Consider the following 72,089-nt stretch of genomic DNA (forward strand, 5'->3'; position numbering starts at 1 on the left):
TCATTTTCCCAAAGTAGATGGATCAGGTAGAGAACAAGTTTTCAATGCACGTGGAAGCCTTTAATTCTGCCATTTTTTTTATGGTTCTGGTCTCAACTAAACCTTAGTTTATGGGGACTTTTCCTCCTAAGAACCAATGGTTTCTTGTCACCCATTGAAACCGTGTGCGTAATATAAAATTGCTGGTTTGTAAAGAACTAAAATTCAAGTTGAAAACGAATAGTAATATATTTGCAACGTGATCTATAAGGCTCTTTAGAAGTGGAACAAGCAGTTTTTGTGTGCGTTTCTTTAGATTTGACTTAATAGGAATTACCTAAACACTTCATCATTTTCGTTATCCGTTTTCTGTGCGTTGTATAATCGAACATAAAAAATTGATAAATTGGAAGCGAACAACCTCGCAAGACTGCAAAGACTTTAAGATTTGAAGGTGTTGTTGAAGGACAAAATACGAAAAACATTATAGTCGAACATGAGTTTGATTCATCCTTGAATGAGCTCCAGTAAATGTAGGTCAAAATTTTGTATGGTTTTACAGGTTAAAATATCAATATATCCAAGAACAATTTTAATCTATGGACAGTTTTGAACACTCAATTTTTTTTTTCATTTTTTCTTCAATTATTAAAATTGACATGGGATTCCTCAAGACACACACGTAGTTTATTTATTTTATGATTTTTTGTTTAACAAAGATGAAAGAGAAAATTTTAAACAAAAGATACTAAAATATGCAATAGTAGATATATTGAATTTCACTTTTTTTCTTTCTCGAGATTATAATGTTCTACAGTCTACTCTATTTTAATCTAACAAAAAAAAAATTATTAGTCATAGTGAGAAATTATGAACTAATCTCTTATAATAGTTCTTTTCTCTTCAATTTCAAAGGTCCTTGAAAACTAATTTTTAACTTCACATTATTGATTTTTAAACTTTAGTAAATAAATGGTATTTTAAACGCTTATTATCAACTTTGGAACTTCACTTGATTTTTATTTTATAAAAAAAATTCAGAGTTGACAATAGAACTTTAAACTAATTATCAATTCCGGTGAGTTTTTTTATATTAAAATGAATTAAGTTGCAGCATATATGATCTTTTATGGGAGATAAATGCAATTTTAAAAATAAAAAGATTATGCGGAGAGGGGCGGATTTTGATTTCTTTCTTTCTCTCTTTTTTGATATCAAAATTGATCTTTATGTGTTGCTGGATTTGTTTTCTTCTAATTAAAATTGATTTTTTTTCCTGACCTGACAAGGGAGGAAATTTGGTTTTTTTTTTCCCATTAAAATTTGAATTTATTTGCTAATCTGGCTATCGTTGTACAACTTGTTGCATGAATAGCGTTACTCCAATGAAAATAACTCAAACTTATTATTTGTAATCTTAAAAAATTGTCATGAAATTATAATTCTGATTCAAGAGAATTCTAAACATAAAAAATTCAAATGTCAAATTCTACTAATTATATACTAAATTTAGCCAAGTCTTCTCTGTCTCTAAGGCCCACTGGATTGTTTTCTAGTTGAAAGCGCTGAATATGAAGGTGTCAGCTCCATGAACAGATAAAGGTAGAGTAAGTAAAACAAAGGAAAATATATGCTGAAGAGAAGTCTAATTATAATGACCTAAGAGATGTCCCTTTTATAAAACTCAGAAACAGATGAGTATGTCCACGGGAATTTACAAATCAAGAGGTGGAAGATAACTTTATATAGAGTATTTTTTTTGTCCTCGGAAATTTAAGGAAAAAAATATCATTGCATACATAATTTATAGACAAATTCATTACGGAAGAGTCTTATAGTATTTCTTGATCTTTATATTTAGAAATGTGGTCCATGAAACCAAAAGCAAATATGAAAAGAAATATAATAACAGAAGATTCATGGATATACCCTTAATATTTAATGGGAATAAATAATTTCAAAATCACAAATAAAGTCTCCGATCTTTGTTAATTTTTCCTCAAATGAGTAATATTCGTTAGTTTTATAGAAGTGCACTTGACTACCAACATGATATTATATAGCTAATAGATATAATATTATCCTCTAAGTATTAGATTAGGAGTTTAATTCTAGGTCTATGCAATTAAAAAATTATTCTAGAATGGTGCGATTAAAAAAAACATTCTAACAAGTATATTACGGAAGAGTATATATGGAAAAACAAGAAGAGTCACATAAATCCAAGTGCCTTCTCCATGTTAAAATCAGTCTAATAATGAGAAGGGAAGAAAGAAAAAGTCGCAATTTAATCTCTAATAAAAATTAATATTTTAACAATTAATGTGGATTAATCCTTTATTCTTGATTGATAAATATCCTAAGTTCATTTAAAAAAAATACACTTGAGTCACTTCATTCTTTCTTTCTTTAGTCAAAGAAAATCATTAATTTCAGTTTAAATCCATATAAATTGTATTCTTTCTGTTGATTTAATATTTGTAAGGAATTAATTTTTTATGTGCCTTTCTTGTGACTTTCATAATCTATTTCTTTGGTCAATTATTTCACTTCTTATAGAATAGGTTGGGCGAATTTTGATAAAATGTTTTGGAGTATTTTTAATAAAAAAAAGTATGATACTCGTTTAAACTTTCCAATCTAAAAGTAACGCTTCTAATTGCCGGTTTTCGTTCATCTTATACAATCAAAAGGCATAAAAGAAATTGATCTAGGATAATGGAAATGCATGAAACAAAACATGCAAATATATAAATAAATAAAACTTAATTGAACGAAATTAAAATTTAAACTAATTGAGCAGTTGAATGTGTTTTTGCTTATGTTGAGAAAGAACATAATCTAAGTCTACTATTTCGTAATTAGTGCATGTTTGTATTAAAATTTAGAAACTTAAATAAGGATCAAAACTAAGTTTGTAAACTTAAATTTGCAAAAATATTCCAAATCTTGCTTTTTTAAAACTAAAATTTTAGATAAAATTTGTCTCTCAAAAGTATTTTAGAATAATGACTTTAAACTGATTTTACTCTTAAACAAATATTATATAGGGACATACTAGTATTTGAAAGGAAAGGTTAAAATTGAGTATCAATATCAAAATCAACTTTTTGATCAGAGATTGCTTGATCATAATTATAAAAGTAGAGAGTTTGTCAATGTTGTACAATCGAGAGGGGTAAATACTGAAGAGATTTACACAAATGGACCATGAGTAACTACATAAGTGAACTTGATATCACACTTTAACTCAAAACCATACTGCTCAAGTTTATGGGTCATTCCTTCACTTATAAGGTGTTCAACCTTTCTCATTCCTACATGATGTAGCACTTCACCTTACACTTGTACTCTAACAATCTTTCCCCTCAAGTGTGAGTCTCATCCATATGGTAGTCTCCCCCTTGAGCGGAAGCCATTTTCATCCACAAGTATTTTCATGGTGGTGATTAAAGCCCCCATACTCTAGATACTTTCATCGTTGCTCAACCCATGTGATACGCTACCTGGTCCCACAACCAAGAAGACTTTCAATACAAGGATCCTTAGACCAAGGATCCATCGCTGCCATCTTACTCGTATGAGCCGGCTATCAAGTCGAATCCTTGGCTCTGATACCAATTGTTATGTAACCAAGGGGGGTAAACACCGGGGATATTTACACCAATGAGCTATGAGCAACCACATAAGTGAACATGACACCACACTTTAACCCAAAACCTTAAGGCTCAGGTTTACGAGTCTTTCCTTCACTTATATGGTATTCAACCTTTCTCATTCCTACACGATATGAGACTTCACCCCACACTTGTACTCCAATAGTTAGTGGCAATTAAATACGAGCTTGAAATCGATAAACTTATTTAATATATTCTTATAATGTTAAGTTTGTTATAAATTGATGTACCAAGATTAAACTTATTATGTTCTAATCATATAAAGCTTATGTGACATTGGTCCACTATTTAGTGAAATAACACCCCTTTACATGCAAAAGGTAAGTGTAGACCAAGCAACGCCATCTAGTTAGGAAGAGCAACAACCACTTTTTGGTCCTACAGGTTGCCCTTTGATATGCACAATTGGAGGCTTTGCATTGTTTGCAGAAGGTTGACTTGCCATTTTGAATACAACATAAAGGATACAATTACCATTAGAGAAAGTCTCCAGAACAAGAAAATAAAATGTTCTATTACTTAAGTAAATTACACAAATCTCCCATACTATTTTAACATTTATACTAACCTCACTTTAGAGGCGTTCAATGTAATGTTTTAAAAAAATTAAAGGGGTGCCAATGTATATTTTTAAATAACTAAATGGGGTTAATGTAATATATAAGGGGTGTCAATTATATTTTTAAATAATTGGGGGTTAGTGTAGGAATATATAAAGACACGTGTTTGTGTAATTTCATGAAACTTCAGGGGTGTTAGTATAACTTACTATATTACTTAACAAGGGTAATTGTTCAATTTCAAAGCCAACTTAGGGTACAATTAGAGGAAGGATATAACAAAAATTTTAAATTTTCAATAACTTTGGAAAGCTATAGGTTACATAGGTTACATGCTAATTATAGTTCAAGCATACTTATTTGTTTGTACAAGATGCTATATATAAGTTCTATGAACACCTTTGCATTTCATATAAATGAGAGCAAGTTGATTCATTTTTATTCTAAAGAATTTTATGTTACATTTCACATCCAATTTTACAAATCCACAATTAAAGGAAAAACTGCACAACAAAAATAAGAGAATAGAATTTGACATTTGTACTTTATTAGTAACTCACAATATCAAATAAAGTTTAATTAATTAAAGAATACTAACATGGTAAAGTTTAACTATTCTTTTTGGAGGATGAAAACTAATTTTTTCCTGAGCTTTACTCTTAAGCAGGAAAGTGTGGATACATTGTTGGATCAAGTGGCCTCAAAATAATTAAAAAGGGGGGTTGAATTAATTATTAACGAACCTTTACTAATTAAAAATCTATCCTTCTTAATATTACCAAAAGTAAAAGCAATAATTAAAGTGCACATCGGAAATTAAAAGAGTAGGGAAAAAGAAGACAAACACAAGAGATTTATACTGGTTCGACAACAACTTGTGCCTACATCCAGTCCCCAAGCGACCTGCGGTCCTTGAGATTTCTTTTCAACCTTGTAAAAATCCTTTTACAAGCAAAGATCCACAAGAGATGTACCCTCCCTTGTTATCTTTGAACAACCTAGTGGATGTACCCTCCACTAGAACAGATCCACAAGAGATGTACCCTCTCTTGTTCTCAGTCACAACAATCCATGTAGATGTACCCTCTACTTGTACCACAAAGGATGTATCCTCCAATGTGTTAAGATAAAGTTCTCAGGCGGTTAGTCCTTTGAAACTTTGTGAAGGGGGAAACAAAAGAATTCTCAGGCTGTTAGTCCTTTGAAATCTTTTGTTTTTGGGAAAGGAAAAAATCAAAAGAATTTTCAGACTGTGTCGTTTTGAATTCTTTGACAAGGGAGAAGGGAGACACAAAAGAATTCAGGCGGTTAGTCCTTTGTTCTTTTGGAAAAGGGAGAAGAGAGACACAAAAAGAATTCAGGCGGTTAGTCCTTGGCAAATTCTTTTTGGCAAAAGGAGAAGAGAATGAAAAAGATGAATAACACAAGTTTTGTTTTCAAGGTTTGGAAACCAGAAAATTTAAGAAAGCTTTTTCAAAGGAAGAAGAAGAAGAAGAAGTTTAAGAAGATGTTCAAAGAGACTCAAAGGTTGTAAAAGAATATGTGGAAAAGTTGTTTGTAAAGGTTGTAAGTGTTATTGAAATGCAAATCAAGGTCTTGCTTTTATAGACTCTTCATGTCTGGTCAAGAAAACCATCAGAGTTATAACCTTTAGAAAAGCTTGAAAACCATGGGAAGAGTTACATCTTTTGATTTCTATTCAAAACTTATCACTGGTAATCGATTACCAAATCATTGTAATCGATTACACAAAGCATTTTTGTGAAAAGATATGACTCTTCAAAATTGAATTTGAATTTCAACGTTCAAACACACTGGTAATCGATTACCAAATCATTGTAATCGATTACACCATTTTGAAATCAATTGGAATGTTGTAAATTCAGTTGAAAGCTTTTTGAAAACAAAACTTGCCACTGGTAATCGATTACAGTAAACTGGTAATCGATTACCAGAGAGTAAAAACTCTTTGGTAAAAACTTTTGTGAAAACTTCATGTGCTACTCAATGTTTTGAAAAAAAATTTAGCACTTATCTTGATTGAGTCTTTTCTTGATTCTTGAATCTTTGAGTCTTGAATCTTGATCTTGATTATTCTTGAATCTTGAATTTTCTTGATGAAACTTTCTCTTGATTCTTGAATTGTTCTTGACTCAATCTTGAAATCATTATCTTGGGCTTTATGTCATCATCTTTGTTATCATCAAAACAACTTGAATCAATCTTGATTCATCATCATGAATCAATGAAGCTTTCTTCTACATACATCAAGATATAGTTGCAAAGAAAGTCAGACACTTAAAATGCTCTAGTTGCATTTTATAATTTTTATACTCTATTTTTAACCTTTGATACCAAAATAGAGGACGAAAATACCACAATAATTATAGATAAAATGTAGTAGCATTTTATTATGTCTAAACTCAATTTTTAAAACATCAACTCTGTTAATTTAAGATTTATGTCTAAACTTTAATGTTTGTTTTATATCATTATCAATATTTATCAGTGTCATCTTGTGTCGTATAATTTTAACAAAATTGTCGTGTCTATATCTATAACGACTTAAAAAATGTTTGTGTTTTTCTCTAGCTAAAAATAAAAACTATATCATTAAAACACTAATTTTAAAAGTTGAAACAAATGCAAGCTTAAGTGATTTTATTTTTAATATCTACATTCTTCCATTCAATAATAAATAAGAGTGGGTACCTATTCTTGATGGCAGTAGACATGGCCATGAATGCATCTTCCACATTTGTAGCATCCTTTGCACTTGTTTCCATGAAAGGTATGCCAATTTGATCTGCGAATTCCTAAAAAGAAAAAAAAAGAGGTGGGTTGAGATGTGCTGGTTGAGAAACATGAACATTATCATTCAAACAACTATAAACAGAAAGTGATGTGTTAAGGGTATACTTTAGCTGTGTCATATGAGACAACTCTATTTGTTGTCATATCACTCTTGTTTCCAACCAAAAGTTTGTTAACATTGTCACTAGCATAACGGTCAATTTCACTGAGCCATTGCTTCACATTATTGAACCTATCTTCATCTATCACATCATAAACAATCTGGAAAAGAAAAAATTAGTGAAAAATGCAATGAGATTGAAATTCCCACAAAGGCAGGGAACCTTTTATGTTTAAAATCTTATGCTAAGAAAATCATCACCCACAATGATTCCATGTGCTTCACGATAGTAGCTACTAGTTATTGTCCTAAATCGTTCTTGTCCAGCAGTATCCCACTACAAAGAACCAATTGTAAACCAAAGTAAGAAAAGATTTGACAATATAATCAAGAATTGTAGAGACTTATAGTCTCATTGTCGAGGAACATAATAGCTTGAAAAAAAGAATTCTAAAAAATTAATATAGAAATGAACAATAACATAAACCTCAAAGGAAAACAAAATAGACCTACAAAAGATTAAAACATATATCTCAACCTGACTGAAAGTATAACATTAGCATATAAAAAGACAAAATCAAGCCAAATCATACATACAATCTATAGTTTAATTGTCTTCCCATCCTTTTCAACAGTGCGAATTTTCTACACAAAATAACAAAAAATGATAAGTTGAGTTCCAATTTCAAATAAGTTCAAGTTAAAAATGTGTCACATTGTATTCACAAAATCGACTCCAATAGTGCTTATGTAACTCTCAATGTATGAATCATCTTGTAACATAACATAGAAATTATCATAACGCTAAAAATTTAAATGACAGTATTGAGCAGCAATGTACATCTCCATGATGAATTAACATGGAGAGAAAAGGCATTCAGGTTAGAACCTTTCAAAATTATATAATCACACATCACTACTAAAAAAATGAGTTTTAACATCACCCTATTAACATCGGTTATTTGAAAACCTATGTCGTTAAGCACTTACAACATCGATTTTCAAATAACCGATGTTAAAACAGAATTTAGTGTAATTTTAACATCGGTTATTTGAAAACCGATGTTGTAAGTGCTTAACGATATCGGTTTTTAAATAACTGATGTTAAAATAATTCAGTTTTAACATCGGTCTTCAAATAACCGATGTTAAAATCACACTAAATTCAATTTTAACATCGATTATTTGTAAACCGATGTTGTAAGTGCTTAACGACATCGGTTTTCAAATAATCGATGTTAATATAAATCTTTTTTTAATTATTTATATATTTTTACAAAAAATCATATATTGAGTTATTAATTATATTTTAATTAAAAAAAATATAATAATTAATAAACAATAACAAATTCAAGAGGTAAGCATTTAAAAATTAAACTAAAATTTTTTAAGTAATTAAAATATTTGTATATATTAATTTGATTTATTAAAAATATATGTTAGAGTGGTTTAATTTAAATAATTAAATAATTATAGGTATCTTGTATATTTGTAGGATTTTTTAAAAAATGATATTTTCATTATTTTTAAACAATTTTTTTAAAACAAAAATAAAATTATTTTCATGAGACACAAAAATTATGTTTTAAGTCTTTAAATTTAGAGTTAATTATAATCCACATGTAATTTTTTTTATTACATTTGTCATTTTTTTAAATTATTTTTAACCTCATTTTTTAATTATGTGAAATTTTTGTTAATAAATTTAATTAAAAAAAATTTAGGAAAGAAGAAACAAAGAAAAAAAATTATATTTAAATAGTGATAAATTTTTTTTGTCAAAAGTTATTTTAATGAAATTTTGGACAAAACTAACCTTGTTTTAAAGGACGAGTTTACAAGTAACTTAAAAAGTTATTTCTTTTTGAGCAAAAAAATCAATTTTACTACAAGAGGGAGTAGAAAAATTTGTAAGTTTACTCTTTCCAAAGTTACACGAATTAAATGTATTCACTCCATTTTTATCTTTGATAACTTATTTCTCTCTTTGAAATTTTCCTGTAAGAGGGAGTAGAAAAAACTTGTTTCTAATTTTGATTAAATAATAGTTTTCAATTTTTGTTCTAAATAAAAAATCATGTATATAGATTGGATACATGTGAGTCCCACGTAAATAGATTATTATTGATATGCAAATAGAATTAAGTCTTATTGTCTTCCTTTTATATGCGTGTTATATTAGTTTTAAGTTTTAGTTTAAAATATAAAGAATATTTTGATTTTTTTTAGAGTAAAGGATTTTTAATTTTATAATTTTTAATGTTTAGTTATAAAAAATAAAAAATAACGAGAAAAACAAAATTGGCAAAAGAATAATAAAAAAAGGGTGCGATAATGGTGGTTAAAATTAGAATAAAAAAGAAGAAATATTAGGTAATTGGCTTGGGGAGAGAGAGAGAGTAAAAAGAAAAAGAAATGATGCAGCAGCCTCAAGCTCTTCCTCAAGGCGATCCCTGTGAAGGTCACTCACTCTCTTTTCTTTCTATTTGTATTTATGTGTGTGCTAATAATATTGGTTGGTGCAGAGACGAAGAAGAGCATAAATAACACATTCCTTTCAATGCGCCTTCCCAATTCCTTTCCCTGGTACTAACCGTCTCTCTCTTGGAACATTTTCTTTTTGTTTTTAATTTTGATTTCATTGCTTAGATCTCCTTCAATTTCAGTTCTGTTTGTTAATTGTTTGTTCTGTTACTCTTTTGTTTGATGATAAGTTTATAACCCTAACCTAATTTCGCGCTTTGTGACCGATCCATGATTTAGTGTTTCAAAATTTTCAGTTAGATTCTTTAAAGTTGTTGGCTTGTTTAGTTGGTATTGGTAAAAACATCTAGCTTTGGTTGCAAAAAAACATCAAATTTCATGATGTAATTCTCCCAGGGAAGGGACCAGTCACTAGAGCCATGAGCATGAGGCTCCAAGAGGATTGGGCTAGAGCTGCTGAAGAAGGCCCTAGGGTTCTCATCAACCTCAGGGTAGATTTCTGAGCTCATGGGCCAAGGTTGGGTCCAATTATCTTTGTACATATTAGACTAGGATGTCATTATATTTGGTCCTTGTATTTAGGGCTCCATAATGTAGGTAGGGTATCCTAAAAATATAGGATTTTTTAGCCCTTGTATTTTAGGGCACCTAGACTAGTTTTTGTATTAGGGGTAGTTTTGTAATTTCACATGCACTAAGTGAATATTTGATGTGTGTTGGGAAATAAAATTTAATTGAATTGGTAGAAGCCCAATCCAATTAAATTTTAGAGGGGGGGGGGTGAGTATTTGCTTACTACACCTCATTGCCACATCATATAGTCACACTTTATGCATGTCCTTCATGCTTTACATGCCGCATGACACCTAAGCACACTTAGTGGAGAATCTTGGAATTGATCTTGGATTAGTGGACTGAACCATAACTAAAATTCACTAATCATAATTAGTGAAATTTTGGCTCCAAAGTTTGGCTCCACAAATTCAATTTCAAATTCAAGTGAAATTTGAATTGAAATTCAAATTTCCCTCCAATTTTGTGTGACACTTAGGCTATAAATAGAGGTCATGTGTATGCATTTTTCTCAACTTTGATCATTTGAATATTAAACTTCAGATTTCAGAGCTCTTTTAGAGCACAATATTTTGTGCTCTTCTCTTCCTCTCCCTTCATTCATCTCCTTCTTCCTCCAAGCTCTTATCCATGACCTCTTATGGTGGTGAGCTTCTTCTAGACTCATCTTCTCCTTGAAGAGGCGTCTCCTCTCTCTCTTCCTTCTCCATTCCGCTTCCATTCATCTTCCAAGAAGCAAAGGAATTCATTGATGAAGAAGATCCTAGGCCTACAAGCTCCAATGGAGCTTACATAATGTGGTATCAAGAGCATCTTCATCTAGGTGATGTTCTTTTGCTTCCTCTATCTTTTTGTTCGGTGAATTCTCTTTAATTCCTTGTTCTTCATCTTATTCTCCATGTATATCCTCCATTGTTTTGTGGTTTGGTGCTGTTTAGAGTAGATTAAATCTTAGATCTACACTTGTTCTTGCATTTCTATGGTTCAAATTTTGTAGATCTACTCTTGAATCATGTTTTTGTGTTGATTTTAGGTTCTATCATTTTTCACTCATAATATTCTTGTGCCGAACCTTAGATCTAAATTTTCTTCCAAAATATTGATTAGAAAAAAAAAACACAAAAATCTAAGTGTAAATCACTTAATCCATGTTGTCTTAGAGTCATGTTTAGTCATAGTAATTGTCACATTATGTTCTAAGTTTGTGTTGAATTTTTATTTTGTTTATTGAATTCTAGATACATTTGTTCATGTATTCTTGTCATTCTTAGCCTATCTTTTGAATTTTGAGTCTAGTTCATGCATGTTATTTAGTTCATAACATGTTCTAAATCAATTCCTAGAAGTAGTCTTGTTGTTGAACTCTTTTTTATTTTTTTATTTTCTAAGTTTCCTACATGATGCCTATGATGAAGTTGAGTTGTGGTGCTGAGTTGTGGCTGGATTTGTGAATCAAATAAGTCTTAAGCTCTCTTGAATTGTGTTATTCAAGATAATTGAGCATAAGCAAACACAAATTGTAACTATTCAAGCCTTAAGCAACATAAACACTACTCTTGATTTCTAGGTTGAAATCGCTGGTGCTGGCAGCTTGAACATACGAACTTGTATAAATTACTGGGAATTTGTCACTATGTTTTTTGAGCTGAAATTTTTACTGAATTTTCTAGACATCTGGAAAAAAATTTATAAAAAAAGAACCAAGCTATTTGGATTAAAGGAAAAAATAATAAAAATCACACAAGTTGGCAGAAAAATCAGTGTTCAGGAAAAAAAAGTGAAAGGGAAGTGTGCTTGTTGTTTTGGCTCAAAATTTGTTTTCTAATTGGTGCCTATTTTATACCAATCCTAGTTCTGAAATTTCAATTGAAAATTATTGTGAAAACAGGTGCCAAAACCATAGGTTTCTTGAGTTTTTTTTTTTTTTTATAGTTTTTCTACTCTACTCTAGAGCCATTCTAGGTTTCTCTTTGAGTCCTAGCTTGCTTTTATGTGCTTTTCATTGCTTTAATTGTTGAATCATCCTTAAAAATTTGTCTTGTTAAAACTCATTTGGTTTAGCTTTCATCTCATTTTTTGGTCTTTGGTTATTGCTTGTCTCTTTGTTTCCTTGTTTGTGAGTTGCCATATAGGGAATTGGAAAGGAGGATTGGTGTCATCCCTTGAAGAATTTGAGTCAAGAAGCAAGGGGCCAACCACCTTAAGAGCTATTGGACTAAGAAGCACTCCAAATTGAGTGAAACACCAAAGAGAGAATAGCCACCACAATTGAGGACTTTTTTTTGTAATTTTGTAATTGGCAATTTGCTTTGCTTTCAAATTTTGTAACAAAAAGGCCTTTCATTGGAAGTAAGTTGGGAGCCTCCAATAGGTCACCCTACTTCCATTGGTGTGTAATAATTTTAGGCAATTTTCCCTTAGGATAGTAAGTGTTTTGTTGGGAACCTTAAATGAGGTCATCCAAACACTTTTAGGATCTGCCTAGTTTGCATTTCTTGCACTTTAATTTCTTTCTTACTTTCATAGCTTTTTTCCTTTACCCTCCATTGTCAAACCGCCTAGATAGCTTGCCTTTTACCAATTAGTTTTTACCTTATCTTTCACACCTCTTTTAGTGTTTATTTTGGCTAGTTTCAACCATAGTTTATTTTACCTTTTGTTTTCAAACCCCCAACAAGAAAGAACCATAACTTAGGAACCAACATGAGTCTTCATTCTTCATTTAGTGTTAATGGTGAGGGTTCTACTCCTAAGGACCCCTTGTATAAGATATTAGATGAGTTGAGATCCCTTAAGTTGTGGAAAGAAAAACAAAAGAGAAAAGAAAAAGGTAAAAAAAGAGTGGAAGAAATAAGTCAAGATGAAAGAGAGAAAATAAGAGAGGAAGAAAGAAGAAAAATAATGAAAGAAATGAAAAGAGAAAAACATGTCTCCTATAATAGTCATGACTCTTGCAAGAGTTTAAGTGAAGAACTTAGCGACTATTATAGAGGGCGCCATAGTTCACATACTAAACATCACTCACAAAGAAAAGAAAAGGATAGAAGTCCTCAAGAGGTTAACATTAGCCTCCTATATTTCTATGGAAAAGATAATGTTGAGGCCTACATAGATTGGGAAATGAAGGTTGGACAACTCTTTGCTTGCCATCATATTAGCGAAGAGAGAAAAGTTCCATTGGCTACCCTTAGCTTTCAAGGGTATGCCCTCTATTGGTGGACTTCCCTTGTTAGGGAACGAAGGAATCATGGGGATCCTCCAGTAGAGTATAGGAATGATCTTAAGAGTTCCCTTAGGAAGAGGCACATTCCCTCCTACTATGAAAGGGACCTGATGGACAAGCTCCAAAGGCTTAGACAAGGGAGTATGAGTGTTGAAGAATATAGACAACAAATGGAACTACTCCTTTTAAGAGCTGGACTTAGGGAGGAGGAAAGAACAAGCACAACTAGGTTCCTTAGTGGGCTTATTATGGAAGTGAGGGACAAGGTTGAACTCCTTCCATATAGGGACCTAGATGAGCTAGTCCAACTTTGTATAAGAGTGGAACAACAACTTAAAAGAAAGTCTTCTTCAAAATCTAATGGCTCTCACTCTTATCCAAGGAAGGATCAAGCCCATGGAATTTTGGGGGCTGCACCTTCAAAACCTAAGAAAGAAAAGGGTAAGACCATAGAGAAATACACCCCTAAGACTAGTTCCCAAGAAAGGACTAGCAACATTAAATGCTTCAAATGTCTTGGGAGAGGTCACATTGCCTCTCAATGCCACACAAAAAAAATCATGATTATGAGGGGTCAAGACATTTATAGTAGTCAAGAGGAGACTACTTCTTCCCCTTCCTCTAGTGGAAGTGAAGATGATGTAAGGGGTGAAGAGTCTAGTGAGGAAGTCTACCCCTATGAAGAAGGTGACCTCTTAATGGTTAGAAGGCTCCTTGGAGGTCAATCTTGTGATCTATCTCAATCCCAAAGAGAGAACATCTTTCATACAAGATGCAAAATTTTAGATAAAACTTGTTCTCTCATTGTGGATAGTGGATCTTGTTGCAATTGTTGTAGCACAATATTAGTTTACAAGTTGAACCTCACTATCATTCTCCACCCAAAACCTTATAAACTTCAATGGCTCAATGAGCAAGGGGAAATGATAGTTAACCAATAAGTGAAGGTACCTTTCTCCATTGGGACATATAAGGATGAAGTTAATTGCGATATAGTTCCCATGGAGGCAGGACATATTCTTTTAGGAAGGTCGTGACAGTTTGATAGGAAGATCATTTACAATGGCCTAACTAATGAGATTACCCTCACCCATCTTGGCACTAAATTTGTGTTGCATCCTTAAACACCTTCACAGGTGGCCAAAGATCAACTAACTATGAAAGATAAGAGGGATGAGGAAGAAAAACTAGAAAAACAAAAGAAAAAGAAGGATAGTAAGGCCTTGTCTTCAAAGGCCAAGGGGGAGGAAAAAGAGGGAAAGGATTCCTCCAAGAAGATTGTTAAGAAGGAAAATCATTTTGCAACAAAAGGTGATATTAAAATAGCACTCATTCTTAAACAATCTTTCTACCTTCTCCTATCAAGGGAAACATCCCTTAGCACTGCCACAATTCCTACATTTGAGAACTTACCCCCAACGGTCCAAGAACTCTTACATGAATTTGGTGATATATTTCCCAAAGAGATACCCCCTGGGCTACCTCCTTTAAGGGGAATAGAACACCAAATAGATTTAGTCCCAGGAGCAAGTCTTCCTAATAGGCCAGCCTATAGGACTAACCCTCAGGAGACTAAGGAGATAGAGTCTCAGGTTAAAGAATTGTTGGAGAAGGGCTGGGTCCAAGAGAGCCTAAGCCCATGTGTTGTGCCAGTATTGTTGGTGCCCAAAAAGGATGGTACGTGGAGAATGTGTACAGATTGCAGGGCTATCAACAACATCACTGTAAAGTATAGGCACCCTATTCCTAGACTTGATGATTTGCTTGATGAGTTTCATGGTGCCAATATCTTTTCAAAAATTGATCTTAAAAGTGGTTATCACCAAATCAGGATGAAAAAGGGTGATGAGTGTAAAACCGCTTTCAAGACCAAGTTTGGTTTGTATGAATGGCTAGTGATGCCTTTTAGGCTCACTAATGCACCAAGCACCTTTATGAGGCTTATGCATCATGTCTTAAAGGATTTCATAGGTAGAATTGTAGTTGTTTATTTTGATGATATTTTATTGTACAGTAGGAGCCTAGATGATCACTTAGGACATCTCAGGCAAGTTCTTTCATTCCTTTAGAAAAACACCCTCTACGCAAATATAGAGAAGTGTACCTTTTGTGTAGATAATATAGTTTTCTTAGGTTTTGTAGTTGGTAGAAATGGGGTCCAAGTGGACCCTAAGAAAATCAAGGCCATCCAAGAATGGCCCACATCAAAAAGTGTGGGAGATATTAGGAGCTTCCATGGGTTAGCAAGCTTCTATAGAAGGTTCGTTCCTAATTTCTCTACAATTGCATCACCTCTCAATGAGCTAGTGAAGAAGAATGTGGCATTTACCTAGGGTGAAAAACAAGAACAAGCCTTTGCTTTGCTCAAAGAAAAGCTTACTAAGGCACTTGTTCTAGCTCTTCTTGACTTTTCTAAAACTTTTGAGCTAGAATGTGATGCCTTTGGAGTGGGAGTTGGAGCTGTATTGTTACAAGGTGGGCACCTTATTGCTTATTTTAGTGAAAAACTTCATAGTGCCACCCTCAACTACCTCACCTATGATAAAGAGCTTTATGCCTTAATAAGAGCCCTCCAAACTTGGGAACATTACCTTGTTTCCAAGGAATTTGTCATTCATAGTGATCATCAATCACTTAAGTACATTAGAGGGCAAAGCAAGTTAAACAAGAGGCATGTAAAATGGGTAGAGTACCTAGAGCAATTTCCATATGTTATCAAATACAAAAAGGGAACAACAAATGTGGTAGTTGATGCTCTCTCTAGGAGACACACATTGTTTTGCTCCCTATGAGCCCAAATTTTAGGATTTGATAATATTAGGGACTTTTATGCTTTAGATGAAAATTTCTCTTCCATTTAAAAGAGTTGTGGGAAAAAAGGCCCAAGATGAATTCATTTTGGCTGAGGGGTATTTGTTCAAAGAGGGAAAACTTTGCATACCCCAAGGATCCATTAGGAAATTACTTGTGAAAGAGAGCCATGAGGGTGGGCTCATGGGCCACTTTGGGATAGACAAGACCCTTGTCATACTCAAAGAAAAGTTTTATTGGCCCCATATGAAGAAAGATGTCCATAAGCATTGCACTAGGTGTGTGGCTTGTTTACAAGCCAAGTCCAGGGTGATGCCTCATGGGCTATACACACCCTTACCCATCCCCTCTGCACCTTGGGTAGACATCAGTATAGACTTTGTCCTTGGGCTTCCTAGAACCCAAAGAGGTGTAGACTCTATCTTTGTGGTGGTGGATAGGTTTAGCAAGATGACACACTTTATACCATGCCACAAGGTGGATGATGCTTCCCACATCTCAAAACTCTTTTTTAGGGAAGTTGTGAGACTCCATGGTTTGCCTAGGACCATTGTGTCAGATAGAGATGCTAAGTTCCTTAGTCACTTCTGGAAAACCTTATGGGCTAAGCTAGGAACTAAAATTCTTTTCTCTACCACTTGTCATCCACAAACTGATGGGCAAACAGAGGTAGTGAATAGGTCTTTATCCATCCTTTTAAGGGCTCTTCTGAAAGGCAACCATAAGTCTTGGGATGAGTATCTTCCTCATGTAGAATTTGCCTACAATAGGGGGGTTCATAGAACCACCAAGCAATCCCCTTTTGAGGTTGTTTATGGGTTCAATCCCCTAACACCCTTAGACCTCATTCCCCTCCCACTAGACACTTCTTTTATACATAAAGAAGGGGAATCTAGGTCAGAGTTTGTAAAGAAGTTGCATGAGAGGGTTAAGAACCAAATAGAGAACCAAACAAAGGTATATTCAACTAAAAGCAATAGAGGAAGAAAAAAGCTAGTTCTTAATGAGGGTGACTAGGTTTGGCTCCATCTTAGGAAGGATAGATTCCCTACTAAAAGTAAATCCAAGCTTAGCCCTAGAGGGGATGGACCTTTTCAGGTTTTGGAGAAGATCAATAACAATGCCTATAGGTTGGACCTCCCAGAAGAGTATGGAGTTAGCACCACTTTTAATATTTCTGATTTAATTCCTTTTGCAGGTGGAGTTGATATTGAGGAGGAGGAACTAACAGATTTGAGGTCAAATCCTCTTAGGAAGGGACCATTCACTAGAGCCATGAGCAAGAGGCTTCAAGAGGATTGGGCTAGAGCTACTGAAGAAGGCCCTAGGGTTCTCATGAACCTCAGGGTAGATTTCTGACCCCATGGGCCAAGGTTGGGTCCAATTATCTTTGTACATATTAGACTAGGATGTCATTATATTTGGTCCTTGTATTTAGGGCTCCATAATGTAGGTAGGGTACCTTAGAAATATAGGATTTTTCAACCCTTGTATTTTAGGGCACCTAGACTAGTTTTTGTATTAGGGGTAGTTTTGTAATTTCACATGCACTAAGTGAATATTTGATGTGTGTGTTGGGAAATAAAATTTAATTGAATTGGTAGAAGCCCAATCCAATTAAATTTTAGAGGGAGAGGTGAGCATTTGCTTACTACACCCCATTGACACATCATATAGTCACACTTTGTGCATGTCCTTCATGCTTTACATGCCTTATGACACCTAAGCACACTTAGTGGAGAATCTTGGAATTGATCTTGGATTAGTGGGCTGAACCATAACTAAAATTCACTAATCATAATTAGTGAAATTTTGGCTCCACAAATTCAATTTCAAATTCAAGTGAAATTTGAATTGAAATTCAAATTTCCCTCCAATTTTGTGTGACACTTAGGCTATAAATAAAGGTCATGTGTGTGCATTTTTTTTCAACTTTGATCATTTGAATATTAAACTTCAGATTTCAGAGCTCTTTTAGAGCATAAAATTTCGTGCTCTTCTCTTCCTCTCCTTTCATTCATCTCCTTCTTCCTCCGACCTCTTATCCATGGCCTCCTATGGTGGTGAGCTTCTTCTAGACTCATCTTCTCCTTGAAGTGGCATCTCCTCTCTCTCTTCCTTCTCCATTCCGCTGCCATTCATCTTCCAAGAAGCAAAGGAATCCATTGATGAAGAAGATCCTAGGCCTGCAAGCTCCAATGAAGCTTACATAATTTCAATTGCTTAAAGAGTTAGAGGAGCAAAATTTTTTCATAAAAGGACAAGTGTAAGAATATTGATATGTTATTTTTTCTCAATCCAATTTTGGTTAAGGTTCTGTAAGGTGGAGTGAAAAGCATATGGATGAATTCACGCACGAGCATCACTTCAATTTCCATTAAAATCCTCGTGTATAATATAACAAATAATTAATTCTAGATACTTCCAATTAGGAAACAATAGTTTTAAATAAAGTTACACAAAAAAAAGAGATGAAAATGAGATAATTGCATGAATGTTTTCTTTTTTTATAAAAATTTATGCAAGTGATTTGAATTGCCCTGATTTTTTTTAAATAGTTTAAAACAAGAACAGAGTCCTTTGATCATAAGTTCACTGCTTCACATGCTTTGAGAAATTCACAAAATCATTTTCATTATTTAATTTTGGATAAGTAAACTTGCATACAAGTTAGGGGGAAATTGAATATATATATATATATATATATATATATATATATATATATATATATATATATATATATATATATATATATATATATGGGTATTAGTATTTTAAGTTCATAGCAATAAAAGGAACTGATTATTTTTATTTTCTTTTTATAAATAAAGGGAGCTTATTTAAGCAGATCAAATACATTTTAGTGGAAACATGATACATAAGGACAATAAGGTATATAATATTTGTTGTTTCGAATAGGATTGAGAAAAAAATACTACAAGATATGTTGTCTTCAGGAAGGTAGTATGCATACTTTGTTTCAAAATGTAATTAATTAATTTTCATACTTTTACATGATTTTTAGCATGAAACAATATTTAGAGTTGTCAAATTAAGCTATAAGGTCATGATTGAGATGCAGTACTGACTATGTTTAACTAACCGCATACATTTAAGACTAGTAGATGAAGGATTTTGTTTTATTACCGAGTATAATCTGCTTTCGAATTTAATTCTAGTTTGTAATTTTAAATAAATATTTCAACTAGTGCATTTTCTAGAAATTCATTACTTTAAACTACAACATGCTATTTTTTGTTTGTACCAAGAATAGGCTTAGAATCTCAAATTATATAATATTTTTTTTGTATGAAACAATGACTTTAAAACCAAAATTAACCTTTTATTTTTGTAAAGTGATTCAAATTTCAAAATCTTGGCAGTATTGTTTTTTTTATTAGAAAACCATGGTTTCAAATGACGATTTATTGAAATTTGTATTGTATCATATAAAGTCACGATATATTAAGTTTTTGCTTTGAAATCACAATTTTGTTTTTCTCAATCTCAATAGGAATTATGGATCAAACTCATCACTTATTTTTCATTTATTTTGCCAACAACAAAGGTAGAAGAAATAGAATTCCATTGTAGCTTATTGATAGATTGTAGAAAAGTCAACAATGACCATTAAAAACCCGTCGTCTTTTTTGCTGAAAATTAAAAACCCGTCTAACACAATAAGAAATAAAAATGAAAGAATGTATTCTAAAAAAAATCATAATTGTGTATTAATAATATTATAAAACGAACAATAGTGAAATCATATTTCCTTTTTTAAATTTCCAGAATTATTTTTTATTTTTTTAATTGTACAATAAGCATCCATGTTTGTATTCAAGAGTGTTTTGAAAGGACTTGACAATACTCAACAAAGTAAATCCAAGCCTCCTACTAGGTGGATTGTTGTTAAAGTAAGTCATTTAAACAATATGCCTCTACTTATATTGTAGTACTGTGTAGACTAATTTGTACTCAACATTGAATATCTAAATTTCATAATATATTTAGTGTAATAGACAAAAAGGAAGCACTGAGTGTGGGTATTATGTCATGCACTGGATGTCAACTATAATCTTAGGAAATTTCAAGAATAATTGGCAAATGGTAATTTTTAATTCACCAAATTTCATTTTGTTATGATTGCTAATATATTATTAACTTATGTTTTATTATATCGTGCAGTATTTCACTGATGCTACACCATTGGAACCAGAGAGATTGAAGGTGTTTCGCATCCAGTAGGCAAAGTACTATTTGAAAGTTAAAAATGAAACTTAAGATGTTTAGACAATTTTGTAATTGTAGTTTATATTTACTTACTTTACAGTTTTTACAATTTATGTCTCAACATTAAATATGTTTTAAATTCATAGTAACGGGTAAATTTTTCATGGAATTTTTGATAAAAACTGTTTCAAAATAGAATGAAAATTATATGTTATGTAATCTGGTTTTAAAATTTACAGGTTAATTTTGGATTTATTAAAATAATAGACAACATATTAAAACAAAGTTCTAGAACAACATTGGTTTATTAAAAAACCAATGTTAAATGTTACTAACAACATTGGTTTCTAAAAAAACCGATGTTAAATGTTACTATCAACATCGGTTATTTTAAAAATCGATGTTAAATGTCACTAACAACATCGATTTTTAAACAAACCGATGTTAAATATCATTAACAACATCGGTTATTTTAAAAACTAATGTTAAATTCCACGTTTAACATCAATTTTTAAAATAACCGATGTTGTAAGTGAAATTTAACATTGGTTTTAAAATAACTGATGTTGGTAATGACATTTAACATCGGTTTTTTAAAAAACCGATGTTGATATGTAGATTTATAACTTTTTTTCTTCATAATTCTTATCATGTAACATCGACTATTTAAATAATCGATGTTGTATTTATTAGTTAACATCGGTTTTAAAAAATCGATGTTAACGATACTACTTTCCCTAACCGATGTTAAAAGTCTTAAATAACCGATGTAAAAACCTTATTTTCTAGTAGTGCTTAATGACACTAGACATACACTTTAGATAACCACACAAGACTATTTGTTGTACATGAGTACATCATACTTTCACTCAAAAAGACCAATGAGTAAAGCAAGGAAAAAAAATAAAACATAAAATCAAGAATAAAGAATAATCATAATATAGGAAATAAGAAAAATAGATAACTTACGGAAAATCTTAGAAGAAGGCATGATTTACCAACACCAGAGTCTCCAATTAGAAGGAGCTTGAAAAGATAGTCACTGCAAAACTAATCACATCACATGAAGCTTCTCATTTAAAATAGACCGAGAATCAGCCTTAGAATCTCAACTCAAAGACCAACTATGATCATTTCATACACACACACACACACATACATATTTCATACACACAATCATACCCAAATCAAGAAAAGGAAGAAAAACTTAACTTGTGAGTCTGAAACACATCTTTCACAACAATGATTTGCCACTTGCTCCCTTCAAATTAAAATTAAAAAATATAACACGAATACAAATTAATGCATTCACATTCCAAATCTCACAAGTGAGAGAACAAAATATTATCTACTAATTATTAACGGGTAATCATATTAGTACCCTTGTGAATTATTAGCTTGATGATCCCTATAACGACAATATATTCCAAAATCCAAACTATTCGAACCATGATAAATCCTTTTTCCTATAGATGCTCTTTTATACACATAGAATAGACATGGAGATTGAATCCTTGATCACATGATTATCTGTCAATCATATCCCACCAATCACCATGTTCGTATTTTTTGCTTCATTTAAATCACATCATATGTGTATACAATTCTAACAACCTCGAGATTAAATACTTGATCTCATGCTTAAGTGACCTGATTATCTACTAGCCATACAACACCAATCACCAAGTTGGCATTTTTCAATCCATTCAAATCACATGCATATACATATCTAATCAACATATTCAAATTAAAAGAAAAAGGTCATAACCGAGTCATATTCATATTTAAGAAAAAATTGATCCAACCTAGGGTTAACAAACACGAAAAATTGAAATTCATTCGGAAAAATTGGGCACATCCACAAACACCCTTTTGAAAAACAAGAAGGAAAATTACGAAAAGGAATGCAATTGTTAAAGCAATAAAAAATGGAGGATGGGAATAGGAACATACTACTTGGGATTCATATCAAGTGGTGAAATCACTAAAAAAATGGAGGGTTATTGTCAAAGAGAGAAAGAGGAGGTGGGATGATTCGGTGCTACACAAATGGCACCAATGGAGAGGGAGAAGGAATAGGTTTGTGTTGTGTGTTTGAGAGAATGAATGAAAAATATGAAACAAAAAAGGGGAATTATGTATGCTTTTTTAAATGGAAATTGTGAGGACCGCAAAAGAAGGAAATATGGTGACATACTGAAGTGACATCTGATTTTGTTGCGCTTCACAATTCACACATGGCAACCATTGACACTTCCTACTATGTGTGTGGGATCAGGGTTCCTATTAAAAATCAAAATAAATTAAAATTGTAGTTAAAATAGCATTCAAGCACGCACATTTCCTTTTATATAATTTGTTGTTATTATTTTCATATATAATTTTCTTTTATTATGAAATTGAAGGATTGATGCTTTATTTTTCATAACATGTGTTATATTACATTATACCAATCAAAATTCAACTGAATAGTAAAACATTTTTATAAAAAATTACATGCTACTAGGAGAATGCATTAGTTAGATGGATAAAGATTAAATAGAAACAAATCAATATATTGAGAATAAAAAATGAGTTTCCTACTTCATCTAAATTCTAAACTTTATTTTTGCCTTCTTTTTTTTTTTTTTCCTATGTCACACCTTTGGCATGTTTGTTGACTATGACAATTAGTTGAGATGTATCCCACTGCTATATTGCTTGCCATGCATGAAGATGAGTGTATGTTCTTTACAAAACTGAATAATTATCAAATTGATACTTATAACTAATCACTTTCATTATTTATGAACCAAAGTTAATTGTCAATTTTAACCTTGCTAATGCCTCTAAAGTTTCAATGCATGGACATTTATGAAACACCAAATTGGTTATCAACAATTTCCTTTACAATTGACATTAATTGGAGGATTCCCTATATTGGGGAGAAGAAAAAGAAAGGAATGAAGTAAAGAGAAAGCAACGTTAGAGCTTAAAACCATATTAAAGCCTTTTGATGGATAGATTTTTGTATCATAATTTATAAAGTTTTGGTAGTACACTTGGTTGAGGGCACTTTTTTATGTTTTGTGTATGGTGGTGATTTGGTATGATTTTGGATGCTCAGACAAAATGAAGTCCACATGGTATGATTTTGGTATCCATTTACCGCTGCACTAATATATGTATTGTTATATAGGCAATGCTACGTGGTGTTGTTAAGTAGTTGGAGTATGTAACGTGTGGTTAACAAGTTTCAAATTTCTATAGATGAATGAACTTGTACATGGAAAGATACTGAAACTTCATTTGTCTCCAATTGATTTTAATGAATTTTTGTAGGCTAAACCTTTCATATTTTTATTCATATAAATTGATTTTTATATATTAATTAACAATATATATGTGTTTGGGAGTTTTTAACAACTCACACACTCTTACTCAACCAACTGACCTAATCTCGCCTAACTTGTTACAAATGTTTTAAATACTCCTACTCTTTCTACATTTTCAAAAAACAAAACAATTAATTATGTTTTCTAAAAACATATTAAATCCTTTTATGAGACTTGACATTTTTTTATTGTTATCGATTGAGTTTATGTTCTGAACTATTGCATTTTAATGGCTTATTCAATTTAATGACATCTAAAATAGTTTTAAATTTAAAATTAAACAATCTACAAATATATTGTTTTAAATTAGGAGTCCTTTTTTGTGGCAAAGATGAGAGTGAGACATATATACTTGCCCCAAACAGGGGGCGGGTACAAAATTTATCCTCCATAGAGATTAAGGATGGAGACAAGAGTGAGAATGACAATGAGAAAGGGGAATGACATGTCCATCCTTGATCGCTCTACCTCGTTGTCATGCCAACTACAATTATCACTTATGCATTTTTTGGTGTTAAATAATTACAAAATTTGGACAATATTAAAATATCCTTTTTGTCTCTTAATTATTTTGTTTTAATTTAACTGAGTGGGATAAGGATGGGGATGGGGAATGACATACTCATCCCCGCTTTATCCCATTACCATGCTTATTCACAATCATCACTTATACATTTTTTTTATGGAAATAATTACACATTTGGAAGATTAAAATACCTTTTAGTCTTTTAATTATTTTATTTTTTATTTTAATTTTGTTTTCTAAATTAAAATATATATTTTGATCCATTCACATGTCTTTATTACATCAATTTATCATATACCATTATATTATTAAATGCATAACGATTTATTCTTTTTTTTTGTTGTTGCTTATAATATACTAATTTGATCTCCATCTATGACCATACCTATTTTGCATGGTATCATTTTTTTAATATATACAAATTCACATCATACTTTCTTTGATCCTAAGGTTTTTATCTTATTGTTGTGTTCTTACTTCCCACAAAATAATATACTTTAAAGTTTTGTAAACATTATACTCACCATATAAATATTGATTCCTTTAAACATTGTTTGCTTTAAGAACAACCTTAGTAAATTGAATATATATCATATTATTTAATTGCCTATAAAAAGTGAGAAATAAAAACAATTGATTGTCCCGTGCGGAAGCACGGGTATCATGCTAGTTCACCCCTAAAACTAGATAGATTTCCAAGATCTAAGACATTAGGTAGTCATGTAGTTGGATTGGTATTCTTCTATGTGCTTTTGTCCAACATGTCTTGGTAAGAGTACATTATTCCATATGATAATGTTAGCTAAAAAATTTCACAATAATTTCATGTGATCAAAGCGTGAAGGTATTATCAAGTTTAGTAAAATTAATTATTATTAGAAATTTAAGAGGTCAAGATTTATTATCGATTTACTATTCATAAACAATGTAACTATTACTGTTTGTTATGCTATTTTTAGTTATTCATTAGAACTATATAATTGTAATTATTTTGTTCAAAATTGATCCAATTCAATAGAAAGTTTCATTTTAATTGTTTCAACTATCTTTCCAAAGAATAACGCTAAAGTTATTAGTCGTTGAAAATATATAGAAAAATTATAAAACTTAAAAAGTACATAGTTTCAGGTGCTTCTACTTGTTTCATAGTTGTCATTTGATTCGAAGTATGAGTGATCAAATCAAATTTGATAAAAAAAAAATAAACACTCAAAAATTTGAAAATTGATGCAAACTATTTTGTTTAATTCCATTGGACCATTTTTTGGTGCAATCAATCGGGTTGATCTAGTTTTCAATTAGAGTCTTCAAAATTGAACAAAATTGAATTGAACTAAAATATTACTATATTGTACTAATATATGTTGTCAATCAGCTAAATGAAGCTCTAGCTATTTGGGGTTGTACATTACTTGTTGATGGAATGTGTACACAGTCCTTTGTGATGTTAAGAAACTTTTTGCAAAAACTACTTGTTGTTGATTTATTTTTAGGTTATACAATTCATTCTAATTTTATAGGTTGACTAATATACTTATATAAATCATTTTTTTTGGCATTGAACTTATAAAGAGAAAGAAGTAACATTTGATGATATAATAATATATTTATTGTTTTGCTTGCTAGTATTATTGGATTTGGTTTTGCAGTTTGTTTGCTACATCAAAACCACACACCTTTATCCAAATAAATTCACTAACTCAACACTTGTATGGTTTGGCATGTTATTTCTTTAGTTGGCAATATTTACTATGTGAACATGCTATAAAATTTAACCTTTCAAAAAGGATGCTATGAAATTTAATATTTAGAGTTAAAATTGTACATTAATATCAATTAAAAATATTTGTAAGGATATGATACTTGTAAGGATATGGTGGTGAAAACTAAACCACCCAATTCAAATTTCACTTTATTGGATTAAATTTGATCATTTTTAAGAAAGTCATCCAAATCAAATAAATAATGTCAATGCGGTCTAGCTCAATTGGTTGAGTATGGTGTAGTTATTGTAAATCCCTGGACCCTGTCTTCGATTCCTATGGATAAAAAAAGTCAAATAAACAACAAGTTGTTTTAATGTTTGGATTGGATTGTTTTTAAGGCTCAAAATCGATCTACGAACACTCTTTTGGTATGTATTGTGATTATGTTAATCTTCTACTTTCTCTTTGATCTCCATGTAATGTAACTTATGATATGACCAAGTAAAACTATAATTCAAAATCATTTATGGTTGCACAAGTTATTTTTTCTAAATACACATAAAATATATTGTATACAATGTGCTATAGTCACAAGAAAGTATAGTTTGTTCAAGTTGGAGAAAAGTAGACTTCAAGTAATGCAGTAGAAAAAAAGGTAGATGTATAATGAAGTAGAGAAAATAAATTAAATGAGAAATTAGGTCTCAAATAAAAAATGTTAATTAGATGTTTATATTTAGTTTTTAAAATTTTTGTCTTTTTGATGAAGATTGACTATCCATCTTTCATATTCCCACCCATTTTATCTTGTCTAGTACCTTTCACAATAGTAATAAAAAGATCGAAAAATACTTATTATAGTCGCCAAATTATAAGAGTAAAGAAAGTTTTAAAAAATAATAATATGATAGAGAAGTTGATTTGTGAAATAATTTTCCTATTTATATTAATTCTTTTTATAAGACTTAATTAACTAATTTACTAAGATTAAAGACATTATTACCTCCGTTCCTTTTAAATTCTTCCTAAAAAAACATGGGTATTGTATCAAGTCTGGGGAGGCTATTTCAATCCATATTATCCTTTATTCAATGAGCATATATGATGAGGATATTGCAAATGAACAAATTCATAAGGTTGTGCCATGTAGATGTCTTCAGAAATAGTTTTGTTTATTAACATCCATATGAGACAAGGACCAACTGTAGCATAGAGAAATACATAACACTAGTTTGATAGTTTGGGGCTTTACCACATGACTGGAAATCTTAGTGTAATCCACACTAGGCTACTAATTGAAACCCTTTGCTACTAATATAGCTTTGTAACATGCATTTGATCCATCAATGTTCCTTTTTAGACGAAAAACCCACTTGCAACCGATGACATTGTAAAAATAACATGGGGCGGCAAGGGTCCATGTGCCATTAGACAAGAGGGCATTGAACTCATCACTCATTGTAACTTTCTTGTAACACCTCGTGCGAATCACACTGGAATGAGACAAATTCAAAGATTGTGCAAGAATGAAATAATATAGCTGATGGTGACTTAAAGAAATTAATTGGTTCTACCTATACCAACAAGATGCATTTAATTTTTAGTAGTTTATCACTTAAGAACTCCACAGTTAAGAATCCTTGACTTGGAGCAAATATGGGATGGGTGACCTTTTGGGATGTTTCCCAAAGTGCGTGTGAATGAAGACAAAGTACGCTGAAAAGTCTTGTGTTGGTTTGTGGGAATAATCATTGATCATGAAAGAAGCCAAAGTAGATTGTTGAAGTCTTGAAAATTGCTGCGTAGAAAGGGTTTTGACTAGTGAAGGATTTAGACCAACAAGAAAGTTAAGCGAACTACCACCACATGAAATGTCGTAGAGTGTGAGCCACTAAGAAATTGACAATTAGGAATGTTACTTATGTTATTAGAGCAGACCTTTCTCTAGTACAATATGGTTTGAGGATGAACTAGGTGAAAGCTAGTAGGCATGTAACACTTCATGCGAATCTCATCAGAATGAGACAAATCCACAAATTGTGCAGGTACGAGACTATATAGTTGATGATGACTTAAAAGAATTAATCGGTACTACTTATACCAACAAGATGCATTTTGTGACACTCTCTACCCCCCCCCCCCCCACACACATATATACTAATAATAAAAGGAATAAAAATGCGGAATTAATTAACAATTTTAAAAACATTTAAATAAAAGCATTTCAAAAGGGTAAAATACTCACATTCGCTTTAATATTGCCAAATAAAACTTATAAAAATACATATTCGGCTCGGAACAAAGCCGTCAAAGTTTACAAAATAAATTTTGTTAAATGAGTGAGGTAAAATAAAATAAAATAACATCATGCAATTGAAATAAAACTCATCCCTAATGTCACATCCTATCAGAGCATTATGTCCCAGTGTCCTCGAGCACGAGGTTCTTTAAAATCATCCATCTAGTCATCTGCTCCCACGAACACAAGGTTCGAGATCATCACAAGATCCAAATACAAATAACACATAGGGAGTGAGTTATCACATTTCTAAAAAATTCAAATAAACAAAGACGTAATCCAAATAAATTATATAAGTATTTATAACACAACTCAACTTAATACAGCTCACGTCACTTCATCACTATATCATTTAAAATTCATTTTTCAATCACCAATCACATTACACGTGAATCACACACCTAGGTAAAGACGTAATAACATTCATCAATTTCATAATAAACAATTAACAAGCGTTATGCAACAATTATACTAAGACTTAAGCCTATATGCAATGTGGTACCATGTTAATGAAAAACCACCTTGGGGCGCTTAGGAGTACATAACAAGACACACTATATGATGGGTATGTTAGGTCACTCTGACTAAGTAAATTCATAAGGTGATCAGTCATGATCATTCTGTTTTGCGAGAATGCTCCAATCATATGAAATAAACATAGGCTTAAAGGAGCACTCAAACCGAGTGTCTTTACCCCCAATGCCTAGACTCTTAGGAATCCAACACTTTCCCTTAACACTGTGCATAAACATTTTTCTCAAGGTAAACACTCGTTGGATTATTGTATAATTCATAACTCACAACACAAGTATTGTCACATCAAGTGTTAACCACATACTTATTCACAACCAAATCTCATGTCCACAATTTATCATCTCGTAATGTCACAATCCACAATCATATGTTTACGTGTATCTCACAAATTAACACATGTTCAACTTTGTACTTATATTCAATCTCAATAACAATGTTATAATCTCAAAGCAACATGTTATTTCACAATTAATCACATATTTAATTTATCACTTATACACAATTTCAATCACAATTTTACGATCCCAATATAATTATTTATCACGCTAAACCTTATCCAAAATACAAACAAATCATACAAAAATGTTTCTCACAACACGGGGAGTAAAATCCCTCAAACAGTTCACATAATCATACAGAAAGAATTATAATACAATAAACATCCCAAGATAAACCCCAATTTAATCCCCTAAGGATTCCTACACATGTTCATTCTAACCCCAATTGCGATAAACTCATCCCTTACCTCTCAGCTGACTCATGTGTGTAGTTCGGCAATGATAGCGGCATCTCTAGCAGTTCCCTAAGATTCCTCAAGTTTTTCATCTGTTTGCTCTATTAGGGTTTCCAAGCATTAGAGAGAAGGAGAAAAGATTATAGCCTCCATTTTACTATCAAGGTGGGAGACTAATTTCTCTCTGCAAACATATTATTTCACAAATCCCAATGGTGAGAATGTTTGAAATGGATTCGTAAACTAGTTTCCAAATTTCGCGATGATCCAATGGTTGACGAGTACATAATCATAGTTTTACTCAAACAGGTTTTGGGTGTCTGTGGGAAAACAAAAAGTTCAGTGCGAGAGACATTTCTTCCACCATAAACATTATCTTAAAACTCCCAAAGGTGGGTCTGTGCGGATATATGTTCCGAACCTCGTGTTTAAATTTCTTGATGATCCAACGGCTAATGAGTCCGGGATCGTCGTTTTACTGAGACAGGTCGGAGTGTATGCAGGAAAAAGAGAGAGTTTTGGGAGGAGGAGAAGGAAAAACGAAATTGAGAGGAAGAGAAAGCGTAGACTATCGTCAGTCTGAAAACTGACCTAATATGTCTCTATTTATAACTAGGGTACTTCCAACCTATTATTTACTCTATTTTTCTTTATTTATTATTTTATAAATAAATACTCTATTTTATTTCTTATCAAATGAATAAATCAAATATCTTTTTTTAATTTTCCTTCAAATAATTATTTTAATAAAGTTATTTCTCCTTATTTATTTAATTATAAAATCTCACCATTTTTCTAAAACTCTATTTATTTTTAACTAAAAAATATTTTTAATTTATTGTACAAAAAATGGGGTGTTACACATTTACTTTTCGGTATCTCATCACTTAAGAACTCTACATTTAAGTGTGCTTGGCTAGGAGTAAATATGGGATGAGTGACCCTTTGGGAAGTTTCTAAGAAAACGTGCAAGTGAGAACAAAGCAGATTGAAAATCTCATGTTGGTTTGTAGAGATGATCATTGATCCTGAAAGTAGTTAAAGTAGATTGTCAATTTCTCAAAAATGACTGCCTACAGAGGGTTCTGACCAGTGAAGGATTCTAATCAACAAGGAAGTTGAGTGAAGTGTCAATGTGTGAAGTGCCGTAGAGTGTGAGTCACCAAGAAGTTGATAATCAGGGATGTTACATTTCCACTCAAATGATTTGATAGCCTGAGAAGGACATGATGGCTCTATAGGAATTGGTAGTGGGAATTTTCAGACATTGTGTACCTGTTTTATTTGTGTATCCCATTCATGGATATAATTACCATTGGATGATGAGGCTCAATTGAGGAGGGAGTTGCCACAAGTTGGGATGGATTAGCAAGGTTATATGGGTTTGTTTGTGGTTCAGGTTCATTGTGGATAAGAAAAGTGGTTATTAGTGAGTAAGGTGTGAGAGAGATTTATGGTGGAGGATTTGAAGCCATTGGGGCAATTTGAGTTAGAAGGAATGCTTGGATTTGCATTGGAGGTTGTTTTGAAAATATAAAAGTTTGTAAGAGTGGTATTAGGGGAAGATTCCGAGGAATAGAAATTCGAATTTGAATTCGTGGAGTGAAATGACACTATGGAGAGATAAGAGAATATATTTTTTAAAAAACTAGACATGATGGGAAATGAAGCTTTTATGAGTAACTAGATTGTAACAAATGTATGTGCTTTAACTAAAACTATAACCGAGGAAGACACAAGGTTGTGATTTGGTAGCCAGTTTGTTTCATGTGTAGGGCACTAGCTAAGGATAGCATAAGCAACCAAATGTTTTAAGTTTGACATAGTTTGGGGATTTATTAAACAATTTTTTAAAAGGAGAAGTCATGTGGAGACTAGGTGTAGGTAGCCTATTAATAAAATAGGCGACAGTTTGGAGTACATAACACCATAGTTTAGGTGGAAGGTTGGCATGGTGAAGAAGACAATGAGATGTTTCGACTAGGTGATGGTGTTTTCATTCGAAAAATGTAATTGTTTTGAGGTATGTATGGACGAGTTGTTAGATGAGTGATTCCATTTTTACTTAGAAAAAAACATAGCTATATGTATTCACCACCATTGTCAGAATATAAGGTCTTTATTGAACAATTTAATTATTTCCCCACTAAGGCTTTAAAAACTGGAAAATTGACATAGACATCTGATTTGTGTTTCATTGGATATAACCACACATATTTTGAGAAATGATCAATGAAAAAAGCATAATATGAATATCCATTTATTGAATTGAGAAGAGTGGAACACCATTCATCAAAAAAGACAATATCCAAAGGACTTGAACTTGACAAACTGGACTTGGTAAAAAAACAACTTGTGACTTTTATTTGCTAGACAATCTAATCATTTATTGTGGGATGGAACAAATGGAAGACTCTGATGCTTGAGAACATGACAAACAACTCTAGAATCTAGATGACCAAGTTGGTGGTGCCATAATTCAGTGGGAGGAGATTTCATTGCATGGTTTATTTGGCCAGAGAGGTGGAAATAAAGCAATTTGTAAAGGTTGTCTTCATTGTTTCCTGGAGGCATCATCCTCCATGTCCTTAAATCCTTAATTTGAATTTGCCAAGGAAAAAAACTCAATGGACACACCATTAGATTAACATACTTGGGAAATCGAAACAAGATTTTGAGTAACGCTAGGAGCATGCAAATGATCATTGAGAGCAAGGGACTTGGTAGGAGTTATTATATTTGCATTACCAATATTTAAAATGGAAAATGGTTTACCGTTAGAAACAAAAAGATGCTCTTCCTCACAAGATTATTTTGACAAAGTCTGATTTGCAAGATCATTGGTGACATGATTAGAAGCACCAAAGTCCAAAAGCCAAGGGGAGTAATTATGTTTTTGCCTATGCACATTATGTGCATATGGTTTTGGACTCGACTTGGGAGGGTAATCAATAATTTTGTAGCATTGTTTGGTAGTGTGACTAGTCTTGTCATAGAACTAGCAAACAATTGATGAGCAACCAATGTTTATGGACGATGAAGACTATCCCAAAATTTGTTAGTTAAATAGTGTTTTTGTGATTGAACATGAGAGATGTGGATTCAATTTAATTAATATTGGCAAGAAAGTTACGTTTTACTTGTTATAGTTTTTTGATTAATTTTTGAACTACTTTTTTTAAATGATAATGGAATAAATTCTCATTAATAGATGACAATTAGTTATTATTGATTTCTTATTGAAGATTATGTGAATAATTTTGTGGGTAACCTATGGATATATAGAACAAATTTTGTCTGCTCCTTTCGCTATAAGAAAGTGAGTTTTAAGAACATTAGTCATGTGAGTTTTAAGACCAACACTTTAGGAAATTTCTTTTTGTGCAATACTATTTTCTTTCATTTTCTTTATAGTGTTTGATTTGGGGAAATGGAGGAGAAGAGCAAGGAGAGATTATTTAATTATTTTTTTTCTTCTTTTGGCATACTTGCTTCTATTTGTCTTATGTTTGAAATTTAGAGAAACTTACATGAAACATTTGTATAAATTTCATCTCAGAGTGCATTTTGAAGACATGAGAATGGTGAATCAATGCAAATTGCAGTGACAAGATATTCTTAAAAGATTTTATATTTAGATTACTATTGTTGTACTTTGTTTTTAAACCAACAATGCATAAGAAAGTACAATCATTTTTTAATCATCACTTCATTTGTATAGTGTTTGAATATTTACTTTGATTATTTTGTGTTCCATTTTTGAGGTAGAAATAAGCATTTTGGTGCTTAATCACTTAAGTTTGGATAACATTCACTTGATTTTAGTACAAGGCTTATATATATATATATATATATATATATATATATATATATATATATATATATATATATATATGAGAGGTCAAATTACACAGACGATCTTGATAATATGCAGATATAATTCAACAATTGAATCAATAAAAATCATATTCTATATCAAGTTATAAAAATAGTGTAATAGTTATCAAAGTTAAATCGGTATAATTTGATCCTCCTCTTATGTGTGTGTATGTATGTATACGAGCATGTTTAGATATACTTTAGCCTTCTTTTAATCCTAGTGTGAAATTATTTCGTTTTTATCGGTAGATGTTAGTTGTTAGAAGGAGGGATCAAACCCGCGATCTTTCAATAATTTCTTTCTCTCTTAACCATTCAATTCAACTTATATCTCCCATGTGAAATCATTCTCTTATGTAATTGCCTAAATATTATTTAATCGACACTATTGAAAAAAATAACTTATTCGATTACTTTTTGTTCACCATATCATTATAACTTTGAACTTTGTGTTAATCCCTAATGCAAGAGTTTTTTTTAGGCTTTCACCCATAAACTAGCTAGATTACTAAGATCTAAGACATTAGGTAGTTGCAAGGATGAAGTCAAAATATCCGGAGTTTGAGTTTGTTCAATAATTAATTAAGTGTTAAATTTAATATTAAATATTTATAATTATATGTTTTTTAAATAATCAAAGAACATATAATAAAACATGTAGTTATACAGACAAACGAAACAATTTTTTAAAGAGTCAAGATTATAAATATCAACAATCGATTTCATGTCACAATTTTTTTTGTGTGTGTGAAAACCACAAATATTCTTTATCGAAAATAATTTTATTCAAGCCAACGAAATATGATAGTAAAATTCTTCCTATGTGTATTTAACGCAAGAACTAAGAAGTTAAATTGGAATATCTCTAGATTAAGTGATCCATGCTCTATGCACTAGTCACTAACAACACTCATGAATTTATAATAAAGATTAATATTCATGTTAAGCATAATTCCTTACAAAAAAAATTATTAATTAAATAGGACTAATTTATGTTACTCATCGAATTATCTTTTACCACTATAATGGCCAAAAACTATTGAAAAGGAATTTACTTTTAGATTGTTGAAAAACAGGAAGCAAATGCAACATCTCAAAAGCATATCCGAGCAAAACTCTAGGGAAACTTGAGATTAAAAGTATTAGAATAGAAGTTAGGATAATAAACAAGAAAAAAATAGGAAGAATGGAGGAAAAAAGAAAATATTAGAATATTGATGATAAAAGATATGATATTTGTTGATGTACCTCAAAATTGTTATTAATTTCTTATATATCGTTCATAAGTTTATCCCATTAACAAATATTGATAAATAATATTTAATTCTCAAATCAATTAAATAAAATTAATGTAAAAAAGCTAATAAAATAATTTAATCACTAATACAATCATTTATAACTTTTAAAACGACAAAATCATATTATGAAAGAAGAAAATTATGAGAAAGAAAAAAATGTATGAAAATATTTTATATAAAGAGAGAGAAAAATTATATATTTATCATAAAGACTATAAAAAATAGAATATTTTGTTAAAAAAAATTAAATATCATATTTATTTACATAGTGAAATCTCCTAAATAAAATAATTATATATATATATATATATATATATGTAAGAAATTATGAAAATAGGTAAATTGCGTATACTGAAGTACGATTTTACTAGAAAGAAATCGTGCTTCATAATTTTACTTTTTAAAATTTTTTATACAAAAATCATGTATGTCAATATAATTTTAATTTTTTAAAAAGAAAAACAAATTAAGAAATCATACCGTAACATACGATTTTAATTGGGAAATTATTTAATTTAAAATACAGGAAAAGAAAAGAAAAAAAAACCAAAAAGATTGTCTGCTGTGCTGAAGTTAGGTTCCCATATTAATATAGACCACTATATCCAATCATTGTAACAGATAGGAATGAGATAGAATAGAGCATAACTTTCACTCCCTACACTCTCAGTCTGAGAAGCAGTAAAAGAAAATGGCTTCACTTTCCCTCTCCACACCAACCTCTCTTTCCTTCGCATCATCCTCCATCTTCTTCTCTTCACGCCAATTCCACACTTTCTCTTCTTCCAAATCCAACAACAAGTTTCCCATTTTACCCTCCAAAAAACCCCTATCCATTTCCTGCAAGGCCTCCCCTCCTCTTCCCGTCCTCAACTTCTCCGGCGAGAGGGTCGGCGAGTCCTTTCTCGACCTCCGCTCCGCCCCTCCCGACACCGCCCGCGCCGTCGTCCACCGCGCCGTCGTCACCGACTTGCAGAACAAGCGCCGCGGCACCGCCTCCACCCTCACCCGCGGCGAGGTCCGCGGCGGCGGCCGCAAGCCCTTCCCACAGAAGAAGACCGGCCGCGCCCGCCGCGGCTCCAACCGCACGCCCCTCCGCCCCGGCGGAGGCGTCGTCTTCGGCCCGAAGCCCCGCGACTGGTCTATCAAGATCAACCGCAAGGAGAAGCGCCTCGCCATCTCCACCGCCGTCGCAAGCGCCGCCGCCAGCGCCGTCGTGGTGGAGGACTTCGCGACGGAGTTCGCGGAGAAGCCGAAGACGAAGGAGTTCATCGCGGCAATGAAGCGGTGGGGGCTTGATCCGAAGGAGAAGGCGATGTTCTTGATGACGGAGGTGCCGGAGAACGTGAGGCTTTCCAGCAGGAACATTGGGACCTTGAAGATGCACACGCCGAGGACGCTGAATTTGTATGATATTCTTGACGCGGATAAGCTCGTGCTCACGCAGGGTGCTGTGGATTACTTGAATCAGAGGTATGGGGGTGATTATGAAGGGAGTGATGATGAAGATGAAGAAGAAGAAGAATATGAAGAGGGTGAGGAGGAAGGTGCAGTGAATGGTGAAGAAGGTAATTGCTTGATTTTATAATTTGGGTTTATTGCAGGATAAAATGTGTTTTAGGACTGTTAATTTTGGGTTAAAATTGATCATAAGAAAATTCTATTCTTGTGTACTATAAAAACGATGATGTTGGTCACTTGGCCATTCATTTTATTTGTGATAATCAGTGGATTTTGTTGACTTAGTATCCTATGCAAGGTTTTAAATTACTGTTGCGTTACCTAGACATTAGGGTAATTGCAGTCAAATGCGGCTGAGATGGTCACAGTTGTGGTAGTGTTTGAGTTGTTGTCTTTACAAAATTATTCTCCCGAGCCCATTTAAAAGATACGAAGTCAGCAGAGTTCAGTAGAGAGAGTTACTTATTTCTCAGATTGAGAGTAGTTCAGTCTTCAATATGTTTGTACTCGTTTGACTGCACATTCATTCTACAACCTACGAGCTTATCTATACTTTTATAATATTTGTGGAAGAGCTAATAATGTGTCTGAGAAAGGTTTCTGACCTTATTGCTTTCTATTTGGGATACAGGACCTGACGAAGAGGATGGTAATGTGGTAAATTGAGGGTTTAAAGTCTTCTTTGTGCCATTTTACAGAGGAAATTGCTGATACAGGGGATGGAAGGTCTGAAGTTCTTGTTTATTTTTACCAATTTATGTTTCTTTCCTTTCCATCACGTAGGATCCTAATCCTGGTAACCTGTAAGGATATTTGCCTGTGCTCCACTTTCAATCATATTAGCTTGCAGGCTCCTTTGTATAATTTATTGAATCAATTTTGTAGCTTGTTTTGTGCAAATGCATGTATATGGATAACTCAATTGTTTTGAATAAGTTTTGTTGCATGTAGTTTCTCTCTTCCTAGGAAATTGTTTTCTTTAAATCTATTGAAGGCTACTACTGGCAGATTAAGTCATTCATATTGTACTAATAACTGGTACATCTTTTCCTGGTCTGTCTTCTGCTTATGCTTTTTCCTAATTTTTGTTCTGCTTATGTTGGTGCTCATTTATTGGTGAAATGAGTTCCTTTCCTTGCTGAAAGGGTATGAAAATGGTGAGTTATTTTCAGTGATATCCTAATTGTTGTTGGTGGTAAGTGTTTGTTTGGGGGAGGGGTGTTGAAGTTGATAACTTGCTCTGCCATTTTCAACTTTAATGATCTTCTATGTAATTCTTGTCAAAATTCTAAATATTCTAGGTTCTAGTTTGACTTTTATTTCATTATTCTTGTATTTTATTTTGTGCATGTAGATTTGTTGGTGACATGTCAAGGGGGTTTAGATCAATTGATTGAGCATGGTACTTGAGTAGTTGTAAATATTCTAATACTTCAATTCCTACGAATTAAAAAAAAGATTTGTTGGTGACATTGTATCAATGCCATGATTTTTAAGATGGAAGGCTTAAGGTAGTTTATCATCTAATGTCTTTTCTTTCTCGAATGATAGCTCCATGGACTTTTAAATGAATTATTTGATTATTGTGGATGAAAATGGACTTGTGATGGAGGTCTGCCAAGTGTCAAAGGTGAATGGATTGAACTAGAGAGCTACTTTGGGATATGGAAATTGAAAATTTTTGTTTTTTGGTAAGGTAATATAAGTAATGAGCAATTTCAAAGGGTACCCAAATGAATATGCATTGGTAGAGTTTGCCTTGAACAAGCATTCATCTCGACATATTGTTGTGATCATTTATCATTTAAGCAGGGAGCAAGGTAGTCAAAAAATAGAGATTTTACTTGGGATTATTAAGGGGAGTTAAGATTGTAAATCACGGGATAGTCATAAATCCATAGGTATATCATAGCACAAATAAGAAAAAAAACCATTTAATAATTATGAACACTTAATTAAAAAACTCAAAATCCCTAGAAAGGCTATTGGAACTTATAAGTTGCAATTAACAACTTAAATATTAGAAAATACCAAACTCTAGAATTGCCAACAACATCAACCGAACTTTGGTTCAAAGACATTTTCAGTTTAATTTAACAACTCCAAATTAGAATCCTATAGTTGAATGAAACATTAATGAGTTGAATTCTTGTATGCATTGCAGGTACAATCTCTATCATGAATGAGCTTCATGTGTGGAGTATGTACTCCATTTTATCATGAATGAGCTTCATGTGTGGAGTATGTACTCCATTATGGTGCAGTAGGAGGTAGGGAACAATTATCCTTCAAATACATCTATATTATCACAAAAAACAAATATAGTTGAGTTAGTGAATAAATCAGTTAATGGTTACAATACTAAAAAGTTTCTTAAGAAGATATTGTATGTTAGCACAAAGTGATTTTTGTTAACAAGTCCAATTGCAATAAGACATTGATGTGTCACAGATGATGTCAAACTCTTGAGTAGAAAGAAAGTCCAACTTTGGAGCATAGATAAGGAAACTAAGACAATATTGTATTGACTAGCAATGACATAACTCATGTCAGGAATGATCATTCACTTGTCAACGAATGTTATTCGGGGACATACAAAGAATTTAATAATTTAACCAATCTGTTGATAAGTGTTATGTTGTTAATTCCTTGCCAAGTGTATCAATTTGTTCAAATAGTAAATTAAACAGTAAGACTGAGTGTTGAGTCTGCAAGGACTTTGATTGGACTTAGAGTTCGTGTGTGTGTGTGTGTATATATATATATATATATATATATATATATAATTCTTAAGCAATTAATGAATTGAATCGAATCTTGTTCGGTGATGACACATAAGTATAAATTTGATGTAAATTAAATTACAGAGTAAAGAATGTTTAAGGGAGAGAAGACAAACGCTTGGAGCAGTGAAGTGATGTTGATGCAGAGTTATGGGACGTGTTGGGGGCTCAACACAATCGAATCTACTCTTGATGCAATCGTTACTGATTTTTCTTTATTTAACATTAATCCGATTATTACTCACATCTACTAGCCTACTCTAACCATGATTCCTTATGTGAAAGAACTTAAATCACCTAATATCACTCCTAATCCCTTAAGAGTTACATTAAATAATTTGCATTATGAGTAGAGATGCATAGATCAGGCTAAATAATACCATTTTAAATCCTAAAACACTACATGAACATGGATGATTAGACCGTAAACATGATAATAAGCACAAAAAGGAACAATAATATCAACATAACATGAAATAGATAGTTAGAATCATTACATTAAAAAAATTTGGTTTGTAGTGCTCCTAACAACGATGGGTTTAGCCTTTCATTATCATGAGAGACTTACAAATACAAAAGGTAAGATGAAATGGAAGAGAATGGAAGAAAAATGAAAAAAAATGGAATGAAATGGTGCTCCCATTAAGAGATTTATCCTCCAATAGGATTTCTCCCTTTTTTCTTGCTTTCTAATGACTATCGTTCTTTGCCTCCTTCTTTCACATTCTGCCCTAGCCAATGAATGAAGCTGCCTCCTTTCTTAAAATATCTTTCCACTTGTTAGTAACTCAACATCGTCACTATGCGTTAAGTGCGATACTAAGCGCATATATCCAGCTAGATTAAGTGACCACGCACTAAGTCACAGGGTGTGCGCTTAGCACGCTTGCACGTGATAGTTGGCTTCCAAGGTGGCTTCTTGCACTAAGTGGACTTCTTATACTGAGCGGCCCTTAAGTGCGAAGCGAGGCTGTCGCGCTGAGCATGACACTTAAGTTCTTCAATCCTCTTTCAAATCTCTGTTGTATCTCTACAAAAATACAACCAAAATCACTATAAATTGATTAACTTTAGTATCTTTTGGATAAAAACTCAGAAGAAGTTAAGTTTCTATTGTTTTGACACAAAATAAGCAATAAAAGAGAAGAAAATTAGATAATTGTTATGTGATTTAAATACACAAATAACGTATGCATAACACTTATCAAACTCTCCCAAATTTAAAGTTTTGCTTGCCCTAAAGAAAAAGTAAACTAAAACTACACTAAATTAGATCAACGACAAAGTTCAAGATGTAACCAATCACGACAACTGAGATAATTGCATATTTTTCAAACAAATTTAGTTCTCAACCCTCAAGTTCACACTTGTCATGGTTTTCATGATGGAATCATGCAAGAATGCACTCAGAGATTGAAATTTTTTAGCAAGCATGACATGTATTAAAGAAGATCAACCATGCTTCATTCACAAGGTTAGTGTTTCTCTTAAACACACAAGTATTTCAGTTATGTGTATTTTATTCAAACTGATTGAAGTTACAAATCCCAAATTTGCATATCATCTAAACAATGCAATTGCATACACACAATATGAATCACTAAGGACTTTATTAGGCTTGTAACTTAACTGGGCTAACAAGGAATCATGATTTTTCTTAAAATTCAAACACTCAAGTTCTAGGAGAGCATTCTCCATTCCCTATCTATTTGAAGAACCACTTTTTCTTATGACCACCAAACCTTTGTATCATGCCACAATTAACAACACAAAGATTTTCTTGATATACATTTACTTTCAGTTCTTATTTCCCGTCTTTGATGTTTTTTTTTATATTTATATATCAGGTACTACAAAAGAATATAGTTCTAGTTCTCTGTGTGCTTGTTACTAACATCCCTGCAACATAATTCACCCAATACACTTCCCAAATTTGGAACAAATTTGTCTCGATCCATAACAATGCTCTCCTACAACATAAGATGGGGTGTACAACAATAACATATGCATTTAGCTTAGGATTCAATGACAAAATTCATTAACACTTAAGCTCAAGAGGGTGCAAGAGATTCAATTATTTATTTACCATGGGGTTAGCTATTTGACCAAGTGGCTGAAATTAAAATAACAATAAGGCCTTGATTATATCCATATCATGTATGCACTCAAACAATTCAAAAATCATGCAAAATCAAGAAAATAAAATCAAACGTTATCTCGCAATTAAGGTGCACACAACTCACTTGGTAATGTGAAGCATTTAGTTTTTCATCAGCAATTTCCTGTCGTGCAAGCTAATTGACTCACTCACGCGCATTTAATTCACAAAATCATCACTCAACAACAACGCGTGCTCACTCACAAATTAGAAACTTCACAACATTACTAGTCGGTCACAATTTATCTTAGTCATACAGTCGGTTCAATTAAACATGCCTCCAAAAAAATTGTCAATTAAATCAATCCAAAACATGTCATCACTTTTCTATCATGCCAAAAGTAATTTAAAAGTAAACTAAAAGTACTGTAGCAAAAGAAATTTCATAAATGCAATAGAATAAATATAAAGTCTAGAATTAGATGACCTCAATCTTGTGTCGGCCATGGGTCCTAAGCTGTCTGGGCAACTGAGATGTTTGCAATGTAGTCCTCATCATATCTAGGCTTTGCAACATCACCCTCACCAACTCTAGAAGGTCATATAGCAGCATCAGCTCCAATTGTCTCACCCCCATTGATAGAGTAAGGTTGGTCCCCGGGCCAAGCTACTCGCTGAAGGAAGTCCTTCGATGTCATGATAGGCTGGTAGAGCGCAATAGTGATCTGTTGGAGGCTCTGCATAATTAGAAATTGGTCGTGGTGGATGCTTTGTCACATGGGAGTCGTCGGTTCCTGAGGAGTGGAGGTCGGTGAAGGAGAAATGGGAGCTTGAGGAATGGGTGTTGGTTGAGGTGTCAGAGGAGCCTCCTAAACAACACAACCCTGAGCCTTCTTAGACCTCAAAAAAACTACAGAAGAATCTACTGGGTTCCAATAGTTGTTCCATATGTATGCCAAGTTAATGACGGGGCTTAGGGACTCGAAGGTGAGTGTGTTGGAGTGGATGCCCTTGGCCTTGTAGAGGGCAGCGATTAGGGCAGGGAACCCAAGCCTGGAAGAGTTGGACTAGGCAATCTGGGTGATTTAGGATGATATCATTTTGCCCAGGTCCATGTCCATGTCCATCTTCATCCCAATCCCAGAGATCAGGCGGGCTATGTCCATATTCGAGTTCGAGGTATGGGTTGTGGGAGCTAGGTTAGAGTAAGAAAGGACACTCCAAGTTTGAGCTAAAGTTGTCACGTCCTTCCTCAAAATCTTCCAAGGAGCCCCCTGTTGATGGATTGACAAGTGGGCCAATTCGTCCCAAGTAATAAAGTTAAAACGGAAGTCTGAGTGTCGAATTCATATGAACTTTGTTTGTACTTAGGTAGATGAATATTTTATTAATAAAAGAAGTTAAAGAAAATTGACTTGAAAAGTTATGAGAAAATCAGTAATTTAAATTGGTAGAAAATTAAATCAAACAAGAGAAGAAATTAAACCAAATTTTAAATTGATTAATTAAAGAAAAAAATTAGAAAACCTAATAATATTGTAGAAGTAAATTTAGACGATGAGAATGTTTGAAACTTAGCCTATTAGAGCCACTCTTTGATGTAATATTAATGATTTTTCTCTATTTATAATTATTTCAATTTACACTTGTATCTACTAGTATACTCTAACTTTGGTCTCCCGCATGAAAGAGCCTAATTTATCTATTTTCACTCCCAAATCCCTTTGTAGAGCTAAAATAGTAAATTACATTAAGAATAGAAATGTATAACAGACTAAATAAATATCAACCTATCCCTAGTGATGACTTTATTTAGATACCCTTTTCCAATTCTATTAGAAAATAATGTCTCCCAATGCTATCCCTGAAACATACCATGCAAATGGGTGATCAAACCACAAACAATAATATTAAGCATAAGAAAAGATAATGCAAATGTAATATTTATAAATAGATAGGAAGATAAATTACATCAAGAATAATTGACTGTCAAGTTCCCAACAAAGGGGGTTTAGCCTCTTATAGTCATAGGAGATTTTACAATTGCAAGAGGAAAATATTTAGTGAAGGGGAATAAGATAAGAAAAAGGGAAGGAAGAAAGGAATGAATCCTAATGATTACTTCTCATTTTTCTAGCCTTTACCTTTTATAAGGAATTGTATTCTCTTGAAATTTTTGTGTGTTTTTTTCTTCTTATCTCTTATTCTTTTATAGGTGCATATTAGCTTGGCTAAGCGGGTTTCTCGCGCTAAGTTCATCTTTACTTTCCTAAATTAGCTTGCTTTTCTTAATTAGCCTTCTTTCATTAATTATCTCTGCTTTCCATAATTATCTTGCTTTTTTGGGCTTTATTTTACTCACTAAGCATCATAAATTCATCACTTTTAATATTTTCTGTACAAAAACTTAAATGATGTTATTTTAACAATTATTTGCTCATAATTAGCAATTATCACCCCTTCGGCGTTCAACATAAAATGGCCTCATGGTAGGCAAAGTTAGGCTTCAATAGCTTGGTGGTCTGGGTATGCATGGAGGAACTGCGAAAGGTAGTGTAGCGGTCGTCCCCCTGTAGAACCACTGATGTCTCCAAAAAGTTGTTCAACATTTGTGTGTCGAACTTGATCACTTTCCCTCGCACTTTACATTGCTTCGGCGAGCGGTCTTCTGGATCAGAGATGTTAGAATAAAATTCCTTGACCAAGGCCACGTCAATTTGGTTCCCTAGTAGCTTGGTGAGCTTCCTGTCCTAGGGCCTCCTATGGAGTTCATCCAAGGACTCATCATAATGTGTGGGAGCCAACTCGACGTTCCTCTCCAGAAGAATGTTTCGAAGATAAACGTTCTTTGTGTATCGTATCTAGGCAACCTCAGAGGTAAACCTGGTGGAATCCCATGCTTGATCCGCCTCCTGAGCGCGGCTCTAAGATGTGGATCCTCGGTGTTTTCTAGAGGCCATTTGCAAAACGAAGGACAACAAAAGAAATAGGTAAGAAAGGGTAAAACTGTAAAATTTAAAAGCTAAAAGTAAGTAAAAAATGTAGGCATGATGGGGTTGTGCGCTAAGCACACAGGTGCGCGCTTTGCGCCCCGCAAAAAAAAAAAATACTCATCAAGTGAAGGTGGGCTTAGTGCGAGGGTGCGCGCTGAGCCCAATTATTGCAAAAAGGATAACAAAGATATTTCAGCTTAGCTCGTATGACCCGCTAAGCCCATCATAAAAAAATGGAATCTCTGGAAGCAGCAATTGAGGGAAATATTAACACAGAGGACTAGTTTGGCTTAGCACCTAAAGTGCGCTTAGCCCAACAAAAAAAATCCTAAAAGCTAAAAATGCTAGGGCTTAGCCCATAAGTGCACGCTAAGCCTAATTGGAAATAAAACTTGGGCAATGCCTAATTTGAGCTTAGCGCAAGAGAGGTGCTTAGCCCAGGCACCCAACAAAATTGCCCATGGATTTTGCAGCTTAGTGCGAGGGTGCGCTAAGCCTAGGTGCCAAGCAAAAGAATTCAAAATTGGGGATTAGCACATATTTGTGTGTTGAGCCCAAGGGCAACAAGAATTATTTATGTGTGGGCTTAGCGTATGAGGCGCCCTAAGCCTAGTACACCGGGAGTCTAAGAGACTTGGGGGCTTAGCGCATAGAGCACGCTAAGCCCGCAACTGGGATACCAAAAGACTAATGGGCTTAGCGCGGGGGTGTGCGCTAAGCCCAGGTGCAGAGAACATGAAAAGACAACAGGGCATAGCGCATAGTCGATGCTAAGCCTATAAACGAGAAGTTTAGTGCTCGCTAAGCCCATGCCCAGGAAAACAAAAAGACACCAGGGCTTAGAGCGTAGCCAGTGTTAAGCCCTGAAAACAAAAAATACGAAAAGACTTGAGGGCTTAACGCATAGCCAGCACTAAGTCCTACAATAGGAATGGAAAATAATGTGTGGGATTAGCGCATAACTGACACTAACCTCAACAACAACGAACAGGGAACAAATGGCTCGCTTAGCACATGAGCGTGCTTAGCGGGCACCGGTTTCTAGAAAAATAAAAAATCTGGAGGAACATTGATGAATGATGAAGAACACAAAGAACAAAAACCCATAAATCATGAACACGAATCAAGATGGAATGAACTCGCTAAGCGCACGTCGTAGGCTTAGTGAGATCATGAATGTTTTTCCAGAAATTCATACATAAATCTATTATGCAAGAACTCGCTAAGCACATGATGCATGCTTAGCAAGTTCATGGGTTCCAAACACACACAAAAGCCTAACAAAATTCATTCAAACATGGTAAGCAAACAGTCAACAGAGGCGAACAATGCAGCTAAGCTATATCAGATAAACAATCAGCACAAACACAAATTGCGAAAACTACACACCATTATACAACATTAGATGAAGCGCAACACAGAGAACCAAAATGTATGTACTCGCTAAGCTTGCATCAGAAGCTTAGCGAGTGAAAAAATTTCTGGGTATAGGGAAGTCACTACTAACATTCAATATTACAACTACCCAAAATATTACAATTACAGACATATCGAAATTATACAAAAGCAACAAAATATGACGAAATTAACAACACAAAAGAAAACACATAATCAAAATGACAAAAATAGTGAGCCGTGAAGACTAAAAAGGAAAAGAAAAGAAGGGACAAAGATTTACTTGATGATGAGCAAAGAGAGTGAAGTGCAATGAGGAGGGAAAATGGAAGGGCATGAAGGTGAGGTTGCAGGAAGGTGAGGAGAAGCACGATGTAGAGAAGAGAGGAGATTAGGTTACGTAAAATGAAAAAAGGGAGAAGTGAGGTAAAGATGGAGACAAAGCAGTTATTGAAACTGCTCTATAATTATTGATAGATTTAGACACATTCATTGTAGTCATGCTGAGAGCACAAAGGCGATGTCCTTTGGTCTTCCTCCCTCCATTATTTTAATTTTGAATTTCATTTTTTTAAGAAAAAATGCGTGCTTAGTGTGAATATGCGTTCTAAGCCCAATTTGTGAAATTGCAAACTCGAGGGAGTTTTGGGCTTAGTGCATACAAGTCTGGCTTAGCGAGAGTTGCAGGTGAAATTTACCTCCAACTTTTGCTTAGCATGCAGTTTGCGCTTAGTGCATAGAAGTGGCTGTTCGCTTCCGCCAAGTGCACCAGATCGCACAAGTAGTATAAAACGCTAAGAACCGAGTATCGAACTCTCGGGGAACTTGTGTTATTTGGTAAGCTATTTCAAATAGGTGTCTGGTGTGTAAAGATAAGTGTGAATATGAACAGGTGTGTAAACTATCTGTCTAAAAAGGAAAATCACGCGAGAGAAATGATGTGTAAAAACCAGTAGAAAACACGTTGGCCTTCCTAATAGATGCCTGATGCTAAAAGATATTCTCTATCTAATAATGCTTATGTGTTCCTATGGTGTCTTCTGAGAAACAGATAGCATAGAGAACACACAAAACATCATTAAATAGATAGAAATATATTTACATCAGGTACCTACAGGGAAGATCCAACAGAGGATTTAACTTTCCATAACCAAGAAGCCTTCTTTACAACATAGAGAAGAACAAGATGAAAGATTTCAAAAATACAAGTGGTGAGGATGTCTCATTCACCTCTAGGATCTCACAATCACTCACAAACTCATCTCAAGCTCTCAAACCGGCTCCTGCTTCAAGCTCTAGTCTCTGCAGATCTTCACACAACAAAATCTCTCAAAACTCTCTGGAACTTGGACCTTTCTCTCTCTAGAATATCTAGACATGCAAAGCTCTGAATCCCAGCCCAAACTCCCTTCACAAAATATGATTTTTGGCTTAAATAGGTGGCCTTGTTTGTGCTCGTGCGCTTAACGCAATTATGGATCACTTAGCGCACATTAGTGAATTTTGGCTTAGCGCGTGCCTTTCTCGCTTAGCGGATGGACTGAAGCGGTGCGCTTAGTGAGATGAAGCGGTGCGCTTAGCGAACCTGTACAACTCATCTTCTTCCAAAGTCTTCCTCGCGCTTAGCCCATGAGTGTTGCGCTTAGCGGACGCTTGCTAAGCCTGCAGATTGGCTTAGCGAGAAGGTGAAAAACAACACTTTTCAAAGCTTGCCTAATTAACCTAAAATTGAGAGAAAATGATTATTAAACACAAAAAATGGAAGTACTAAGTATTTATTACCTATACTTAACAGAAAATACTTATAACACTACAAAATAACCATAAATTGGAAGAGTTTGATACAATTTACGCAAGTTTTATACACAAAAGTTAGTCGCATTCATCGACTAACAACTTCCCCAAATTTACAGTTTTGTTTGTCCTCAAGCAAAAAAAGAACAACTCACTTGTCCTCAAGTGACAATAACATGCAATGACTATGTACAATGGTGTATGCAACAAAAGTTATTGATTGCATGATAAGAGAATGAAGCATTATGTACTCATCACTTGTCTTTCACAAAATATGCAGCTATTCAAAGAGAAGAATAAAATGTAAGCTGTACTATTAGATGAAGTTAATCATAAGACAGATATTAAGGAAAGTAGCTTAAATCACAGTCTCACGGCTACTATTTCACTCAAGCACAAGTATTTAAGCTATTCATTAATAACAACTAGCAAGAGGTCCAATCTTTGAATTTCATCTCATGCCATAAAGTCAGAAATGTATAAACAAAAATAGAAGGACTTTCTCAGGCTTGTCGTGAGGCTTGGCTACAAAAATTCATTGGTTTTTCAAGGATTCAAAGGTTTAGATTCTAAGAGAGCATAAATCGTAGACTTATCCAAATGATCTTGTGTCATACAAGTAGCTTTCTCACTATCTTTTTCTCTTAATTTGCTTTTGACTTTATTGTAATAGCACAATTTTTTTCTTTTTTTTTTAACATACAACTTATTTGTTGTGTGTGCTGATGCTTTACCTTTTTCTTTGCATTCTAACTGACTTTACTCCCCTAAATTAGGGGTAAATTTTGCCTTGAACCATATGCTCTCCTAGAATCTAAGCAAGGTATCAGGAGATATTTATTTAAGTTCAGGGTTCAATTTATGACAAAATCATTCAGCTTATAAAAGGAGCAAAGGATACAATTATCTTGCAAGGTAAGCTGTTTGGTCAAAAGGCTTGTGTATACACAAATCATGGCCTTCATCATGTTCTCATTTACACATAACATTCTAGAATTCAGAGATTCATGCAAAGATTATTACTCATAGCTAGTCGTTCACTCACAGAGTGAGGTCACACTTTCACTGGTTTTGGTTCAAGCTTTTCTTTCACAATCAATCTGTCTACTGACTAACAATTTTAAATGCAAATTCACATTCTTGTTCTTTCTTTGTCTAACATACACACTTGCTCAAACTCATGAAAAGAAACACAAATTCCATCAAAATCATGCACTCAATTCAAAATAAAGACATACACCCATTTTTTACAAAAAGACAAAAGTGTTTCACTGCCATGTCATCAAAATCAAGTCAAACTGTTCAAAATGCTTCAGAATAAGCAAACCAACTATCCATAAATAAAACTAGCAATGCATGTAAACATAAAAGAAATACTTGACTGAAACTATAATCATAATAATAATAAACCAAACAACAAAAAGTGCCATCAGGAATCAAAATTCCTGTGACTGGTCCTGGGTGTCTTGTGTCTAAAGATCCTCCTCATCTGTCAGATGCAATACTGGAGTAGTTGGAGGAGAAGTGTCCATAGCCAGGACTGATGTATTCAAGTCCTCTGGCCTCTCTAGAAGAGGAGTGGATGGGTCTATTGCAGGCTGAGGTGAGGGTATATCCTCCCTTTGTGCAGAAGGCTCTGAAGTAGCCTTAATAGATCGCTCAGGTGTGGCAGCAGCTACCTGTCTCACCTGTGTCTTCTCTGCCTCTTCTCTTATAAAAAATGGCTCTGGGATGGTGGCCTCAGATGACTCATCCTTCACTTGCTGAGGTACCTGGGTTGTGGGACCTTCATCTTCCCTGTGAAGAGAAGGTTAGGTCCTGGGCCAGGCTACCCTCTCAGTGAACTACTCCACTGAAGGAATATATCCTAGAGGCGCCACCACCTGTAAACTTTGTAGTAAAATGATCTGTCCCCGATGAATGCTTTGAAGCATGACTTCAAAGCGCTGAGAATCTGTCTGAACTGGGACAGAAAGGGCTGCTGAAGTGGATGCTGGAGTAGGAGCTGCAAAAGTAGAAGGAAGCTCAGCTGGCCTTGCCCTTGCCCTCCTAGCCCCTCGAATAGAAACTATTAGATCCTCGGGGTTCCAACAGTTCTTCCTGATGTAGGCCAAGTTAATGATCGGGCTCAGGCGTTCAAAAGTGAGGCTATCATAGACAACTCCTCTGGCTCTACATAATGCGATGATTAGAGCAGGGAACACAAGTCTAGAAGTGTTAGACTGGGCTATAGAGGTCATTTGGCCAAAGATCAGCGCTCCTATGTTCATATCCAAGCGAGAAACTAGGTCAAATATCAACCTAGCTCTATCCACTGTCAAGTCAGAAGTGTGTGATGTGGGGGCCAAGTTGGAGTAGGAGAGGACACTCCACACCTGAGCTAGTGGAGTCATATCCTTCCTGAGAATCTTCCCAGGATGGCCTTCTGAGTTCAAGATGAACCCTCGGCCAGGTATGCATAAGGCAACCTCTATCTCTCTGTAGTCTATAGGCAACTTGCAGTATCTGGAGTAAGCGGGTAAGGTCTCCCCCCTCAGCTAATACCACAGGTGTCTCCAAGAATGTGTTGAGACTGCCAACATCAATCTTCACCAAATGACCTCTGACTCTGGACTGCTTTGGTGGATGATCCTCAGAACTGTATAAATTTGCATAGAATTCTTTCACCAAAGCTAGGTCTATGCTCCCATCGACTAAATTGGTGAGGCGTTTATGGAAATTACGCCTCTCCAATTCAACCTTAAACTCATCTAGCTTAGAATGATATATTTCTACTTTCCTCTCTAGTAAAATGTTTCTCCCTAGAACATTATCTATGTATCTGGTCCAAGCATCTAAGGAAGAGAATCTCCTTGTGCCATACTGCGATGTGGGTCTTGAACCAATACTCTTTCTCTTTCTGGAAGCCATCTATAGACAAAGGAATCAAACAGTTAATCAGGACTCCATTTATTAAAAATCAAAACTGAAAAAGACATTGGCCTCTTAGCGAGATATGGTCCACTTAACTGGCCTTTGCAAAAAAAAAAAAAAAACACTACCGCTTAGCGACATGTGGAGCCGCTTAGAGGACGTTGCATAAATTTAGCTTCTGCAGAATTAGCTTAGCTGGACAGTGCCCGCTAAGCTGAACATCTGCCGCAAGGATATGCGCTAAGCTCCTTAAAGGCTGCGCTTAGCGGCACCAACTTTTCAAAAATTCACTAAGTATTGGGAGCTTAGCGAGCGAAGCTTGCTTAGCTCAGCGGATGCCGCAACAAATTGCGCTTGGCCCAGGAAAGCTCGGCTTAGCGCGTGGCTATCAACAAAAAATTGTTTAAGTTACCTGGGCTTAGCGATTCAGTCTCGCTTAATCACAGGTAGTTCAACAAGAGGATGAGTGTTCATCTTCAAAGGATGAACTTGCTTAGCGCGGTAAGAGCGCTTAGCTAGTTCTTCAGAGAATGCCTTTATACAATGAGTACTGATGAACTCACTTAGCACAGCATGCTCGCTTAGCAAGTTCATCGCATTTTCCAGAAAACACTGTTCGTTTTCTTGCACTTTTCAAGCCTCTAAAAGGCATATCAGACATGCAATGTGTGCATCATACTCAATACAGTATACAAGCGTATATAGTCCTAATCTTAAACTAATTCTAACAAAACATTAAAACCCTAAAAATCTAAAACTACAAGTGAAGTCTTCTACCCTAAAGTTTGGACAAGAAAACAGAGAAAATGAATCAAGGAACTTACTTGGATGGTGTATGGTTGTATTAATCTTGAAGCAAAATGAGCCTTGTTTGATTCTTCTTTTGACCTCATCAAAATCATGTATACATACATTCACATTCTCCCCCTTTTTGATGATGAAAAACATGTGATTTCTTCTCAACACCATCAAAACTTGAATGATTTACATTCTCCCCCTTTCTCAAGCAAATTCTTAATTCTTCTTGACATCATCAAAATCTTCATGATTTACATTTTCCCCCTTTTTGATGATGACAACCACCTGTAGGTTAGGAGCAACAACAAAGAAAAAATATCTATTTACATATAGTTTACTACCCCTTGGTTTTGCAATGATTGCTTATATGAGACAGTTGAAGATTTCATATTTTTCATATGTAAACAAATTGTCTCATAAACAATAGATAATTTTTCTTACTATTTTATCTTTTATCTTTCTCTCCCCCTTTGTCAACATCAAAAACAAATCATGAGTAGAGAGGAGAAAGATGTTACCACTTGTTGCAATGTATGAGAATCAAGTGATACCAAAAGGCAATAAAACAATCATTCAATATTAATCAAGCAAAAACAAGTACAATAACACATCAATCAAACACAATCAGATACAATCAATCATCAAATATTTCAAATCAAATTAATTAAATTAACAATCAACTAACTATACACAATAATTTCTATTAAAAAAAATTCAAATTTCAAATTTCAAATTTTAAATTTTAAATTTCAACTTTCAACTTCAACTTTTAGTAACTTCCCCTTCCAACTTCCAACCTGCATTTTCAACTTTCAACTTCCTATAACTTTCATTTCCAACTTCCAACTTCCATTTTTAACTTTCAACTTCCAATAACTTCTACTTCCAACTTCCAAATTTTAATTTCAAATTTCAAATTTTAATTTTCAATTTTCAAATTTAACTTTTCAAATTTCAATTTTCAATTTCAAATTTCAAATTTCAATTTCAAAATTTCCTTTTCTAAATTTGAAATAGTTTTCTTAAAACATGAAACTAATTTGAAAAGTTTAATAAATTCTTTAAAAACAATCAAAAACTCAATCAGGAACAAACATCAAAGACAATACAATCAAACACACAATCAAAAATATAATCAATCAATCATCAAACACAGTCAATCAAATTCAATCACAATCATCAAGAACAGTCTAAAATCAAGTAGAAAACAAGCATCAAAAGTAATCAATCAAAGACAAGTGACCTGTTGGTATCATTTGATATTACTTGTTGGGGTTGTTGATCAAGTGGCCTTTGTTTCTTGTCTCCACATATCGCATATTCACTTTTCTTGGGGAGAAATGTGGCCTTCGTTTGCTGTCTCCATAAATCACATATTCATTTATCTTGGAGAGAAATATGAATAAACTTTGATGCATGCCATGTGTTTGGAGAAATTGCTATCAATGTATCGACTTTGCTCTTCTCCATTTTCATAGTCTTTCATCATGATACCTAGACTTATGATTTTCTTCTCTGAATCACTTGACTAATTTATGACATTATCTTTGATGCAATCCTACTCCGCAAGGGCATTGGATAGAAAAACTCCAAGTAGATTGGGCCAGAGATGCAAGAGAAGGCCCTAGGGTTCTTATGAGCCTTAGGGTAAATTTCGGGCCCATGGGCTAAGTACGAGCCCGCTTATCTTTGTAAATATTAGATTAAGGTTTCATTATTTTTGGGCCTTGTATTTAGGGCTCCATAATGTAGGTAGGGTACCCTAGAAATATAGGATTTTTCAGCCCTTGTATTTTAGGGCACCTAGACTAGTTTTTGTATTAGGGGTAGTTTTGTAATTTCACATGCACTAAGTGGATATTTGATGTGTGTGGTTGGAAATAAATTTAATTGAATTGGTAGAAGCCCAATCCAATTAAATTTTAGAGGGGGAGGTGAGCATTTGCTTACTACACCCCATTGCCACATCATATAGTCACACTTTGTGCATGTCCTTCATGCTTTTCATGCCTCATGACACCTAAGCACACTTAGTGGAGAATCTTGGAATTGATCTTGGATTAGTGGGCTGAACCATAACTAAAATTCACTAATCATAATTAGTGAAATTTTGGCTCCAAAGTTTGGCTCCACAAATTCAATTTCAAATTCAAGTGAAATTTGAATTTCCCTCCAATTTTGTGTGACACTTAGGCTATAAATAGAGGTCATGTGTGTGCATTTTTTTCAACTTTGATCATTTGAATATTAAACTTCAGATTTCAAAGCTCATTTAGAGCACAAAATTTCGTGCTCTTCTCTCCCTCTCCCTTCATTCATCTTCTTCTTCCTCCAAGCTCTTATCCATGGCCTCCTATGGTGGTGAGCTTCTTCTAGACTCATCTTCTTCTTGAAGTGGCGTCTCCTCTCTCTCTCTTCCTTTCTCCATTCCGCTGCCATTCATCTTCCAAGAAGCAAAGGAATCCATTGATGAAGAAGATCCTAGGCCTACAAGCTCCAATGGAGCTTGCATCATGTGGTATCAAGAGCATCTTCATCTAGGTGATGTTCTTTTGCTTCCTCTATCTTTTTGTTCGGTGAATTCTCTTTAATTCCTTGTTCTTCATCTTATTCTCCATGTATATCCTCCATTGTCTTGTAGTTTGGTGCTGTTTAGAGTAGATTAAAAAAAAATAAACCGATTAAATCTTAGATCTACACTTGTTCTTGCATTTCTATGGTTCAAATTTTGTAGATCTACTCTTGAATCTTGTTTTTGTGTTGATTTTAGGTTCTATCAATTTTCATTCATAATATTCTTGTTCTGAACCTTTAGATCTAAATTTTGTTCCAAAATATTGATTAGAAAAAAAAAACACAAAAATCTAAGTGTAAATCACTTAATCCATGTTGTCTTAGAGTCATGTTTAGTCATAGTAATTGTCACATTATGTTCTAAGTTTGTGTTGAATTTTATTTTGTTGATTGAATTATAGATACATTTGTTCATGTATTCTTGTCATTCTTAGCCTATCTTTTGAATTTTGAGTCTAATTCATGCATGTTATTTAGTTCATAACATGTTCTAAATCAATTCCTAGAAGTAGTCTTGTTCTTGAACTTTTTTTTTTTTTTTTGCTTTCTAAGTTTCCTACATGATGCCTATGATGAAGTTGAGTTGTGGTGCTGAGTTGTGGCTGGATTTGTGAATCAAAATAAGTCTTAAGCTCTCTTTAATTGTGTTATTCAAGATAATTGAGCATAAGCAAACACAAATTGTAACTATCCAAGCCTTAAGCAACATAAACACTACTCTTGATTTCTAGGCTGAAATCGCTGGTGCTGGCAGCTTGAACATACGAACTTGTATAAATTACTGGGAATTGGTAACTACGTTTTTTGAGCTGAAACTTTTACTGAATTTTCTAGACATCTGGACCAAAATTATAAAAAAAGAATCAAGCGATTTGGATTAAAGAAAAAAATAATAAAAATCTCACAAGTTGGCAGAAAAATCAGTGTCCAGGAAAAAAAAGAAAAGTGAAAGGAAAGTGTGCTTGTTGTTTTGGCTCAAAATTTGTTCTATAATTGGTGCATATTTTATACCAATCCTAGTTCTGAAATTTCAATTGAACATTATTGTGAAAACAAGTGCCAAAACTAGAGGTTTCTTGAGTCTTTTTTTTTAGAGTTTTTCTACTCTACTCTAGAGCCATTCTAGGTTTCTCTTTGAGTCCTAGCTTGCTTTTTGTGCTTTTCATTGCTTTAATTGTTGAATAATCCTTGGAAATTTGTCTTGTTAAAACTCTATTGGTTTAGCTTTCATTTCATTTTTTTTTGTCTTTGGTTATTGCTTGTCTCTTTGTTTCCTTGCTTGTGAGTTGCCATATAGGGAATTGGAAAGGAGGATTGGTGCCATATCTTGAAGAATTTGAGTCAAGAAGCAAGGGGCCAACCACCTTAAGAGCTATTGGACTAAGAAGCACTCCAAATTGAGTGAAACACTAAAGAGAGAATAGCCACCACAATTGAGGACTTTTTTCTTTGTAATTTTGTAATTGGCAATTTGCTTTGCTTTCAAATTTTGTAACAAAAAGGCCTTTCATTGGAAGTAAGTTGGGAGCCTCCGCTAGGTCACCCTACTTCCATTTGTGTGTAATAATTTTAGGCAATTTCCCCTTAGGATAGTGAGTGTTTTGTTGGGAACCTTAAATGAGGTCATCCAAACACTCTTAGGATCCGCCTAGTTTGCATTTCTTGCACTTTAATTTCTTGCTTATTTTCATAGCTTATTTCCTTTACCCTCCATTGTCAAACTGCCTAGATAGCTTGCCTTTTACTAATTAGTTTTTACCTTATCTTTCACACCTCTTTTAGTGTTTATTTTGGCTAGTTTCAACCATAGTTTATTTTACCTTTTGTTTTCAAACCCCCAACAAGAAAGAACCATAACTTAGGAACCAACATGAGTCTTCATTCTTCATCTAGTGTTAATGGTGAGGGTTCTACTCCTAAGGACCCCTTGTATAAGATATTAGATGAGTTGAGATCCCTTAAGTTGTGGAAAGAAAAACAAGAGAGAAAAGAAAAAGGTAAAAAAAGAGTGGAAGAAATAAGTCAAGATGAAAGAAAGAAAATAAGAGAGGAAGAAAGAAGAAAAATAATGAAAGAAATGAAAAGAGAAAAACATGTCTCCTATAGTAGTCATAACTCTTGCAAGAGCCTAAGTGAAGAACTTCGTGACTATTATGAAGGAAGGCATAGGTCACATCTTAGACCTCACTCCCATAGGAGAGAAAATGAAAGAAAGCCTCAAGAGGTTAACATTAAACTCCCATACTTCCATGGGAAGGACAATGTAGAGGCCAATTTAGATTGGGAAATAAAGGTAGAGCAACAACTTAAAAGGAAGTCTACTTCAAAATCTTATGGCTCTCACTCTTATCCAAAGAAAGACCAAGGTCAAGGAATCTTAGGGGTGAGACCTTCTAAGCCCAAAGATGATAAGGGGAAGACAATAGAAAAGCAACCCCTTAAGGCTAGTATGCAAGAGAAGACTAGCTCCATGAAGTGCTTTAAATGTCTTGGAAGAGGACACATTACTTCTCAATGCCCCACCAAGAAAACCATGATTATGAGGGGCCAAGACATTTATAGTAGCCAAGATGAGGCTACTACTTCACCTTCCTCTAGTAAAAGTGAAGAAGCAAAAGGGGAAGAATCTAGTGAAGAGATCTACCCCCAAGAAGAAGGACAACCTTTAATGGTTAAGGAGGAGTGTAAGGAGGTAAGTGTCTCCTCCAAGAGGTTAGCTAAGAAGGAAAGACATTTTGAAATAAAGACAAATATTAAAGAAATTTCTCTTCTTAGACAACCTCCACATTTTCTCCTTTGTAAAAAGACACTTGTTAGCATTGCCACATCTCTTAGGCTTGAGTTTATTCCTCAAGTAAAGGAGTTGTTGGATGAGGGTTTGGTTCGCAAGAGATTAAATCCTTGTGCTTTGTTGGTGCCCAAAATAGGTATTATTAGGCACCAAATCCCTAAAATAGGTGGTGTGATGAATGCTTTGGGTGGTGCAACACTCTTTTGTAAAATTACTCATGCACCCAACATCTTCATGATTTGTGTACATAGGGACTCATTAGGTAGGTTTGTTCTTATTTTTAGTTTCAATACAAACTTAGGCACACATATGGGACACCTTAGGTTTGTCATACTTTTTGGTAGGAATAATCAACATGAAAATACAGAAAAAGGTATGTTCTATTGCTTTACTTTTCTTAATTTTTTAAATTGTGATCAAAGGGTTCCCATGAACCCTAAGAGAATAAAGGTCATTCCTGAGTGGCCCGCTCCACCAAGTGTAAGAAAAATTTGGGGCTTCCAAGACTTAACAAACTTTTACAAAAGGTTTGCCCCATATTTTTCTATACTTGTAGCACCACTCATTGAGTTGGTGAGGAACCATGTTCCTTCATGGGAAGATGCCCCGGAAATGAGTTTTCAGACCTTACCTTACTTCAACATACTAAACACCACTAATACATATGTTTTTGTTCTTTTTACAGGTGTTAAGGGAAGGAGCCCAGAGTATCAAGAACCTCAGGATTTGAGGTCAAATCCTTTTCAAGGGGGAGGGAATGATGCAATCCTACTCCGCAAGGGCATTGGATAGAAAAACTCCAAGTAGATTGGGCCAGAGATGCAAGAGAAGGCCCTAGGGTTCTTATGAGCCTTAGGGTAAATTTCGGGCCCATGGGCTAAGTACGAGCCCGCTTATCTTTGTAAATATTAGATTAAGGTTTCATTATTTTTGGGCCTTGTATTTAGGGCTCCATAATGTAGGTAGGGTACCCTAGAAATATAGGATTTTTCAGCCCTTGTATTTTAGGGCACCTAGACTAGTTTTTGTATTAGGGGTAGTTTTGTAATTTCACATGCACTAAGTGGATATTTGATGTGTGTGGTTGGAAATAAATTTAATTGAATTGGTAGAAGCCCAATCCAATTAAATTTTAGAGGGGGAGGTGAGCATTTGCTTACTACACCCCATTGCCACATCATATAGTCACACTTTGTGCATGTCCTTCATGCTTTTCATGCCTCATGACACCTAAGCACACTTAGTGGAGAATCTTGGAATTGATCTTGGATTAGTGGGCTGAACCATAACTAAAATTCACTAATCATAATTAGTGAAATTTTGGCTCCAAAGTTTGGCTCCACAAATTCAATTTCAAATTCAAGTGAAATTTGAATTTCCCTCCAATTTTGTGTGACACTTAGGCTATAAATAGAGGTCATGTGTGTGCATTTTTTTCAACTTTGATCATTTGAATATTAAACTTCAGATTTCAAAGCTCATTTAGAGCACAAAATTTCGTGCTCTTCTCTCCCTCTCCCTTCATTCATCTTCTTCTTCCTCCAAGCTCTTATCCATGGCCTCCTATGGTGGTGAGCTTCTTCTAGACTCATCTTCTTCTTGAAGTGGCGTCTCCTCTCTCTCTCTTCCTTTCTCCATTCCGCTGCCATTCATCTTCCAAGAAGCAAAGGAATCCATTGATGAAGAAGATCCTAGGCCTACAAGCTCCAATGGAGCTTGCATCAATCTTCCCAAGTGATATATCCTTTCTTTTCTTTCTTCTCTTTGAAATTCATCTTGTCGGATTTTTCCATTCTTCTTTTAAACACAGGACAATTGAATCTCATGTGCCCAAGTTGATCGCACTCAGCATTTTGGGGCTAAAGAGGAACCTTCTTCTTTCTTCTTTCATCATCATCTTCTTTCTTCTCTAGTTTTTTTTATGTAGTTGCATTTCTCTCTACCATTGTAGGAATAAATGAATCAAATTCAATGGCTTCCCATATCTTTAGATCTATGGCTTCTATAATGATCTGCATTCGGGTTTTCCAATAATGATAACCCTCACCATTGAACATAAGAGCCTATTGATAGAATTTTCCTCAAAAAATGGAAATTTGGATGAGGCCATATCTATTCTTGAAGTTTTTAAACTTTATACAAGAATCTCGCTCTGATACCACTTGTTGGACCTTGTGGCCTCAATAATCTTAAGAGGGATAGGCTTAGAATGCAGAAGAAGCAACAACAATCAATTTAATAATGTTCTATAAACATGCAAGGCAAAATTGATTGTAATAACATAAATGAGATAAGGGAAGAGAGAATGCAAACACAATTTTATACTGGTTCGGCCACTTCCCGTGCCTACATCCAGTACTCAAGCAACCCATTTGAGATTTCCACTATCTTTGTAAAATCCATTACAAAGTCTAAACCACACAGGGACAACCCATCCCTTGTGTTCAGGAATCCTTTACAACAAGAGACTCACAGTCTCTTAACCAATCTCATTGAATAAGAAGAATGGAAGAAGAATTCTCTCTTCAAGAGAAGAATATTACAATGAAGATCATGTAAGAATCCTTAAAGATTTTGCAAGTGTTTGGTCAAGGATTTCTTTTGAGAGAGCATTTGACAACGAAGTTCTTTTGGAATCTCTCTCATTGTCTTTTGAGAGGATAAGACATTTTTTCCGAGCAAAACTCTTTCTTCAATTTCGTCCCAAGTCACACATATATATAGGCCTTTGATGGCCATTCAAAATCCAAATGATAAGATGTGACTGTTGGCGATATTCCTTGAAAATCCTCTCTGGTAATCAATTACAGAATTAGTGTAATCGATTACACAGTTGTTTTTCTTGAACAGTTGTGACCCTTCATTTAAAATTTGAATTCCCAACGTTCAGAGTCTCTGGTAATGGATTACATATAATGTGTAATCGATTACACACTTTCAAACCATTGGTAATCGATTACATGTGCCTTGAATGACTTGAAACCTTTCATTGTGAGGCAAGGCTTGATCTTGAAGAAATCTTGAATCAAGGCTTTGTTTGTTGAAACAATCTTGTATTAATCTTGAAGCAAAATGAGCCTTGTTTGATTCTTCTTTTGACATCATCAAAATCATGTATACATACATTCACAGTTGCCAGGGTGTGTCCTCCACCGTCCTTGTTGATTATAGGGACCCTGCTGGAAGCGTGAAAATCCTCCTTGAGTATACCCTTGTCGCTGTTGATTTCCCATATGATGAATTTCTTATGTGTTTTCTTCAGTGGGAATACATTGGCCTATTTCATGAGCCTCACCACAGATGGTACAACCTGTAACCTACAAAACAGAAGAGTGCGTAGGTTGACCAATAGACAACTTAGTTGGCAGCTTACTGAGTGTTTCTGTTAAAATGACAAGTTGCTTAGAAAGCAACTTGTTCTGTGCCAATAAAGCGTCATGTGATGATAGCTGTAACAAGCTTTTCTTCGTGGGTTGATGGGTTCTGTCTCGTAGAATGGCATGATCACTGACTGACATGTTCTCAATTAGCTCAGTTGCTTCTTTCGAGGTCTTCAGTTTTATCTTTCCCCCTGCAGAAGCATCTAACAGTTGCTTGGTTTGTGGTCTTAGTCCATCTATAAACATATTCAATTGGATTGGCTTGGAAAACCCATGAGTGGGAGTTCTTCTCAACAAGCCTCTAAACCTCTCCAATGCTTCACTTAGAGATTCATCAGGAAACTGATGAAATGAAGATATTGTAGCTTTCCCTTCCGCAGTCTTGGACTTTGGGAAGTATTTCTTTAGGAACTTTTCAACAACTTCTTCCCAGGTTTTCAGGCTGTTACCCTTGAATGAGTGGAGCCACCTCTTGGCTTCTCCTGCCAATGAGAATGAGAAAAGGCTGAGCCTAATAGCTTCGTCTGGTACATCGACAATCTTAACAGCGTTGCATATTTCAATGAACATTGCCAAGTGTGCATAGGGGTCTTCATTAGGTAATCCTTGAAATAAGTTCCCCTGTACTAAATGAATTAAGGAATATGGGTAGTTGATGTTGTTAGCTTGCACTTCAGGACGTGCAATGTTGGTGAAAAATTGTGGTGCTGAACTACTTGAGTAATCCTCAAGGGTAATCCTCTGGTCATGCTCTTCTGCCATGGTAATGACTTCAGGTAATTGAGTGGCGAATTCCCTTGATGATGGTGAATTAGGTGATAATAAGTCAGCGAAATGAGTCTTCTCCTCAAGAATGGATGCAACTATTCTTTCTTGCAGAAGTTTCCTTCTCCTCTCGGCCTTGTTCCTTCGCAATGTAGCTTCAATTTCTAAGTCCAGAGGAACTAAATTGTCTGTGGGAGATCTATGCATATACAATACTAACAGAACAACGATTATCCAGTTTAACAAGAAAAGACAAATATGAATTAAGAACAAATATTCACAAAAACAATCAAAGAATAACAAATAAAGAATAGACACCTAAAAATGAACTAACTTCCCAAATAAAAAGAAGTTCCTCGGCAATGGCGCCAAAAACTTGTTCGCTTCCGGCAAGTGCATCGGATTGCACAAGTAGTATAAAACGGTAAGAACCGAGTATCGAACTCTCGGGGAACTTGTGTTATTTGGTAAGCTATTTCAGCAAATCGGTGTCTAGTGTGTAAAGATAAGTGTGAATATGAACAGGTGTGTAAACTATCTGTGCAAAAAGGAAAATCACGCGAGAGAAATGATGTGTAAAAACTAGTAGAAAACACATTGGCCTTCCTAATAGATGCCTGATGCTAAAAGATATTCTCTATCTAACAATGCTCATGTGTTCCTATGGTGTCTTCTGAGATACTAAACCCTGATTCCTCACGATAGTTTACCCTAATCCTGATCAAGCATCGTCCGCAGATTCCTCTTGTTGGACTAAACTCAACCTGGACCACATTAAGACACACATACACAACTAAATTATCGCACTCCAATTCCTCGTGATAGTATGACAACTTAGCCCTGTACTATCAAAGACTTTAGAATCAGACCAGTTTCCACTGTTGAATGACCCTAACAAAGCATGCATCTACGTGATCAAGGTAAAAGCATACTAGAGTGAAAAATAGATAGCACAGAGAACACACACAACATCATTAAATAGATAGAAATATATTTACATCAGGTACCTACAGGGAAGATCCAACAGAGGATTTAGCTTTCCATAACTAGGAAGCCTCCTTTACAACAAAGAGAAGAACAAGATGAAAGATTGCAAAAATACAAGTGGTGAGGATGTCTCATTCACCTCTAGGATCTCATAATCACTCACAAACTCATCTTAAGCTCTCAAATCGACTCCTGCTTGAAGCTCTAGTCTCTGCAGATCTTCACACAACAAAATCTCTCAAAACTCTCTTGAACTTGGACCTTTCTCTCTCTAGAATCTCTAGACATGCAAAGCTCTGAATCCCAGCCCAAACTCCCTTCACAAAATCTGATTTTTGGCTTAAATAGGTGGCCTTGTTCATGCTCGTGCGCTTAGCGCAATTATGGACCGCTTAGCGCACATTAGTGAATTTTGGCTTAGCGCATGCCTTTCTCACTTAGCGGATGGACTGAAGCGGTGCGCTTAGTGAGATGAAGCGGTGCGCTTAGCGAACCTGTACAGCTCATCTTCTTCCAGAGTCTTCCTCGCGCTTAGCCCATGAGTGTTGCGCTTAGCGGACGCTTGCTAAGCCAGCAGATTGGCTTAGCGAGAAGGTGAAAAACATCACTTTTCAAAGCTTGCCTAATTAACCTGAAATTGAGAGAAAATGGTTATTAAACACAAAATGGAAGTACTAAGTATTTATTACCTATACTTAACAGAAAATACTTATAACACTACAAAATAACCATAAATTGAAAGAATTTGATACAATTTATACAAGTTTTATACACAAAAGTTAGTCTTATTCACCGACTAACAGTGGCTCGCTTAGCTTGTGATGTCATGCAAAATCGATTCTTCTACTGAAGTTCCAGAGGTGTAGTGTTGCTTAGCGCGTTTGCTCGCCTAGCGAGTGGGTGTATGTGCGCTAAGCTTATAGTTGTGTGCTTAGCCCAATTCATGATAGACTCAAGACAGAGAGGTTTTTGGGCATAGTGCAATAGGTGTGCTTAGCGAGAGTGACAAAGAAAAAAGTGCGTGCTTAGCAAGCATTTGTGCGTTAAGCCTAATTTGAAATTTTTTCAAACAGAAAGGTTTTTGGGCTTAGCGTGACTTGCCAACTTAGCATGAATGGAAAGACAACTTAGGCGCACTTAGTGCATATCCTCTTTCTGTGTGCATAATAAGCAAAATGCAACACACACAGGCCAATCATATAAACACCAACCAACTACAAAGCTTTAACTCAGGTAGAGCACAACTAATCATCAACATATCACATAAAGCAGCAGCAAGCTCACACAACCATTGAAAAACTAGGCACACTAAAATCAAACAATGTCCAAAAAATAGAAAAAATCAACATGCAAATGTCAAAGAAATATAGTTTAATAGAAAAGAAGGAAAATGTTAGAAATCCTGGGTTGCCTCCCAGTAAGCGTTTCTTTAACTTCACTAACTTGACGCATAACACCCTCACGAGTCATGGAGTTGGATGATGGTGGTCAATCTCTCAATATTGTGACCATTGTAAACCTTCATCCTTTGATCATTCATGACCTAGCTATGCTTCGGGTTGGTAGAAGAGGGGTCCATCAACTCAACTGCTCTATAAGGCTTTACATCCTTGATGGTGAAGGGGCCAAACCACTTAGATCTGAGCTTCCCAGGGAAGAGCTTGAGTCGGGAGTTGAACAGCAAGATGTGCATTTCAAGCTGGAAGTTTTTCTTCACAAGCTTTCTATCATGATAGGTTTTTACCTTTAGGTTGTAGATTTTGGAGGACTCATAAGCATTGAGCCTCATCTCTTCCAGCTCCAACAGCTGCAACTTCCGTTTCTCCCCTGACAAGGACTCATCAAAGTTAAGCAACTTGAAAGCTCAATAGGCCTTGTGCTCCATCTCTACTAGGAGGTGACAAGCCTTTCCATAAACCATCTGGAATGGAGACAGACCATTTGGGGTCTTAAAAGAGGTCCTATAAGCCACAAGGAATCGTTTAATTTAATCGTTCAATCCTTTCTTAAAGATGCAACAATCTTCTCAAGGATCTTCTTTAATTTCCTCTTAAGCACCTTAGCCTAACCATTTGTCTGAGGATTGTAGGGAGAAGCAACCCTATGTCTGACATTATAATGTACCAAGACTTTCTACAACTACACATTGCATAAGTGGGACCCACCATCTTTGATGGGTACTCTTGGGACTCCAAAGCAGGAGAAAATGTTCTTCTTGAGGAACTAAATGATGGTTTTGGAATCATTCTTTTGTGTAGCAACAATTTCTACCCACTTTGAGACATAATCCATAACCACTGGTATATATTCATTACTATATGAGGACGGCAAGGGACGTACAAAGTCAATGCCCCAACAATCAAACACTTCTACTTCAATGATATTCTGTAGGGGCATCTCGTTTCTCCTGGAAATACCTCTAGTCCTCTCGCATTGATCACAATGCAACACATGTTCATGGGCATCCTTAAAAATAAAATGCCAGAAGAATTCAGATTGCAACACCTTTGCAGCTGTCCAGTCTCCATTATAATGTCCTCCATAGGGAGAATTGTGGCAATGCCATAATATGCTCCTAGCCTCTTCCTTGGTGACACACATTCTCTACAAGTTATATGCTCCAAGCTTGAACAGATGAGTATCATCCCACATATAGTAATATGCATCATGAAAAAACTTCTTTCGTTGATGCCAATTAGGGTCATCGGGGCTGATTCCAGCTGCCTTGAAGTTAGCATTATCTACAAACAAAGACCGCTCACTCATAGAGAATAGAGATTCATCTAGAAACTAATCACAAATCTCTTTCTCCCCTAAGTAACTTCCTCATTCACTAACCTGGATAAGTGATCAGCAACCAGATTCTCACATCTCTTCTTGTCTTTGATATGAATGCCAAATTCTTGGAGTAGCAACACCTATCTAATCATTCTGGACTTGGAATCAGCCTTTGTCAGAAAGTACTTAATTGTCGCATGATTTGTGAAAATGATGATCTTGGTGCCAATCAAGTATGATCTAAACTTTTCCAGGGCATAAACAATTGCTAGCAACTCTTTTTTTGTGGTAGCATAATTCATCTGAGCATCACTCAGGCCTTTACTGACATAGTAAATTGGGTGAAACAACTTATTCCTCCTCTATCCTAGCATTGCTTCCACAACATAGTCAATAGCATCACACATTAGTTTAAACTCTTAGCTCTCTTTCACGGTATGAAAGGCCAACAGACACTCCTCATCAAACTTGAACATAACATCCTTGTTCAACATGTTGCTTAAAGGCTTAGAAATCTTAGATAAGTCTTTTTTGAACCTCTTATAAAAGCTAGTGTGTCCGAGAAATCTTAGATAAGCCAGTTCAATACCAAATTGGTTTCCACACACCGTTGTAACACTAATTCCAGTTGGATAAGAAGTGATCAAAGGAAGAGCCAAAATAGAGAAATCATCCATGAACACCTTAAGATTAGAGATGTGTCATCCTATCACTACCTTGTGCCTCTTATGCACCTCCACCTGTGGATCATGCATTGTTTTGATGATGTCGAAAAGAAATCACTTGATTATCATCATCAAAAAGGGGGAGAATGTGAATGTATGTATACATGATTTTGAGGATGCCAAAGATAAGCGCTTCTCAAGTTTGATCCAAGTCAAGAATTCAGAAATTCTGAAAATAACTCCCAAGAGTCACAACTCTTTAAAAAATAACTCCTGAGAGTCACATCTGTTCAAGAGATTTTTGAATGATCATCAAAGGCCTATAAATAGGTGACTTGGGACACAAAATGTAAGAGAGATATTGCAAGAGAGCTTCATTGCCAAATGCTCTCTCAAAAGAAACTCTTGGGCAAACACTTGCAAATCCATTAAGAGTTTCTCCATGGACTTCAATTGTAATATCCTTCTCTTCAAGAGAGAATCCTTCTTTCTTTCTTCTCTTTCAAAGAGATTGATTAAGGGACTGAGGGTCTCTTAAGTTGTAAGGATTCCTGAACACAAGGGATGGGCTGTCCCTATGTGGTTCAGACTTTGTAAACGGATTTTTACAAAGGGAGTGGAAAATCTCAAGTGGGTTGCTTGACTACTGGACGTAGGCACGGACTTTGCTGAACCAGTATAAAAACTATGTTTGCATTCTCTCTTCCCTTATCTCATTCATTTTATTACAATCAATTTTGTCTTGCATGTTTAAAGAACATTATTAAATTGATTACTGCTTCTTCTGCATTCTGAGTCTATTTCTTATTTTAGAAGGGGGTTAAAAGTTTGTTAGTGGGAAATTAATTCACCCTTTCTTAAGATTTGTGAGGCCACATGTCTAACACCACCAACTGTGCTTCCTCGGTTGAAGACAAGGCATTACTGATAACCACTAGTTTGACATCATTTGCTTCCAAGAAGACGTACTTAAGGTGAGAAGGTAAAACCTTCAACTCAACCTTAAGTTTTTCTGCAAGAGTGTCCTATTTCAACTCTTTAAAGGCATATTTCCTGAAAGGAATTTCCTTCAATCTATCTAGATCTTCTAAACAAGCCCTGAGGTCCTTCTCCTCTTCGTTTGAGAGACATTCAATGGCGTTCATAAGGGCTTTTTCCAGTTGTGAATGCATGGTAAATTGTTGCATCGCACGTTTTGCTTTCTGCTCAATTGCTTCCACTCTGAAGCATGTTTTTGGTGTCACTAGGATGTTTCATTGCTTCAAAAAGGTTAAAGGTCAATTTTTGGTTCTCTACACTTATCTCCAGATTGTCATTCCCCATACCAACAACACATTTAGCTGTGAGCAAAAATGGTCAACCTAGAATTATGGGTACATAAGAATCCTCCTCTATATCCATGATGACAAAATCTACAGGAAGGTGAATTGCTTGACCTTTACCAGGACATCTTCAACCACACCATATGGCTTTGTGATAGAATGATATGCTAATTGGAAAGTTATCCTGGTGGGAACTATCTTCAGATTCCTAATCCTTCGGCACATCGATATTGGCATCAAGTTAATGCTTGCCCCCAAATCAATGAGAGTCTTTCCTACAGACACCGTCCTGATGGAGCATGGAATAGTCACACTTCCAAGATCCTAGAATATTTGTGGTAGAATTTTCTAAATAATATAACTGCAATTTTGTTCTACCACAATATTTTCATTATTAATATCATTTCCTTTCTTAGGAGGTCTTTCACAAACTTGGTGTACATCTGCATCTGTTAGAGGGCTTCACCGAAAGGAATGGTTATCACAAGCTTCTTAAAAATATCAAGAAAACGAGCAAAATATTGCTCTTTTTCCTTCTTGGAAGGCACCAAAGGGTATTGTTAGTGTTTAGCTCTACTGAGCTTTAAAAGATTGGCTAAGATTTTGTTAAAACATAAGCACTTAGACAATGAAGGGAAGCTGGAGTTGCTGCACATGATGTCCAACGTTATGTCAAGGAATAAGATCGGGCTGCACAATGCACAAGGCAAGATGAAATGTCAAATGAAGAATTGAAGCTGCAGAATTCACGATGTCGGATACAATGTCCTGACATCCTGCCCGAGAATACTGGAGTTGCTGTACAATGCAAGATAAAATGTCAAATGAAGAATTGAAGTTGCAGGATCCACGATGTCGGATATAATGTCCTGACATCCTGCCCGAGAATACTGGAATTGCTGTACAATGCAAGATAAAAGTCAAGTGCAGAAGTGAAGCTGCAGGATCCACGATGTCGGACACGATGTCCTGACATCCGGCCCGAAAATACTGGACATATAAATCTGTTATATCTTTAACAGATTATTGTGCAGTTAGCAAGAGATTAGAAGATCTATCTTTAGGAATGAATTAAAAGATCATTAAAGTTCGAATTTCAAAGTAGAAGAGTTCGTTCAGGGATTAAAGATTAAAGATTAAAGATTCAAACTAAAAGATCAAAAGTTATCTTTTAGTTCTTTAACTGCAGATTTTTTCAGAAGAAGATAGATCTCCTCCAGCATCAAGGAGTTGCAGCCCAGAAACGCAAATTGCTATATAATCATGGAGGCTGCACGAGTTCTGTACCAAGTCCGGGATTGAAGAGTTAGTTTGTGAGTTTTTGGGACTTGAGTCTTTTGTGAGCCACCTTGATGGTACCCTAGCATCAAGTGTTGGACCTATGTGTGTAGAGTTGATCTCTTGTGTCTAGAGTTGATCTCTAGTGTGTAGAGTTGATCTCTTTTGTTCAGAGTTGATCTCTGGTGTGTCTTTGATTTAATTGTAAACACGGGAGTGTGAGTGAAAGGGAGTGAGCGGAGGTTCTCATATCTAAGATTGGGTCTTAGGTAGAGATCGCACGGGTAGTGGTTAGGTGAGAAGGTTGTAAACAGGGGCTGTTAGACCTTGAACTAACACTATTGAGAGTGGATTTCCTCCCTGGCTTGGTAGCCCCCAGATGTAGGTGAGGTTGCACCGAACTGGGTTAACAATTCTCTTGTGTTATTTACTTGTTTAAATCTGTTCATACGGACACATATAATCTGCATGTTCAGAAGCGTGATGTCGTGACATCCTGTACGACATCTGTCCCCTGGTATCAGAATTTCAATTGGTATCAGAGCAGGCACTCGAAATCACTGAGTGAGATCTAGGGAGATAAATTCTGATGAACATGGAGAAAGAAGGCGGACCAGTGAACAGACCACCAATTCTTGATGGAAGCAACTATGAATACTGGAAAGCAAGAATGGTGGCCTTCCTCAAATCACTGGATAGCAGAACCTGGAAAGCTGTCATCAAAGGCTGGGAACATCCCAAGATGCTGGACACAGAAGGAAAGCCCACTGATGAATTGAAGCCAGAAGAAGACTGGACTAAAGAAGAAGACGAATTGGCACTTGGAAACTCCAAAGCTTTGAATGCTCTATTCAATGGAGTTGACAAGAATATCTTCAAGCTGATCAACACTTGCACAGTGGCCAAAGATGCATGGGAGATCCTGAAAACCAGTCATGAAGGAACCTCCAAAGTGAAGATGTCCAGGTTGCAACTATTGGCTACAAAATTCGAAAATCTGAAGATGAAGGAGGAAGAGTGTATTCATGACTTCCACATGAACATTCTTGAAATTGCCAATGCTTGCACTGCCTTGGGAGAGAAGATGACAGATGAAAAGCTGGTGAGAAAGATCCTCAGATCCTTGCCTAAGAGATTTGACATGAAAGTCACTGCAATAGAGGAGGCCCAAGACATTTGCAACATGAGAGTGGATGAACTCATTGGTTCCCTTCAAACCTTTGAGCTAGGACTCTCGGATAGGGCTGAAAAGAAGAGCAAGAACCTGGCTTTCGTGTCCAATGATGAAGGAGAAGAAGATGAGTATGACCTGGACACTGATGAAGGTCTGACTAAGGCAGTTGTGCTCCTTGGAAAGCAGTTCAACAAAGTGCTGAACAGAATGGACAAGAGGCAGAAACCACATGTCCAGAACATCCCTTTCGACATCAGGAAAGGCAGTAAATACCAGAAAGAGTCAGATGTAAAGCCCAGTCACAGCAAAGGAATTCAATGCCATGGGTGTGAAGGCTATGGACACATCATAGCTGAATGTCCCACTCATCTCAAGAAGCAGAGGAAAGGACTTTCTGTATGTCGATCTGATACAGAGAGTGAACAGGAAAGTGACTCTGACAGAGATGAGAATGCACTCACTGGGAGATTTGAAACTGCTGAAGATTCAAGTGATACAGACAGTGAAATCACTTTTGATGAGCTTGCTACATCCTATAGAGAACTATGCATCAGAAGTGAGAAGATTCTTCAGCAAGAAGCACAACTAAAGAAGGTCATTGCAGATCTGGAGGCTGAGAAGGAGACACATAAAGAGGAGATCTCTGAGCTTAAAGGAGAAGTCGGTTTTCTGAACTCTAAATTGGAAAACATGACCAAATCAATAAAGATGCTGAATAAAGGCTCAGATACGCTTGATGAGGTGCTGCTGCTTGGAAAGAATGCTGGAAACCAGAGAGGACTTGGATTTAATCCTAAGTCTGCTGGCAGAACGACCATGACAGAATTTGTTCCTGCCAAAAACAGGACTGGAGCCACGATGTCACAACATCGGTCTCGACATCATGGAACGCAGCAGAAAAAGAGCAAAAGAAAGAAGTGGAGGTGTCACTACTGTGGCAAGTATGGTCACATAAAGCCCTTTTGCTATCATCTACATGGCCATCCACATCATGGAACTCAAAGTAGCAACAGCAGAAAGAAGATGATGTGGGTTCCAAAACACAAGGCTGTCAGTCTTGTTGTTCATACTTCACTTAGAGCATCAGCTAAGGAAGATTGGTACCTAGATAGCGGCTGTTCCCGACACATGACAGGAGTCAAAGAATTCCTGCTGAACATTGAGCCCTGCTCCACTAGTTATGTGACATTTGGAGATGGATCTAAAGGAAAGATCATTGGAATGGGAAAGCTAGTTCATGATGGACTTCCTAGTCTGAACAAAGTACTGCTGGTGAAGGGACTGACTGCAAACTTGATCAGCATCAGTCAGCTGTGTGATGAAGGATTCAATGTAAACTTCACAAAGTCAGAATGCTTGGTGACAAATGAGAAGAGTGAAGTTCTAATGAAGGGCAGCAGATCAAAGGACAATTGTTACCTATGGACACCCCAAGAAACCAGCTACTCCTCCACATGTCTATCCTCCAAAGAAGATGAAGCAAGAATATGGCATCAAAGATTTGGACATCTGCACTTAAGAGGCATGAAGAAAATCATTGACAAAGGTGCAGTTAGAGGCATTCCCAATCTGAAAATAGAAGAAGGCAGAATCTGTGGTGAATGTCAGATTGGAAAGCAAGTCAAGATGTCCCACCAGAAGCTTCAACATCAGACCACTTCCAGGGTGCTGGAACTACTTCTCATGGATTTGATGGGGCCTATGCAGGATGAAAGCCTTGGAAGAAAGAGGTATGCCTATGTTGTTGTGGATGATTTCTCCAGATTTACCTGGGTCAACTTTATCAGAGAGAAATCAGAAACCTTTGAAGTATTCAAAGAGTTGAGTCTAAGACTTCAAAGAGAAAAAGATTGTGTCATCAAGAGAATCAGGAGTGACCATGGCAGAGAATTTGAAAACAGCAGGTTCACTGAATTCTGCACATCTGAAGGCATCACTCATGAGTTCTCTGCAGCCATTACACCACAACAGAATGGCATAGTTGAAAGGAAAAACAGGACTCTGCAAGAGGCTGCTAGGGTCATGCTTCATGCCAAAGAACTTCCCTATAATCTCTGGGCTGAAGCCATGAACACAGCATGTTACATCCATAACAGAGTCACACTGAGAAGAGGGACTCCAACCACCCTGTATGAAATCTGGAAAGGGAGGAAGCCATCTGTCAAGCACTTCCACATCTTTGGAAGTCCATGTTACATCTTGGCAGATAGAGAGCAAAGGAGAAAGATGGATCCCAAGAGTGATGCAGGAATATTCCTGGGATACTCTACAAACAGCAGAGCATATAGAGTATTCAATTCCAGAACCAGAACAGTGATGGAATCCATCAATGTGGTTGTTGATGATCTGTCTCCAGCAAGAAAGAAGGATGTCGAAGAAGATGTCAGAACATCGGGAGACAATGTAGCAGATGCAGCTAAAAGTGGAGAAAATGCAGAAAACTCTGATCCTGCTATAGATGATTCAAACATCAACCAACCTGACAAGAGACCCTCCATTAGAATCCAGAAGATGCACCCCAAGGAGCTGATTATAGGAGATCCAAACAGAGGGGTCACTACAAGATCAAGGGAGGTTGAGATCGTCTCAAACTCATGTTTTGTCTCCAGAATTGAGCCCAAGAATGTGAAAGAGGCACTGACTGATGAGTTCTGGATCAATGCTATGCATGAAGAAGTCTATGAGGAGCAGCCAAAGGGATTTGTAGACCCAACTCATCCAGATCATGTATACAAGCTCAAGAAGGCTCTCTATGGATTGAAGCAAGCTCCAAGAGCTTGGTATGAAAGGCTAACAGAATTCCTTACTCAGCAAGGGTATAGGAAGGGAGGAATTGACAAGACTCTCTTTGTCAAACAAGATGCTGAAAACTTGATGATTGCACAGATATATGTTGATGACATTGTGTTTGGAGGGATGTCGAATGAGATGCTTCGACATTTTGTTCAACAGATGCAATCTGAATTTGAGATGAGTCTTGTTGGAGAGCTGACTTATTTTCTGGGACTCCAAGTGAAGCAGATGGAAGACTCCATATTCCTCTCACAGAGCAAGTATGCAAAGAACATTGTCAAGAAGTTTGGGATGGAGAATGCCAGTCATAAAAGGACACCTGCACCTACTCACTTGAAGCTGTCAAAGGATGAAGCAGGCACCAGTGTTGATCAAAGTCTGTACAGAAGCATGATTGGGAGCTTACTATATTTAACAGCTAGCAGACCCGACATCACCTATGCAGTAGGTGTTTGTGCAAGATATCAAGCCAATCCCAAGATAAGTCACTTGACTCAAGTAAAGAGAATTCTGAAATATGTAAATGGCACCAGTGACTATGGGATTA

At 35.1% G+C, this 72,089-nt stretch overlaps 1 protein-coding gene and 1 pseudogene across 4 annotated transcripts; one reads left to right on the plus strand and one right to left on the minus strand.

Moving 5' to 3' along the window:
- Positions 1-4,005: 4,005 nt before the first annotated feature.
- LOC100804579 (ras-related protein RABD2a-like) lies at positions 4,006-22,418 on the minus strand (annotated as a pseudogene).
- A 12,985-nt stretch (positions 22,419-35,403) lies between these two features.
- LOC100803701 (50S ribosomal protein L4, chloroplastic) lies at positions 35,404-38,891 on the plus strand. Of its 4 annotated transcripts, none has more exons than XM_041017002.1 (4): positions 35,404-36,368; positions 36,893-36,987; positions 37,616-37,663; positions 38,426-38,891. In XM_041017002.1, exons 1-2 carry the CDS (start codon positions 35,492-35,494, stop codon positions 36,925-36,927), a joined length of 912 nt encoding a protein of 303 aa, XP_040872936.1. In that variant the 5' UTR covers positions 35,404-35,491; the 3' UTR covers positions 36,928-36,987; positions 37,616-37,663; positions 38,426-38,891. The 4 variants fall into 4 exon arrangements, with proteins under 4 accessions (XP_040872936.1, XP_040872937.1, XP_014633424.1 ...); XM_041017003.1 differs by lacking the exon at positions 37,616-37,663 and having other exon boundaries at positions 38,426-38,454; positions 38,496-38,891; XM_014777938.2 differs by having other exon boundaries at positions 36,893-37,663.
- The last annotated feature ends 33,198 nt before the right edge of the window (positions 38,892-72,089 follow it).

This window comes from Glycine max, chromosome 7 (genome assembly GCF_000004515.6).
Source record: "Glycine max cultivar Williams 82 chromosome 7, Glycine_max_v4.0, whole genome shotgun sequence".
Classification (NCBI taxonomy): Eukaryota; Viridiplantae; Streptophyta; class Magnoliopsida; order Fabales; family Fabaceae; genus Glycine; species Glycine max.

Excerpts from the sequence above, each read along its gene's own strand:
- LOC100803701 (XM_014777938.2), top strand. The coding sequence starts at position 35,492 with ATGGCTTCACTTTCCCTCTCCACACCAACCTCTCTTTCCTTCGCATCA. Across the intron at positions 36,369-36,892 it reads TGCAGTGAATGGTGAAGAAG|GACCTGACGAAGAGGATGGT; the intron begins GTAATTGCTTGA and ends TTTGGGATACAG.